At 41.1% G+C, this 72,089-nt stretch overlaps 1 long non-coding RNA gene across 1 annotated transcript; it reads left to right on the top strand.

Annotated features, from left to right (window-relative positions):
• Positions 1 to 33,442: 33,442 nt before the first annotated feature.
• LOC308635117 lies at positions 33,443 to 35,636 on the top strand. Its single transcript, XR_014019142.1, has 3 exons — positions 33,443 to 33,488; positions 35,370 to 35,410; positions 35,529 to 35,636. It is a non-coding gene; the product is annotated as an uncharacterized lncRNA (long non-coding RNA).
• The last annotated feature ends 36,453 nt before the right edge of the window (positions 35,637 to 72,089 follow it).

The following is a 72,089-nucleotide window of genomic DNA, read 5'->3' as shown; positions in this document are numbered from 1 at the left end:
TGTCCATCATCCCAGCAGTGGAACACCTATAAAAACTAGAACATGGTTTGTCATATATAGTTACCTAATGCATCACGGGGTTATGTGACATCTAATATGATCCCAAGAAAATAGCACGACATAAGCATATCCATTTGATTAATATAACAATATCTAAGTTCTAGATTATGATTTCCAACCTATTTTAATGAACCTGTGTCAATTATGGCGAAGTTTGTGCAAAGTAAAAATTAGGGATTTAACGGGTTAAAGGATTAAATGAGAGCCAACACCACTCAGTTTAAGAGCTAGGAGATTCCGGCATAGGAACCTCCACCCTTGTCCTGGCCTCCTCTCCGGCACACCTCCACCAGGACGCTGAACTTCCATCTTGTGCTTTGTTCTCCTCTCCTTTGGTCTGTTTGTGCCACCAAAGCAGAGTACCTGAGACTGGGTAACTGATAAATGACAGAACCTCATTTCTCCCAGCTCTGGAGTGAAGGCCCAAGACCAGGGCAGGCAGATTTGGTGCCTGGGGAGGTCCTGACCGCTGCTTCTGAGCCATGCCTTCAGCACTGACCTCACATGGTGGAAGGCAGGAGGGCAAGAAGCGTGTTGAGTCCATTAATCATGAAATTCCCAAAAGGAAAAATCACATACAGAGCACCGCGAGGCATTCCTACAGAATGTGTGTGAATATCTGTGCTGTGTGTGTGACCATGTCACACATATTAGAGGCTCACACGGAGACAGAGACCACGGAGACACGGGTCTGGTACTGAATCCTGATTCCATTATCAACTGGTGATGTGAAGTTTCTGAGTATGATTTAGTACCTCAAAAGGGCCCTAATGTGGACGCCTGTACTACTGCAGAGCTTCTGAAAGATACGCACAGTTCTTTGCTAATTCTGCTGGCCTCCCCTGATGGGCTACTGCATTTACAGTCGGTGCAGCTTCCTTACGAACTTCACCCGACTCCCTTCTCACACTCAGCCTGACTTGTTTTTGTCATTTTATGCTATAAACCCATAAATAGTTAAATCTTTCTTTGACTTTGAAAAATATGATGAGTCATTTATACAAACATTTATAAGATTGATCGCTGAGGCAGCTCATAAATAATTTCTGGCTCATGCTCCTTTTGTCTCCCCATTACTTATGGACAATTGAAAACATCACAGGCCAATTTGGCACTTATTAAATAACCCAATGCCTCATCATTAACCTTGAGTGAGACCAGCATGACCTTTCCCATGAGAATGTTGGAAATTTCTAGACCCACTGTTCCTAGTTCATCAGCTCATTTAAACGCCTGGGAAATGGCTGTTTGGAGCACCTTATTATTGCATCCTGTTTTGCAATAATTCCAAGAGGACATTGCAGATTTATCTAAGAGGTGACAAATACTATGTAAAAACAGGATATTTTTAAGGATTTTAATATTTTAAAATCTGATGTCAGAGAAAATAGCAATGGAAGGCTATCATTTAAACGTTCTAAAAGTGCACATATTCATAGGACCTCATAATTGCATATTTCAACCAAATTACTATTTTGCTTAGGGCACAAGGACCAGGATGTTCTAGAGAGTGCCAGATCAATCAACCTCAGAATTGTCAACTCAAATCAAAGGGCAGAATCACTATCATTAGTTTTGAAATATGAGAGAATACAGCTTGAGTTTTCAGATTGCAGGTTAAAACTTCAGAGAAAAATCCTCTAATTTGTAAGCTAATGTTGGAAATTAGATTCTAGTTCAGGTTATGAATGTATTTGCACATGAATATGCTGAGTATCTGAGTTATTCTTCCTGGTCTCCCACGGCCAGGTGGAGAGCTTTCCCGTGCATGGTTGCCCTCACACAAGCCAGCCCCACCAGGTACTAGGGATGTTTGGTGCCACGAATAACTAATAGCCAAGACATTGTGGGTAAGAGCAAGCAAGGAACCTTCCGGCATGCACCTGTAAACCAGCCACCAAGGAGGTGGAGGCAAGAGGATGGCAAGTTCAAGGCAACACGGGCCATTTAGCAAGACTGCCTCAAGATAAAACACGGCCTCAGAGGCAGAGTGTGTGCCTAGCGCATGCAAGACCCTTCCCTCTGTGCATTCTGGGAGTCCCTGCCCCTCGTGTCCTCTGAGAATCACAGGAATACTCTCCAGGGAAACCATGAAAGGACCCTTCTCACTGCAGGAAGCACGTGCGCATTGTGAATCTACAATCTGAACCCAACACCTAAGGGAAGAATGGGTTTCTCCACCCTCATGTCCTAGCAGGCCTCGGTGCGCCCTGGGTTTTTGGAGAAAGGCACCGAGTTCTGTATCTGCCTCCCTACTGAATCGACATACTGTGAGCCAAGGCACAGGTTCTTGGTGACTCGTTGGGGAAAGGTCTGGAACAGAGAGGTTTGAAAGAGCTTGCTAGGTAATGCTCCTCAGGGCTGCCCCCATCGCCCTCCTCCCCGCCACCGTGCTGTGCAGGGTCTTCTTGGCGGGAAGCCGGGAGGTCGGGCACAGGCTCCCCTCACACCCATCTCTCTGGCCCCAGGACCTGGCCAGCTTCTTGCGCTGGGCTGCCCAGGTGCACTCTCTGAACAGCCTGTGGTCTCACTTCACCTCCCTTGTGCACTGAGCCCTGGTTTAGAGAATCCAACAGCCAGGCCTCCTCCCCTCCTCTGCTGACAGCAGACACCCTCCCCAGGGGCAGCAGCTGTGCTGAACTCCCATCACAGAGGACAGGCCCCTGTCCATAACTCATCAATTAGACTGTCCCCTTCTCTCAGCACCTCAGCAGTCTCTCTCCGTCTTCCTGTAACAGCTCTCCCCAATGCCACAGCTCTCTGTGTCCATGGGTTCCAGGATTTGGACCCATCAGATTACCCAGGAATGCCCACAGTTGTTTATAAGAAGACAACTGGACCCACGCCCATGTCCTGAGTCGGGATGTCTGGGCAGAGACAAGGGAGCAGCGGCAGGGAACCGGCCCTATGGCCCGGGCACCTCTCTCTTGCCCCACCTCATTCCTGGTGGGCACCCGGGATGCCAGAGCCCATGAGCCTGGCCACACCCCACTCCCCTGGGGCTGTTCTGCACCAAATCCAGCACAGCCCAGAAGCACCCTGCGTCTCCCCCTCACAGTGAAAGTCCCCCTGCTGCCTGCTGTGCCTCTCTGGACTCCCTGAGGGCTCCCACTTTGCATCCCAGAGGCCCTCCTGTATCCCGTGGGCCCCCAGGTTGTGGCTGCTGATCCTCTTCCTGCTCTGTGGGTACCAGTCTTGGTTCCTCGGAGTTCTGCTTCCCTTCCTGGTGACTTGGTTCTCTCTCAGGCTGACAGATACCACGAATGTCCCTCAGTGCTCGGTTTATGCTCAGGAACGAGCCATGAGGAACTTGGTCAAGGGCAGTCTCTGGCCGGGGTCCCCTGCACAGGTACGCTGGTGTCTCCTCGGGGCCTCCGCTGTGGCAACGCTCTCTGCACCTTCCCGCCTCCCCGCTTTCCTGCAGAGGAGCTGTGGTCATCCTTCCCAGGGGTCTGTGCCCACTGCAGGTGTCCTGCCAGCTGGTGGCCAGCACACAGATCTGCAGCCAGCACCTGCTGCCCCACAGGACCCTGCTGCCCTGGTGTGGTGTGGAGACAGCCTGTGAGCACTGAGTTGGGAGAGAGAGGGTCCTTGCCGCCCATCCAGCCATCAGCGGAGGGACCCGGCTCCCACTCTGCTGCCTGGCACGGGGCCATCTGGCCAACTTCTCAGTGCACTGTCAGGGTTTCTCCTATGGCCTTCTCTGGCTGATGATGTTGTTACTATTCTTTATTTTTATTAGTTGACATTGTTTGGTAAAAAATTACTAAGTATATTGTTTAATTATCATGTATTGAAATGACAAAATCACAATAAGAAGTGGAATAAGAAATGGTATGATTTCCAAAGTTTGAACAGCAAGCACACATACCATGCCATCTATTTTTTTTATTATTTTATTGGTTCCTTTTAGTTACACATTAGAGCAGAATCCATTTTGATATAATGTTTATAGCAGCACAATTTACAATAGCCAAGCTACGGAACTGCCCTGGGTGCCCTTCAACAGATGAATGGGTTGAAAGCTGTGGCTGATACACAATGGAGCACCTCATCCACAAGGAGGAGCTGACCACAGGCCCTTTGCTGATGATGGGTGGATCTGGAACCCGTCATGCTGACTGAAACAAGCAATCTTTATCCCCCACTTTCTCTGTTCTTAGATGCTTATTAAAGCAGTGGATTTTTTAAATCAAAGTTTTCTCGTTTTGCTTCGATTCTGTAGTTCTGGGGTCACTGCAGACGGGCCTTGAAGGGGATTCTGGCCCCCGGATGCTCTTTCTCGACTCCCCTGCTCACACACGCTCTCCTTGTGCCACGGACCCACACCATGGAATCCCCAGATCCTGGACGTGGGGATGGCTCCGGGTTCCTCCTTTAGAAGATGTGACATTTTACTTGCCTTGGCCACGTGGACCCTACTCAAGAAGTCTCCAATGCCTTCAGACCCGGTCCCTGTCACTGTGCAGCTTCTTGATTTGGCCCACGTGGTCACGGTAACAGTTCTTGGTTTTTTTCCACCCTTTTTCAGGAGAGCTCCTCCCTGTTCTGTTTTTGAGGTTGTATTTCTGCTGAAATAGGTAAATGGAGTCAAGGAAACCATTGTCTCCCTAGAGGACATAAGGAAGGAAAACTAAAGGACACATCCCCTGTGAGGTGACCCAGGCGGGCCATCTGCTTCCGGGGAGTCTCTGGAACTGAAGACCTGCAGACAGCCCGGCTGCTGGCTGAGCCCAGGGCTCACTTTCCACATGGGCAAATCACACCCTTTGCTCATCAGTCAGAATCCCTGAGCATAGGAAATAGCTTTCTTCTTTTCTTGCCAAATTCCTAAGAATACACAGAGAAATCTCAAGCAATTGCAAAGACTCTTGAGCAAGACAGAAAGGACAAACCATGAGATTTTAAGCTGGTTTGGAAATTCACATTCAGACTGTTGATTGACATCGATGCAAAGAGAAGCAAATTATGTCCTTGTTACGACGCAGCTTATTTTCTGGCTCCTCGTCCAGTGCAAAGGAATTATATTCTGACTTGGCTTTCTTTTGCCTATCAGGAAAATACATAAAAACCCTTATTTAACAATGTTTGGGAACGAAGAGGATTTAGTTCCTTTGAAATTATATAGTTGATTTTTTTAAAATTTATGTATCTTAGTTTGCACATTTTAATAGATTGCTTTCACAGTTCTATTTCATGGGTTTGTTGTTTCATGGTGGAAAAAGATTAGAGCTATCAGCCACTAAGGGAGATGTATCCCTTTTGCACTCTTTGAAGGGAATGGTATAAAGTTAGTATTTCCATTTTGTACTTTTAGAAAAAGTTCTTATTTATCATCTGAGATTGCAGATGCCCGTCAACGGCTCGTGTAATGGGCATCTGGGGAAAGCCACCTGGAGAGTGGCTCAGGGGCATGTAAAGGCGTTCTTTCGACTGATGGACAGGTAACTGCCTCACACCCCCCTCACAACGAGCATATTCTAAAAATTGATGTCTACGTTTTCATTGAAAACATATAAAGACCCGAAGAAACCAAGAACAGCAAGGCAGTGTCCGTAGCAGCAAAGCTTAGCCTTGAATTTCCACCACCAACCCTCTGTCTGGAATGGTCCAGGAGGCCCCTGGACCAGGGCAAGGACAACACCTCAAAAATGGCTTCTTGATTCAGAAGTGACCCTCAGAAGTGGCCCCGGTGTGATGTCCATGTCATCCTGTGGGGAAATAATCATTTTCCATTAAATTTTATCAACAAATAATTTTGTTAGATATTTAAATATGAAAAACTTGAGTCATTTCAAACAATTATGGGTACCAAGCCCCTCTTCCTGCTCCTCTCATGTGAAGAGCAGCAGCGCAGCACTAGGGCTGGGGCTTGGCTAGTCGACATCAGCCTTCCTCGGGGCTGCAAGGTGGCTGTCACAATGGGGACTTCTCTTGTGACAGTCTAAGAGAGTCCTCCAGCACCGGCAGTGTCACCCAGACCTGAGGAGCTTCACACTGTGGCTCCACCATCCCAGGTCCCACAGGTCCCAGGTCGCACCAAGCACCAGCTGAAAGGCGAGTGACTCACCCAAGGTGGAAATTCAACCAAGAGATTTTACTGGGGGCTGCCAGAAGGAGAAGGAAAGGAGAGCAGCGAGCAGCAGCCTGAGCCTGCAGGCTTCAGCTCAAGAAGGGGTGCTTAGGTGGTGGCGGCTGCTGACCGGCAGGGTGACTCAGGAATGGGCAAGCAGACACTGTGTTGGGGGGGGGACTTTTGACTTTGGCTCCCTTCAGAGCAGAGGGGGAGGGGTAAGGGATTATGTGAAACTTAACTTCAGCAGGGAGAACCCGAGGGGGAAATAAACCAGAGGCAAGGTCTCCCCACACCCAACAGCAGCCCTGCCATGATCTGTGGCTCTCGATGACAAGTAGCCAGGCTGAGCCTGAACCAAGGGAGTGGGAATGTGGGGAGTGTCGGGATCTCTGCCAACAGGAGAGCAAGTGCAGTGACTCTCCACCCCTCAGCCCTCTCTGGGGACAGGCAGGGAGGAAAAAAATTTAAAAAGAAAGAAAGAAAACATTCAGAAATATTTAAATATAAACTGAATCCTCTTGAAAGCCATTGCTACAGTTTCATTAGTAAACAGTACCTCTTTCACAAAGCTATTATTATTATCATTATTATTATGTTGCTTTGCTGGGGACGAAACCCAGGGCCTCTCCATGTGAGGCAAGGCTCCACTGCTAAGCTGCACCCCAAGTCCTATGAAAAGTGACTGTTAATAAAAGACCTATTAAAATATATCATTCATGTCTATGTTTTTCCAAACAGTAGTTCAGAACTAATAGTCTGAGAAACAGCTCAAACATTTTCTCCTGTAATCACTTAGTCAGCACTCTTTACACTCCACTGGACCTTCCCAGAGAGGGTCACTGCACCTCCCCATGGTACAGCCGCACACCAGCCACCCTGACCACTGCCCAAGGTAAAGCCCCTCCCCTGCCCGCCGTCCTCATCTGTGTACGTTCAGTATCGTGAAAAGTCACTGCTGCTTCTGTGGCTGCTGTCAATGCAGGTGGTTCACCAACAGGCTTATTTCTAAATGAACTTTGCTTCTTCTGAATGTCCCTGTTTCCATCTGGGGTCATTTTCCTTGTGTCAAAGAACAACTTTTAATATCTTTTGATAGTCCCTTACCAAAGGTCTGTAGATGAATTGGTTTTTCTTCTTCTTTTTTTTTTTCATTTTTCTTTAAAGGTTCTTTGCTTTGCCTTATTTATACGGTTTTTCTGGGCATGGGAGATTACATGGGCGAGTGTTTCCTTAGGAAGAGGTTGTTCCATGTGTTCTTGCTTCAACAGCTGCTGCTTTGAAAGTCGGCTGTCAGCACAAGCACTGCAGCTGCTGCTTGGCCACTTTTAAGTATTGTGCCTCCCCTCCAGTGGCACTGAGGTCTCTTCCCTGACTGTGGGACAGCATGTGGTGGTGATGTGCTTATGTGCAATGCCTCTCTGCTTGCTGGACGTGAGGTTGCAGACTTCCTGCATTACAGAGCTTCAGAATTTGGTAAATTGTCTTCAGCAAAAAATTAAATCCCATTCCCTTGTTATTCTGGTGTCTTCAACTTTACGATTTTTTTCCTACTTCTTAATAGGTCTCAGCAGGAGTGTTGGTCTGCATGAACTACTTCATGGAAAAGAGAAGTGCAGTTCTTAACCATCTAATCTTATTAACCAAATATTTTTTAAAGATTTTATTATATCTTTGCTTTCAAATTACAAAAGACAATCTTTTACTATTTTATATCCTTATTTCTGCACCTGACAGAAGACAAATTCATAATGATCAGAAAAATCACGAAGATAAATGACACCATTTGAAATACTTGAGTACATTGGCAAAATTCCCTTACTTTGAACATTTTTCCTTTTTGCCAAAGAGAACGTAAATTACACCTTTAAATAGGAGTTTCTTTTCACACCGTCATTCTTGAAAAGATGTGAATGACAAGTTCTTGATCTAAAATATCAAAGACACGATTATCCCTGGATTTTCAATAGGATAAATAGCACATTTTATAAATTTGCTTATCTCCAAAAAATCCATATAATAAACGGTTGTTAAAAATGCGAAACTAACCAAACACAGCCCATGACAATATCATTTTAGCTTAACCTCTGGTGAGTGAGCTGTGCAGACACCCACAGGAACATCACCAAAATACTGTTTTCAAGCAACTGTCAACAGTTTTGCCTCATGTATAGAGCTCTTTGCCAGCTTGGAAATTCTGGTTCTTCTTATAAGTTTCCAGAGTGATATCAAGTATTTCGGATAAGATATTCTGGTGAATATGGTTGACATTGTTGACAAATCAGAGAAGATAATTTCAATATTTCACAATCATGTTTTATTTTTACATGGACAATATTTGGCCCACCCAATTCAGGATTAGGTACTATAAATCTCTTGAATAATAAATAGAGTCAATCCATGAAGTCCTACTGAAAGGAAATGCAAATAAAATCAGGAATATGCATAAGCTAGATTCATGTATCTATCTATCTATCTATCTATCTATCTATCTATCTATCTATGCTATTTGTTTCTTGTTGAGCTCCTGGGGACTTTCCTGGTGGAGGGATTGACTTGCACCTTATCTGAGCCCTGGAAGCCATGCAGGTTGGTAAAGAAGATCTGGGCTATTCCTGAGTTCCTGCAGGGGATCTCCTGGTGGCAGGATAGATCCAGGGCTATCCTGTGCAATGGGCTCCCATGCATGTCAGCAAGTCAGATCTTGGAGGAGCAAGAGCTCCAGCGGGGTTCTGCAGGTGGTGGGATAACCCTGGGCCTATCCTGAACTCTTGCTCCTGCACAGGTCGTTGAGGAGGACCTGGGCTGTGTATGAGCTCCAGAACATGTCTTCCTGTTGGCAGAGGCGATCCTGGGTGGATGCTAAGCTCCAGCCAGTGTATCCTGTTGGCGGGATGAACTTGGGCCTAACCTGTGCTGAGGCTCCCTTGCAAATCTGCATGGTCAATCTGGGCAGAGACTGAGCTCCTGCTGGGGTCTGCAGGTAGCGTGAAAGACCAGGGCTTACCCTGTGCTCCTGATCTGGGCCCCAGCAGGTGTCTGTCTGTGGCCAGAGGAGATCCTGGGCCATGCCTGAGATCTGGAGAGAGTTCCAGTGGGTGAAGGCATTCCTGAGCTCCAGCATGGTTGGCTGGTGGGTGCAGGTTGTCCAGACCAAACCTGAGCTCTGGTGGAGGTCTCACAGAGTTTTTATGGACCCGGGCTACCCTATCCCCTGGCTCTTGGGCATGTTGGCAATGTAGATCTAGGCAGAACCATAGATCCAGCAGGGGTTAGTTGGTGGAGGAATGGACCCTGTGTTACCCTGGCCACCATCTCCTGTGCAGGATGGCAAGGCGGACCTGTGTGAGACCTATGGCTACAAATTTCCTGGAAAAAAAAAACAGGAGAAAAGAAACCTTCATTGTCCAGTCATTCTCATTAGTCTTGATTTCTTTCTTTTCTTCCTTCCTTCCTTCCTTCCTTCCTTCCATCTTTTCTCTCTTTCTGTTTCTTTCTCTCTCTCTCTTTCTTTCTATCTTTCTTGATACAACATCTATAGCACAGACAACAAAAGCAAGAATAGATAATGGACAACATCTGCCCATACTACAGAAGGGGACAAAAACCAGCGCAGGAGACAACCTGTAGATGTGAGAAAACACTTGAATCTGAATTTCCAAAATATATAAGAATGTCCTAGAGTTTAATGGGAAAAATGTTACCAATCCAGTGAAACTATGGCCCAAGAGCTGAGAGAGACATCTCTGGAAGGAGGGCTGTCTGTTTATGATTGTAAGCCACCCCCAGGAAAGGCATGGGTGTGAGCAATGCAATGGTGCCTAATGACTTTCCCCAGGGACCTGAGGTCTGATCCCTAGCCAATGGGGACCTTGATTACAATGATCAATTTCATGGTAAAATTTAAAAATTTGCCACAACAACTATACATAGGTTATTTGAGTTGGAATTCTTGGGTTAAAGGAAAGTGTGCACTTCAAATTTTGGTATATATTTTAAACTTCTCTGCAGAAGGGTTATGACAATTTTTCATTGCAATTATCAGAGCATGACAATTCCATTTTCCAACACTGTCAACATTAGTTTTTCTCATTCTCTTTGTTCTTTTTATGTGATATGCACACACACAAATGTACTTTATATATTCTTTGGATTACCATATTGACATGAAATGCCATCTCAAGTGTATGGTATGTGATATTTTATAAACAGCCTACATTTGTCTTTTCCCATTTTTATTAAGGTGTTTGTTTCTTTTTCTTGAATTTTACGAGCTCCATATATGATTAACCTCTAGTGAGCTGTTCGGAAACCCAAAGGAACATCATCAAAATACTGTTTTCTACCAACTGGGAACAATTTTGCCTCATGTAGAGAGCCCATTGCCAGCTTGGGAATTCTGGTTCTATTTCCAAATTTCAGATGTGAAATCAAATTTTTCAGATGGAGTATTCTGGTGAATATGATTGATATTGGTGAAAGTCAGGGAAGAAATCTTCAATATTTTACAATCATGTTTAATTTTTACACGGATAACATTTAGGTCACCCAAATCAGGCTTAGGTAATATAAGTAAGTCTCTTGCAATGAAGAATAGAGTCAATCCATGAAGTCCTACTGAAAGTAAATGTGAATGAAATCAAGAATATGAATGAGCTAGTTTTCTTTCTTTTTCCTTCCTTCCTTTATTTATTTATTGTTTTGGCTATTTATTTATTCATCAGCTCCTGGGGGGTTTCCCCTGGTGGGATTGATCCATACCTAATTAGGGTTCTGGCAGCCATGCAGATCCATGAGGAGGATCTGGCCTTACCTGAGCTCCCCTGGGAGTCTGCTGATTGGTGCATATAGTCCTGGGCCCTGCCTGAGTTCTGGAAGTGTCTGCCAGTGGACTGAGATATCCTGGGATGAGCCTCAAATCTGGTGAGGGTCTTCTGGACTCAGGCCTACCCTAGGTAAGGACACCCATGCGGTTGCAATAGGCTGATCTGGACAGAGCCTGAGCTCCAGAAGAGGTCATCCAGTGGCGGGATGTTCCTAGGCTTACCCTGAGCATGAGCTCAGGAGAGTTTGGCCAGGCAGATCAGATCTAGGCATAAGCTCCTGCAGTGGTTGGCTGGTGGGGGAATGGACCTGTGGCCATTCTGTGCCCAGGATTCCACTGCAGGTCGTTCTCACAGATCTGGGGTGATCCTGAGCTCCCAAAGATGCCTGGCAATGAGTGGAGGAAGTCCCGGGCTGAGCCTAAGAACCACGGATGTCAGGTGGTAGCAGGTAGAACCAGGGCTTTCCCTGGGGCCTGGCTCCTGGGCAGAGCTTGAGGTCCAGGTGAGGTGTGCAGGTGGTGGGATGGAACCAGTCCTACACTTGCCAAGGTTCCCGTGCAGGTCAGTGAGGCAATCCTGAGCCAAGCCTAAGCTCCACCTGCTATCTAGCAGTGGAGAAATGATCTCAGTCCTACTACTGGACTCCCACAGGTGTACTAGGATAATCTGGGCTGAGCCCAAGCTCCAACAGTAGTCAGCAAGTGAGCAGAGGCAGTTCTGGCCCAGGCCTGAGTCTGGTGTGCATCTGACCATAGATAGAGGTGGTATTGGGCTGAGTCTAAGCTCCAGCGGGGATCAGACACTGGTAGGATGGCACTATGTCTATCCATGTGTGGGCTCCCAAGTAGGTGGACTAGGCTGATCGGAGAAGAACCAGAGTCCAGAAAGTGTCTGCCTTTGGGGTGAGGCTGTAGAGCTTGTGGCCTGAGCTCTACCAGGGGCCTACTTGTGGCAGTTGATCCCAGGCCTACCTTGGACCAGGCTCCCACACCTGTCAGCACTGGTGATCTGGGTGGGGTTGAACTTGGGTGACTGATTGTCAGTGGGTAGAGTCATTCATGAGCAGAGCCTGAGCTTTGGTGCCAGTCTCATGATGACTGGATCGACTTGGACTACCCTGGGCTCTGGCTTTGTCTCCTGCCAGGACACTGAGTTGGATCTGGTTAGAGCTGGAGCTCTGGTGGGATTCTGCAGGTGGCGGGATGAAACTGGGCCTCCCCTTACACAGGATCCTGCGCAGGTCAGCAAGGCCAATCTTGGCCATGTTTGAGCTCTGCCTGTGGGCAGAGACGGTCCTGTGTCTGGCCTTAGGGCTGCTTGGGGCCTGCTTGTGGCAGTTGGTCCAAGGCCTAGCTTGGGGCAGGCTTGCTTGCCTGTCAGTGGGAGATCTGGACTGGGGCTGAACTTTGGTGACTGACTGACAGTGGACAGTCATTTCTGGGAGGAGCCTGAGCTCAGGTACCAGTCTGAAGGTGACTTGATGGACTTGGGCTACCCTAGGCTCTGCCTCTGTCTCCTACCATGTTGTCGAGTTGGATCTGGGCAGAGCTGGAGCTCTGGTGGGGGTCTGCAGCTGTCAGGATGGAGCTCAGCCTCCCCTTGCCTGGGCTCTTGTGCAGGTCAGCAAGGAAAATATGGGCCATTTATGAGCAGCAGGGGACTGCATGAGGGTGGTGATGGTCCTGGGCCAAGCCTGAGCTCCAGCAGGGCTCAGACAGTAGAGGAATGGAACATTCCTAACCTTTCCCTGGCTCTGCTGCAGATGCTTCAGCTAGACCTGGGCTGGGAATGAGCTCTGGAGAGTGTCTTGCCTGTGGGTAGAGTCGGTCCTGGGCCATGCCTGAGCAGAGGTGGAGGTCTGGTGGTGGCCATATGTTCCCAGTGTTACCCTGTGCCAGGGCTCCTGTGCACATCTGCAAGGGTTAACTGGTTGGATGCTGAGATACAGCAGGGTGTCAGCTGTTGGCAGGAGGGAACAGGATCTACCCTGTCGGGACTTCTCAGTGGATCAGCAAGGTGGATTGGGGCACAGATGAGCTCTGGCAGAGGTGGGCCTTTGGGCAGAGTCTTGTTTCTGGCCTGAGCTCTGCTCAGAGCCTGCTTGTGGCAGTTGGGTCCAGGCCTACCTTGGGCCAGGTTCCTGCACCTGTCAGCAAGGCTGATCTGGGTGGCTGCCAAAATGACTTTTGGTAGGGTATGCCTTTGGGCAGAAACTGCTAGTCTCATGGTTACTGGATTGCCTTGGGCTACCCTGGGCTAGGACTTCATCTCCTGCCATATCAAGGAGTTGGATCTGGGTAGAGCTGGAGGTCTGATGGGGTTTTGCATGTGGCGAGATGACATTGGGCCTATCTTTGCCTCTTCCTTCAAGCAGGTCAGCGGGGCCAATCTTGGCCGAATTTGATCTCCACTTGTTGATCAGAGGTGGTCCCGTGTCTGGCCTGAGCTCTTCTTGGGGCCTGCTTATTTCAGCTGGTACCAGGTCTACCTTGGACTAGGCTCCCGTGCCTGTCAGTGAGGCTGATCTTGGTTGGGGCTGAAGTTCTGCAGCTGTCTGTCAGTGGGCAGAGTCGGTCCTGGGCAGAGCCTGAATTCCAATGCAAGCCTCTTGATGACTGGAAGGACAGGGCAACCCTGGACTCTGGTTTTGTCCTGCCAGGTCTTTGAGTTGGATCTGGGCAGAGCTGGAGCTCTGGTGGGGTTCTGCAGGTGGCGGGTTGCAACAGGGCCTCCCCTTGCCTGGGCTCCTGTGCAGGGTAGTGAGGCTGATCTGGGACTTGTATATGCTCTGGCAGGGTTCTGCCTGTGGCAAAGTCAGTCCTGTGCCGAGCCTGAGCTCTGGTGGTGGTGTGGCATTGGACATATGCTCCCAGGGCTACCCTCTTCCCGGGCTCCTGTGCCCATCTACAAGGCTAATCTGGTGGGTGCCTGAGATACAGCAGGGGTCTGCTGGTGGTGGGATGGACCAGGGCCTATTCTGGGCTTCAGCTACCACTCAGGTCGTCAAGGCTGAAATGGGCCAGGACAGGCCACCAGCGAGTGTTTGTTGGTGGGCAGTCTGTCCTGGTCCAAACCTGAGCTCTGGAGGTAGCTGCTGGAGGGTGGAGGCAGTCCTGAGCAGAACCTGAACTTTGGTGCCAGTCTCAAGATGAGTTGATGGTCTAGGGCTACCCTGGGCCCCGTCTCCTGCACAGGTCCTCACGGTGACTCTGGACTGGATCTGAGCTCCTGCAGTGGTCTGCTGGTGGGCAGAGGCAGTCATGGCCCGAGGCTCAGCTCTGGGGAGGGTCAGCCAGTGTTGGGATGGACCTGGACCTACCCTTTCCTGGGCTCCATGCAGGTTTGTGAGGCTGATCTGGGCAGAGCCTGAGTTCCAACAGGTGTCTGCCAGTGTGGGGACGTGGTCCTGGGCCAGACTTGAGCTCGGTGCAGGTCTCCCAGTTGAGGGATGGACACTGGCCTACCCTGTGTCTGGCCTCCTGCCCAGGTCAGCGGGGGCAGATCTGGACTGTACATGAGCTCTGGTTGGTGTCTGCAGGTGAGTAGAAGCATTCTGGGCTGGGCCTGAGCATCCCACTGCAGCTCCAGTGCATCTGGGAAGGGCCTGAGCTCCGGTGGGTATCTCTGGACCTTTATTTTATTCATTTGTTCATCAAAGGTACTGAGAGTCAAACCCAGTGCCTCACACGTGGGAGACAAAGGTTCTATCACTGAGTCACAACCTCAGCCCTATTTGCTTCTTGTTGACCTTTAATCATACCATCTTTTTGTTCTATATCATTTTTTCATGCATGAATTTGAATTTTAATAGATAGCTATTATTTGATATCACCAGCAATGCTTCCCAAGCTGGCCCCAAATCAGACCTTGATCCTCAGCAGGATTACATCCCACACATCCACGTCGCCTCTGGCATAGGTGTGAAAGAGAGATAACTAAGACATGGCCCATGACTCTCAAGTTTTGGGAAAAATTGCTTTGAAGAGGTAAAGGGTAAGGCGACACTTGACAGAGATCTGCAGAATTCAGAGCAGGTATGTTTTTGAATAAGATTTATGTATTGATAGTTTGTTTATTTCCTTTTTGCTGACGTTGATTTATCTGTAATTTGTTTTTCATTTTTCTTTTTGGAACAGGGATCAAACCCATGGCTTTGGGAATGAGAGGCAAGCACTTTGCGGCTTTGCCATTGATCGCTTCCCAGGCCATTCATTCATTGTCAGCGTGGGAATTTGGGGCTGATTCTATGAATGAATCTACTATGAATATTAAAAAGAGACTGACCAATGGCATTAGTATGTGTTCAACCCAATTAGCATAAGTTTGGACCAATAGCATTGGTACTTTTTTCAAGTCCTAATTAGCATAAGTTTGGACCAATAGCATTGGACCAAGTGCTATATAAACCCCTTGGAGGCTGTTCTGCGGAAGAGAAGCTGCAGAGGCCATCCAGATTGCGGTCGTCGAGTTTCGCCGGAGTTTCGCCGGAGCTTCGCCGGAGTTTCGCCGGAGCTTCGCCGGAGTTTCGCCGGGAGCTTCGCCGGGAGTTTCGCCGGGAGTTCCACAGGAGCTTCGCCCGGAGCTTCGCCCGGAGCTCCGCCGGGAGTTCCGCCGGGAGTTCCACGGGAGCTTCGCCGGGAGTTTCGCCGGGAGTTCCACGGGAGCTTCGCCGGGAGCTTCGCCGGGAGTTTCGCCGGGAGCTTCGCGGGAGCTTCGCGGGAGCTTCGGCGGGAGTTCCACCGGAGCTTCACCCAGAGCTTCGCCCGGAGCTTCGCTTCGCCCGGAGCTTCGCCCGGAGCTTCGCCTCGCCCGGAGCTTCGCTTTGCCCGGAGCTTCCCCCGGAGCTTCGCTTCGCCGCTCCGGAGCTTCGCTTCGCCGCTCCGGAGCTTCGCTTCGCCGCTCCGGAGCTTCGCTTCGCCGCTCCGGAGCTTCGCTTCGCCGCTCCGGAGCTTCGCTTCGCCGCTCCGGAGCTTCGCTTCGCCGCTCCGGAGCTTCGCTTCGCCGCTCCGGAGCTTCGCTTCGCCGCTCCGGAGCTTCGCTTCGCCGCTCCGGAGCTTCGCTTCGCCGCTCCGGAGCTTCGCTTCGCCGCTCCGGAGCTTCGCTTCGCCGCTCCGGAGCTTCGCTTCGCCGCTCCGGAGCTTCGCTTCGCCGCTCCGGAGCTTCGCTTCGCCGGGAGTTCCGCCGGGAGTTCCAGCCTGCTTTGTTTTCCGGAGATGGTTCCTCGACTTCGTAGAGACTGCCGAAAGAAGAAGAAATGGTTGAGGATCTGCTGGGGTCTGCTGCAGCCCTGGATGGAATGGCCCGCCATGAAGAGCTAGGACTCCTCTCTGCTGCAGAGGCCTCCCTGCCCCTCGCGGGCAGCCCCCTACCGGCCAGCAGAAGCCATGGAGTTTCATCCTTGAACTCAGCTTTCAAAGGTATTGTTATATTTTAGATAATTAGTCTAAATATTGAAATTTGTTAATTTTAATTTCTAATAGTGAAAATTATGAGATTTATAAAGAATAGAAAATTATTTCCCACAGTTCTGGAGGTAAGAAGCCAGGAAAAGTGTGTCCCAATAGTTGTGTCGTCATTTGGCAGAAAAGTGGGAGAGACTATACCCACTCTTAAAAGCCCTTTTTCTTTCCATTCATTTGATGTTTATTTGAGTGTTACTAAAATGTTTAAAGGAACCGAGGAAATGTTTCATTTTATTAATTTTCACTTATTGGTTGTTTTAGTTATAAAATCCGTTTTTAAATTTTTTTAAAGTTGTTAATGGACTGTTTATTTATATGCGGTACTGAGAATTAAACCCAGTTCTTCAACATACTAGGCAAGTGCTCTACCACTGAGCCACAACCCTGGCCCATAAAACTCATTTTGATATAGTCCATATTTGTATAATTGTACTTTATCTTTTTAGAGTTGCATTCTTAGGAATGTACATGGCGGTGGGATTCACTGTGTTGTTTCCATGTATATAAATGGTAAAGCTGTGTCAGAGTCTTTCCACTGTCTTTCCTTTGCTTATGACCTTTCCTTTCCCGCCATTCCCCATCGTCTAATCTACTGTACTTCTGTTCCTATCACCCCTCCTGTTATGAGATAGCTTCCACATATCAGAGAAAACCTTTGTCCTTTGTTTTTTGTAAACTGCTTTAGCTTCATTAGCATGATTGTCTCCAGGTGAATCCATTTATGGGCAGATACTATAGTCATATATTTTTCTGCAAATTGGTATGTTTTCTTTAATCAACTTTTAAAAAAAGTTGTTCTAATTCTACATGACAATGGAATGCACTTTGACATATTATATGTAAATATAGTATGATTTCTCATGTTTCTGGTTGTGCGGGATATAGCATCATACTAGTCATGTATTTGTATATGTACTTTGGATGATAATGTCTGATTCATTCTACTATCCATTCTACCCAAAATACTCCTTCCCCTCTCTTCACTCCTCTATGCAATCTAAAGCAACTGTATACTTTCCTACTCCCCCACCTTCTCATACTCTGATTAGCATAAGCATATCAGGGAAAACTTTCAACCTTTTGTTTTTTGGGATGGGCTTATCATTTAGCATGATAAGCTCCATCCATTTACCAGCAAATGTCAAAATTCCATTCTTTAAGACTGGGTTGTATTCCATCATATATATATATATGTGTGTGTGTGTAAAATTGTTTTTTTTTTGTGTGTTTGTGTGTGTGTGTGTATATATGTAATATACACACACACACGTATATCTATACTCATACACACCACATTTTCTTTATTCATTTATCTGTTGAAAGGCACCTAGGTTAGTTCCATAGTTTAGCTGTTATGAGTTGAGCTGCTGTAAACATAAGGTGGCTGTGTCATTGTAATATGTTGATTCTAAGTCGTTTGTGTATAAAATGAGGAAAACGATAGCTGTGTCAGATATTGGTTCCATTCCACGTTTTCTGAGGAACCTCCATAGTGCTTTCCATAATAGTTGCACCAATTTGCAGTCTCAGAAGCAATGTGTGCATGCACCTTTTCCCCACATTCTCGCCAACATTTATTGTTATTTGATGATTGCATTCTGGATAATCATGTTTGTGACTGGGGTGAGATGAAATCTTTGAGTAGTTTTGATTTGCTTTCCTCTAACGGCTAAACGTTGAACATTTTTTTCATGTATTTGTTGCTTCTTCTGTGAAGTGTCTGTTCAGGTCCTTAGCCCATTTATTGATTTGGTTATTTTTTTTTTTTTTTTTTTTTTTTGGTGTTAAGTGCTTTGAGTTCTGCATATATCCTAGGGATTAGTGCTCTGAGGTGCATGTGGGAAAGATTTTCTCCCATTCTGTAGGCTCTCTTTTCACATTATTGATTGTTTCCTTTGCTGAGAATATGCTTTTTAGTTTGAATCTATCCTGTTTATTAATTCTTGAATTTACTTCTTGGATTGTAGGAGTCTCCTTAAGGAAGTTAGGTCTTAGGCTGTCATAGTCAAGATGTGGGCCTACTTTTTCTTCTGTTAGGCACAGGTTGTCTTCTGTTCTACTGCCTAAGTTTTGATCCATTTTCAATTGAGTTTTGTGAAGAGTGAGAGAGAGGGCTTTACTTTATTTTTGTTTTATGTGGCTTTGCAATTTTCCCTGCACCACTTGTTGAATAGACTTTTTAAATTTAGTGTATGTTTTTGGTGCCTTTGTCTAGTATGATATAATGGTATTTTGTGAGTTTGTCTCTGTGTCTTCTATTCTGTACCGTTCATTGGTCTCTGTTGTTTTGGTGCCAATGCAATGCTGTTTTTGTTACCGTGGCTCTGTAGTACAGTTTAAGCTATACTATTATGATGTGTCTTACTTCACTCTTCTTGCTTAGTATTGCTTTGTCTATTCTGCATCTCTTATTTTTCCACATGAATTTCATGGTTGCTTTTTCTAATTCTGTGAAGAATTGTCTTTGGGATTTTGGAATTGAATTAAAATTTATGATCAAGCACAAATTAGTTAAAACTGTGAAAAAGAATCCCAGCTCACCATGGACATGACAGCTGTATGGTCACTGGTATCTGTTGAGCCAGCTACTATCTCCTGCACACTGGGTGGTGGATAAGCTGAGGTTACTTGTTGCATTTCGGTGTTAATGGTGTCTTAGAGTTGAGTCTACTCTGCATGTTGGTGCTGAGGTCTAGATTCAGGCACACTTTTGCCACCACACAACCTGGGATACTTTTCTGGGTTTTTTAAACTTAATTGTGTCTGAAAATTTCTTTGGGTCCTTTAACCATTTTGCTTGTTAATTTTTTTCCTTCCACTCATTCATTTAACACAAATTCACTGGGAACATAGCATATTTTATCACTCAGCTCAGGGGTCTCACATTCCTAGGAGGGAGGCAGACCACAGAAGGACACACTAGGTTCTTTGCAAGGCCCTTTGGTGGTGAGAGCATGTTGGGATACCATGTTTATCAAAGCCATGGTCCAAGAGGGGAATTGATCTTTCAGGAGAAAAACACAAAATGTGGCTGGCAGCAAAAAGAAATTGAGGTACTGAATCCAGGTAAACTGCACACGTGGATTGAAAGCTTGGCCAGCAGACAGGATCAGAGCTGTGTGCTGTCTGACCACAGGATTGAGGGCCACACGGAGGAGGGCCAGGCCTTGTGACCACTAGGCTGAGGGCCTGGCTGGAAGCTGCCTGGCTGGAGGCTGCCCGGCTCACTCTCTACTCTCCTGCAGTGGCAGGGCCTCCCTTTCCCAGTGGTGATCCTCAGGTGGACTCCACAGGTGAAGAGGGCAGTAGTCAGAGGCAGAGCCACTGTATTCTGCAGCTCCACCATTAGGGGATGGGCTCTGTAGAAGTAGGAAGGTTTTTTGAAGAGAAGGATTAACCTGAGCCTGTAAGCTTAGGAAAGTTTCGGGTGCTGTCAGTCTCCCTGACTGTGGTCAAGCCAATAATGATAGAAACCTGTTGTAGAGTGTCCACTGGCCTCCTTCATCTGGTAGTAAACAGCATCCTTTTGGAAAAGAGGACACAGCTGAAAGGGAATGCTGCCTGTTCTGGTATACATGAGGTTGTCGGAGGGCTGGGGCCAACATAGCTCCCTTATTCTTGCTGTCGCCTGGAGGATCCAGAGGGGAGTTTCACTTTAAGAAATGGAAACCTTTTTTTTCTTTAATTGATTTTATTTTTTTAAATACGTGATGGCAGAATGCATTATAATTCATATTACACATAGCACAATTCTTCATATCTTTTTATGTAGAGTATGTTCACGCCATTTCATGTCTTTTATAAATGTACTTTCTTCATTAAAAATCTTATTACACATATATACCTCAGTTTTTCATAACTCTGGTTGTATATAAAGTAGTTTGACACCCGATTCGTGTCTTCATACTTGTGCTTTGGATAATCATGTCCATCACATTCCACCATTCTTGCTAATTCCCTGCCTCCTCCCTTTTACTCCAAACCTTCTTCCCTATATAGAATTTATCTATTTTTCCCATGCTCCTCCTCCTCCCTATCCCAGCCAGTATGAGTCAGCCTCCTTATATCAGAGAAAACATTCGGCATTTGTTTTTTGGGGGGATTGGCTAACTTCACTTAGCATTATCTTCTCTAATGCTATCCATTTACCTGCAAATGCCATGATTTTTCTCTGAGTAAAATTCATTTTTGTATGTATGCCACAATTTTTTATCCATTCATCTCCTGAAGGGCATCTAGGTTGGCTCCACAGTTTAGCTATTGTGAATTGTACTAGTATCAACATTAATGTCACTGTGTCCCTAGAGTATGCTGTTTTTAAGTCCTTTGGGTGTAGTACGAGGAGAGGGATAGCTGGGTCAAATGGTGGTTCTATTCCCAGATTTCCAAGGAATCTCCATACTGCTTTCCATATTGGCTGCACCAATTTGCAGTCCCACCAGCAAGTATGTGTGTGCCTTTCCCCCACATTCTCGCCAACACTTTTTGTTGTTTGTCTTCATAATAGCTGCCATTGTGACTAGAGTGAGATGATATTTAGAGTAGTTTTGGTTTGCATTTCTCTGATTGCTAGAGATGACGAGCATGTTTTCATATATTTGTTGATTGATTATATATCCTCTTCTGAAAAGTGTCTGTTCAGGTCCTTGGCCCAATTGTTGATTGGGTTATTTGTTTTTTTGTGCTTAGCTTTTTGATTTATTTGTATGCCCTAGATATTTGTGCTCTATCTGATGTGTGAGGGGTAAAAATTTTCTCCCAGGATGTAGGCTCTCTGTTTACCTCTCAGATCGTTTCTTTTGATGAGAAGAAACTTTTTAGTTTGATTCCACCCTATTTATTGATTCTTGATTTAATTCTTGTGTTATAGAAGTCTTATCAAGGAAGTTGGGGCCCAATCCCATATGATGAAGATTAGGGCCTAGTTTTTCTTCTATTAGATGCAGAGTCTTTGATCTAACTCTTAGGTCTTTGATCCATTAAGAGACCCAGAATAGCTAAAGGAATAGTTAGTAAGAAGAGCGAAGCAAGTGGCATCGCTATACCAGACCTAAACTATACTATAGAGAAATAGTAACAAAAACAGGACAGTATTTGCACCACAAGAGACTTGTAGACCAATGGTACAGACCAGAGGACACAGAGATTAATCAAAAAAATTATATCTTATATTAGACAAAGATCCAAAAACATAGACTGGAGATAGGATAGCATCTTCAGCAAATGGTTCTGGGAAAACTGGAAATCCATATGTAACAAAATAAAATTATACCCCTATCTCTCACAAGAAATGGAAATCTTCAGAAATCTGCAGGGAGGAACACGGGCACGCAAGAGACTCTACAGAGCAGAGGCCACTGATAAAGACAGGAAGTGGAATACTTCTTGAAGCTGCAGGAAGTGACATGAACAGGAGTGTCTTCCTGCAGCTATGTGTGCCAAGATGTGAAAGAGCCATTCCCTCCAGGTCACCTTCATTCCTGGGAAGTGGGAAGATGTATGCCCAGAGAGGTGTGCAGGCTGGAGTTGGGATGCGGAAGCACAGAGAGGAAGTGTCTGAAAATCAGTGCAGACAGTGCGTCGTCGGGAGCTAAAAACCCAATTGGACCTGTGACAACTCAGGCGTGAGACTTCAGTGGTAATAACGGAGGCATCTACTTTATAATAAATTCTTCTTGAAAATTGGTTTTTAAATGACATTTTGACAAATTCTTTCTCTTTTATCCAGGAAGACAAAAAAGAAAGTCATGTGCTCATTATGCCTGGAGCTGGGCAATAACAACATATAAGGCAGAGGATCCAGCCCCATGAAAGATCTCTATCTGTAGGGAAAACAGGCCATGCACAGGCACAGGCCTGCTGCAAGGAGGCACTGTGGGGGCTGGGCTATAAGAGCAAAGAGGAGGGCGTGCATGACTGCTTCAGTCTCTAGAAAGTTGATAGTTGTGTTAGTCCACTTTCATTCACTGTAACAAATATGTGAGCTAATCAGCTTATGAAGAGAAAGGGTTTCTTTGGGCCCACAGTTCTAGAGATGCAGTCCAAAATGGTTTGGTGCTGTGGCTTTGGGCCTGTGGTGGGGTGGCCCATCATGGTGGAAGGGTGTGTCAGAGCAGAACTACTCCTGTCATCAGCCAGGAAGTCAAAGGGGAGGAGGGAAGAGCTAGGGTCCCACACTCCTCCTCAAGGACACACCTCAGGGGCCTCAGGACCTACCACTAGGCCCACCTCTCAAAGGTTCCTCTTCATCCCAATTACACCACCCTGTGGACAAAGCCTCAGTAAATGGGCTTTGGAAGATCTGTCAATACCCAAACTATAGCAAGGAAAGACGCTTAAAGGATCCATGAAATGGACAAGCATGGCTGTTCCTCACTCCCATCCCAGTTACGAATCCAGTGAGACTGTGGTCTCTCCACCCATGGATTCGAGCTGGCACTGTAGCCACCTGTGGTTCATGGCTATCTGTTCTGCACAGTATAGAGAAACTGGAGGAATTTGCTCGAGGCCTGAAAGTGAGGTAGATGATCCATCCAGTCTATTATGAGGGCTCAGTCACATGCACCCAGTCCAACTTCAGAGGGAGCTGTACCAGGAAGAGATGGCAGGACTTGAAAGCACCCAGCCAGCTGTCCACCTTGATCCTGTCCAGCATCCCTCAATATCTATCTATCTATCCACTCACCCATCTCCACATGTACACACTCCCAGACATGCACATGACTTCAAAGAGAATAGTACACCTACAGCATATTTTATAATTATACCTACAAATATTATACTAGTGTCTTGTCCATTATATAACAAAGTTTCTGTTTGCCAATTGGATGGTGAATGAGATCATTTTCTGTTGAACTTGGTTTTGGTGAAGACTCAGTTTCTGTTACAAGTGAATATTCCTGGAACAGTGTAAAAGCATGAAGGTGTTCAGTACTTACGTTGATGAGTACATCTTTAGATTTATGGGTGGTTGATACGCAGATCACATCAGAATTGATTTGGTTGTTTTGGAAAAGTTAAACAGCTTGTGGGGGGGCAGTGTTGCTTTAGAGTTCTATCAAGTGAGCGTAGGTTTAACACATGTACATCTTCATTTGAAGCAAGAATTATATTTGGAGCATGTGCCTTTAGTAATTTATTTTGCTTGGTCTTTATAGTGTGTTTGATGATGTACTCCCCAATTCATGTTCACCTTGAACTTTAGAATGTGAGTTTCATGGTCTTTGCAGATGTAGTTTATTTAGGATTATTAAGGGTGTACCCAAATTCAAAGATTAGTAACCTTCTAAATAAATAAGAGGACACAGAGAGACAGAGAAGAAGACCAGGTCAAGACAGAGGAGGCCCTGGGTTTAACAGCACCAGCTGAGGACAACTAGCCAAAGAAGAGACCAGGAGAGATGAAGATTCCACCTATGATCATAGTCTCTAAGGATCAGAAGGTTGGCAGCCACCAGGCATCCATGTGAGAATAACCGGGAGAGATAGAACCATGTGGTAGCCAGTCTTTCCCAGGAGAAAAAAAAAATTATCTGTCTTTTTTGATCTATTGCTAATTTAAAAAATAATTTTATGCTATACATGAAATTATACAGCCACATAACAGAATAGATGAAAAATGAAGGGGAAGAGAAAGCCCCTATTGTCCCACATCCTAACACATGGTGTAGTTCCTCCTCCTTCCAGACATTCTTCTCATCTCTAAGTTCTGCATGGTGCTTGCCATTTCCCCCTTTTCTCTTCACTTGATTTGTTTGAATATTCTAATTTGTTGAGGTGCAGAGGAGGGTGTATCTAATATCAAGGGGAATGGAACCTGCCCACCTGCCACAGGCTTGCTTGCCCACATTGGTCTCACACTGCACCAGAAACTTAGCCACATTTGTTGATAGGATTTCTGGTAATTGCTTCCATGACTCTAAATGACATGTTCATGACAATTTATTTTTTAATTGTTTTTTATTAGTTCAAGACAATGCAATGATCTTAACATATCACACATTTGATTCAAATGGGGTATGAATTCTCATTTTTCCGCATGTACAGATTCCAGGATCACATTGGTTATACAGCCACATATATACATATAGCAATACTAGTGCCTGTTGTATTCTGCTGCCCTCCCTATCCCCCGACAATTTATTTTTATTATGAATTATTTAAAAAACAGAAGTATGGTATAACAACCACCCAGCTGCACAGAATGCCAAAATTCTGTACCTGGATTTAGTTTTAAAGAAAAAAGTTTGCAGAATCCATGTGAGCCCTGCCCTCTACTCACAGACCTCGACCCCAGTGACCTTACTGTGTTCATCTTTCCCACGAACACTCCTGTTTCAGCTGCTTCCAGTCCTGCAGAATCCCTTCACATTCTTAAAGATTATAAGGACCCACAAACTATTTCCTGTGAGTGGATAATAACTATCAATATTTGCAGTGAAACAAAGATGGGAAATTTTAGAAATATTTATTAATTTGTTTTAAGTTATTTTAAACTCATTGCACATTAGAATAGATATTTTATGAAAAATCGATGTATTTTCCAGAGTAAATGAAGAAGGATGAAGTGTTTCTTTTTTTTTAGTTTTTTTTTAATGTCTGGCTTTCTGCAAGACAGCTGGCCTCATAGGTCAGCAATGATACCCAAGTGCTGTGACATTCAGCTCCATGGCATTTGGAAAACAGTCCCACACTCATAGTAGAAGGAGAGTGGAAGAAAGATGCCTTAGTCTCATGATGTTTTCATCATTTTTGTCTTTAGAGTAAAATTCCTGTATCATAATGCCTGACTGGAACCAACCCTTGTCCCAGAGCTATGGAATGGCTGCCCACAGGGCCTGGAGTTTGGGTGGGAAGCTGCAGCCAGATGGAGCCCATCACATTGGCGTGGGCCTGAGACACCAAGACCAGGGTGGATGCTGACTGCACACAGCACTGCCTCCAGAACTCCAGCCTCTACAATCCCAAGACCTCTACTTCCTGCTGGCCAATCAATAGTGAGAAAATACCACTGGGGTGAAGTAGAATGGAAATTCAGGCTTCAGTGTGGTGACAATCACGTTAGTACTTTTCCAAACTCTGATTATCATGAGTCTGAACCAATATCATTGACCCAAGTGCTAGATAATCCCCTAGACTAGCTCACTTGGACTGAAAACCTGCTGTTGGATTCCTTCTTGCCATTGCAAGAGTTCTGTTTCTATTTTTCATACTTAAATGAATTCTACTGCTTTCACACATATCTTCTGGGACATTCTTTGGATTTGTGTGAGAACAACCTGGAAATAAGTTGGTAGTGAATTGCTAGAGTCTGTTGCAATACTGGAGACCCTCCCCAGGCAGGGAGCTCTAGCACAAAACTGAAACACACTGCTCAGTGGCAGTGGAGAACATGGCCTGGCCTGTTCTGACCCTCAGAGCTGACAAGGGCAGGCATCCCCTGCTGTGATTCACAGTAAACACTGAAATAGGCTTTCTTGGCTAAAGAGGCCTGCAGTGTACACAGACTCATCCCACCAACAGAAGTGGTAGATTTTCATCTCAAACTGATCTTATGACTGTGCTAGAAAGGAGGCCATGTCCCCCTGTGATGCAAATGCAGTGACTGCAGTCCTCTTCTGGAGGTGATTCTGAATTCCAGCTTGATTCCTCCCAACACAGCCTTCCCAGAGCAAGATGCTTTTCTATATGATAAATTCATTCCTGTAGATCAATAGACTTCAGCATAATAAAATACAGTGAAATAACAATAAAATGATGAAGTAAATGACTACACATGCTCTCCATAAATTGCAGTTACACCACCAGGTTGGTTTTTCAGGTGATGTTCAGCTTACTGGCACTAGGCACTATTCTGCTCTGATTTGGGTATCAGTGGGGGAGGATCTGGGGCTTTACAAAGTGTTTTCTGTAGTAATCCCAAGGGGCTGGAGCTACCATGGTCATTTTTGCAAGGGTTTTAAGTACCCAGTGTGGAAAAGTCAACACAGCAAAAGCTAGCAGAGATCTTTAGGTCCCTGCATTCTGGTGCAGGGCTCCCTCTAGAAACTTGTCTTAAATCTCAACACCACATGCAGATAAGGTAGCCACTCATTAGAGTTGTTGTCTGTACCCAAGCAACAATGATAGAAGTAACACAGCTAGAGTTTAAGAAGCTCAGTTCACCAGTTCTGCTGGTGAGCAGTCTGTGAAGATGCAGATCACTGCAGCCAAGCTGGCTCATTTGAAGTGTTAGCAGCTAATCAAAGAGGGGATGCCTAGGAAACCACAGTTTTGAGGTGAAACTTAATTTACTTCTGTTGCTGCCAGGTGGGGTCTGCACAAGCTGCAAGCATCTGAACTCAGGAAGTACTTACAGCTCCTAATGGCAGGCCCTGACCACCAGTGTTGCAGTATAACCCAGCAGCTCACCTTCCATTTTTATTTCGTTTATTATGAATTCAAAGAATGAAATTCTCAAACCAGGATGAGTGAGTGTAATAGTAGAATTCATTGAGTTACAGGAACACAACTCATGCCACACAAGAGAGGAATAGACAGCCGGGTTTCTCTGCCGAGTGTGCTAGTTTAGGGATTTATAGAGACCTTGGTTCACTGCTATTGGTCCAAACTTATGCTAACTAGGGCTTGGAAAATCAATTATGAAATTGGTTAGTCCTGAATTTCATCCACATTTAGCTTTACTTTGCTCCCTGCTTTGGGAAGCAGAAGACTGAAGTCATTGATTGCACATGCTCAGTGGGTATCTGAAGCCATGGCACTGCTATAGAGTGTGCTTCTGTGGTAGGTGTGCCACTATGCATAATCCAGGCTTCAGCAGAGTGACAGAACAGCTTGCCCTGATCTACCTCAGCACTGGCCTGCCCTGCCTCAGGACATCCTTGGCTACATAGCGGTCTCCTCAGGGCCACAGGCCACATGAGCTCTATATCTGCATCTTGACAAGAACCAGTAGGATGGCTGATTTGGCTCAGCAGCCAGGAATCCACATCATCTACAAGTGTCAGCTTTGAAGGTTGCAACCAGGAAAGTCTGAATCTTCTCAACTACCATTAAGTGGCATATCATAGCTCTCAGTGTTATAGCTCTGAACGTCTGCTATGCTTTCCAGTGCTGCAATAAGGTCTAGAAGTTTACCTCTAATGTCTTTCCATGTTTGCCTCACACATCCAAAGAATTAAATTAATGAGATAAGGAAGGCAAGAGTAAATGGAATAGAATTTAATTGGAGTGAAAATAAAAGCAGAACTCCTATAGCGACAAAAACAGACCCAATATCAGGTTATCATCTAAGTGTGCTAGGCGAGGGGTTTATATAGCACGTGAGTCAACGCTGTTGGTTCAAACTTATGCTAATCAGGGTTTGGAAAAGTACTGATGCTATTGTAACAATGCTTGAGCCTCAATCTCCATTCATGTTCACTCCACTCCCATTTTCTCACTTTTGTCAAGCAGGAGGTTGAAGTCCTGGGATCATGGAGCCTGGAGGTTCTGGCTGCAGTGCTGTGTAGAGCAGGTATCCACACTGGGCCCAGCAGGGCTGCCTCAGCTCAGTGGATCTATGTTCCCTAGTTTGCCTTGGTGCTGGCTCTGCCCACCTCAGGCCCATTGCAGCATGGTGGACTCCGGGTGGCAGCTCATGCTCACTGCCCATGCTGCAGCCCTGGGGGCAGCTACTCTGCAGATCTAGGATAAGGATTGACTTTAACAGTGGCTCTCTCCTGAGAGGCAGGACAGGGAGAAGGTTGGATGGGAGCAGGAGCAAAGCACTGTGAAAACACAGAAGTCCCAGCAGGCTGCTTCCCCATGAGGGTTCACAAAGGCCCTCAGTGTCCTTGGGTCCTCAGAATGGGCCTGAAGCCTCTAAGGTGTCACACTTGGCTCCCCCTGGCACTCAAACAACCTTGCCTCTACCAGAAATTGATGTCTGTGGTCTTCCACAGCTGGAACTTTCCTGGTCCCTGACAGGACCATGCTATTTGTTGATAAGCCTCAGACAGCCAGGTGGGGCCATGTATGGCTACCGTGTTCTGTGCTGTTGCAGGAAGGCTTCCTTCTCCCTGCAGCTGACCTTGGTCACACAGGGCTCAAGGTAGCTCTACCTTGGGCTCTTTACTCCACTGCCTCCCACAGACATTGGCCCCAGTGGCCAAGGCAAAATGAGGAGCCAGAGCAGAGTCTGTGTAGCACATTACCTTGCAGGACTCAAGCCAACTCCTTTGTCCTGCCAACATTGACCTTACCTGCTTGGAACTGTGCGTGAAGGTCAGCTTCCTCTTGTATGGAATGAATCCTGCTGTGCCTCCAGAAGGCTCTTCATCATGGGGGCCTCTGGAGGGCCCACCTGCACCTGCCACCCAGGCAGCTACCCATTACCCTGCCAACAGGAAAGCACAGCACACCAGGGACCCTACAAGGCCTTTGTTTTCCAGTGGCCTTTGACTGTGCACTGAGGAGAGTATCCAGGTGTATGCCCACTATGCAGGCCAGATTATAAAAAGTCCAGTCTTATTTCTTGTTTTAGGGTCTCGTTGGCTGGTTCTTGAACATTCAGTATGAGGCCAAACCCATGTGGTCTGGACTCATTTTAGTCCTCTCTGCCATGGACAAATATAACAGAATGTTGGGTGTGTCCACAATTTTTTTTTAAATTAATTTTTAGATAGTTTCCATGTGTGTTTTTATACCTTGCCTACAACGTGTAATGATCCTAGAACCTGAGGAACCATCCATATAATTGTTGTGAAGATCTTCATTTGTTAGCACCTTTTTCCATTATTTATATATAAAGAAAGTGTCTATTTTCTGCATTTTTCTCAGAATGTCATAGCTGACATCTTTCTCATGTTACTCCTTGACAAGTCAGTCTATCTTGTTAATTTCATAGCTAATAATAACCATTAATGCTCCTCTTCACTGTCTGGATTTGCATGGTTCCTATTGGAGATGATTGGAGCTAGAAGGACCTGATGCTTCCCACTCCACTTCCCACTTGATATCTGAGGAAATAGGTTCAGAGTGGCTACCTGTCTTCAGGTGACTTCTAGAGAGTGTCTCTTGCTGAACACACAGGGCATGGATTGGACACCAGCAGCATCCTTTCAAAGGTGTAGACACTCCCTTTCCTGTGTGTGAAGGGACCAGAGAGCAGGCACAGAAGGCTCCAGGCACCTGGATAACCACTCTTCATTAATGTATCAGCAGCAGGCAAGCCTCTGCCAGGTGCTGGCACTTGAGGAATACTTCCTGAGGAGCTGTCAGCCAGGCACAATGTGCCTGGGACTCTGGAGAACAGAACAGTCAAAAGTCTCCAGCACACAGTGCACATGGATCTTAGAATGTTTCCAGAAGGCATGTTCCCTTCATGGATCCAGGAAGGTCATGGCCCCTTCTTCTCACCCTGCTATGTCCTCCACAGCTGGTCTGGAACCTGTAAGGATTATAGAATCCAAGGAACTGTCTTCAGACTGCCAAATTCACATGGTTTCCATCTTTGCCATTCTGCCTTCCTCAAGTGGGACCTTCATGGGACAGATGGAAATGTCCAGTTTAACAGACTCTTCTTGTTAGAGTCACAATATATAACATGTTTAGTGATATTTGTAACATTCCTGGTTACACAGTTTTGTGAGAGTGCAGAGTTTCATTGAGTAGGTGAGACCTTGAGAGGGGAAAAGAAGATGCTTTAAAACATAAACATCTGCAACAGTTCCTCCCACCTCTGTACCTCCTCACTGGCATGTAATTAATGGCTTTGGACCACATCCAGAATCATTGGCTATGGTCTAATTTATGGGAATTGAAAGACTCTATCTCCAATCAACAAAATTACATTATATTCCACAGGGCAGTCTTTATGGCCCACACAGAAAAGGGAATCCGAGCCTGGTGAGAGCACCGCTACTTGACGTGTGCATGGAGTTTCTTACTACAGTAGGTCTGAGTGGAAGAAGCTGTCCTTGGAGTCAGGTTCAGGCCTGTGGGGGCTGATGCTGACTCAGCCACAGGGGACATATGACAGCCTGAAGCTCTCACTACCCCAGGATGTCTAGACTACCAAGGCAGTCTTAATGGTGACTATTTATTTTGTACTTTCTCCTGTCTTATCAAACTATCTGTGTTGTGAGTTTGCATTTCTTTATCTCTTAAGGTCACACTTAATAATAAGGAACTTGCTGTGGCCATTATGCTTCCTGTGTTTTTGATTCTTTCTTTTTCTCTTTTTCACATCCAGAGTGACAATGCCTATATCAGTCATAGAGGGACTTAAATCATCAACAAGTATTTTCTGAACATCCACCAGACACTGATGGACATATGCGGTAACAAATGAAGTCCTTGCTCTCATTTCTGGGGGGAGAGGCCTAAGCAAGCATGCAGGTAACAGGGTAGTGTCTTCTGCATTGCTTAGTACTGTGAAGCCAGGTTAAATGTGTCTTAGTCTATTTTGTGCTGCTGTAACACATATAAACAGATTGAATAATTTATAATGAAAATAAATTTAGTTGGCTCACAGTTTGGGGCTGGGAAGGCCAAGGCTAAGGGAGAGAAAGAAGGGTGGAGCCTGCACAGACCAGTCAGCTCTTAAGGATTTCTCCTCCTAGAACTGTTGCCCAGCATGAGGTTTCCAGCACATGAACTTGGAAGGACATAGTCAGACCTAGGAAGGGGTCAGAGAGGGCATTGAGAGAGGAACTCAACACTTTCTAGGGATCCCTGATATGATGATAGATGGTAACTGCAGAAACCTGAAGAAAGGTGTAGGACTGTGGGTCCTGCGGATTCAGTGCTGAAGGCAGGGAGTCTGTGGAGCACAATGCAAGAGACAGGCATCCTGGGGGACACAGTGCTGGTGGCAGAGTGTTCTGTGGGACACAGTTGTAAAGGCAGGGGTTCTGGGGGTCACAGGGCTAATCAAGGGACCCTGGGACCCTGTGCAGCCCCTGAGTGAGGTTGGCCGTGAAGTACTAGAGGAGCAAGGGGAGCCAGGGTGAGAGGCAGATGAGTCAGAGACAGTCCAGTATGAGTATGAGGCAGAGAGGGCCAGATAATGCTGTGCTCTAGAGGTCTTGTGAGGACTGTGACGTGGTGGGGAGACAGTTCCTGGGAGGCTCTAACTAGAGAGTGACATAACAGGTTTTAAAGGAATCACTTTGTTAAATGGAGCAGATGGTGGGAGGACCAGAGTGGGTGCTGGGGCAGCTGGGGCCTTTGCAGCAGTCCTGAGAGAGGCACTGTGGTGGTGGCAGCAGAGGCAGAGTGATTGCAGTGACAGCGGTCTCTGGTGTGCCTTGGCCTTTCCCACCATGGGGCATTCTTTCCCTTTACAACGGAGTGTCAAGGCACAGTGTCCCTTACCTGACTATGGGATCATGAGGAGCCTTTGGAGGACCAGGCTAGGTTCCAGGGTGGCCAGCATGTAATTGGAGGGTGGAACTTTGAGCTCACCCCTGGATCTCCAGGAAGAGAGGGAGCCAGGGATTGATATTCACTTCTCTCAGTGAGTCCCCATCCACACCACACAATGGAACCTTCAGTTTACCCTAAAAGCTACAGTTCTGAGAGCCTCCAGAGTGGTAGACACAAGGGGCTGTAGGGCACCAAGGAGAACAGTGATGCCCCACCTCCATTAGTCCTGTTTTTATTATGTCATATCAGGGGAGACTATTCAAGGAGTGGAACTTGGGAGTTGCCATGTAACCCAACAAGTCTCCTCTAAGTATACACTCTGGAGAACTAAAGCCACACAATGAGATAATAATGTGTGTGTGAAGTCTATAGCTACATTACCAAACCTTGGCTTTGAGACAAAACCAAGCTCACTACGGTTGCTGGCAGGTGGAGCCAAGACATGCAGCAGCAGACCCCAGCAGCTCACCAACACTTTTTTTCTATTTGGGCTTATTATCTTGTGCATTTGATGAATGGAATCCACAAACCAGGATGAATCAATGTAACCATAGCATTTATTGAAGAACAGAAACCAAACACTTGTCATAAAACAGAAGATGCTGGTGACAGAAACAGCAGATTTGACCTGTCAGGGAAGGATGTTTCAGGTTGTATATAGCTCTTGGGTTACTGTTATTGGTCCAAACTTACGCTAATGAGAGCTTGGAAAGGCAATAATGCTATTGGTCAGCTCTGGAGTCCTGAGTTCCATTCAGATCTGCCAACTTCCATTTCCTCAGGGCAGGTCATAAGGGGAAGGTTTAGGTGCTGGAATGGGAATGCAGCACTGCAGGAAGCGGGCTGCTGGATCTAGTTCATAATAAGCACTCCATGAATGCTCGCCCTCATAATTAATTACAGCAAAATAAAACAAAAGTAGGTTTCTCAGGTTCTTGAGAATGCAGATGGGTGATAAGCATAAAGAACCGCAGTTATTAGCGAAGGTAATTTTGTAAGTTAGCCATTGTGATTTTGTTAAGTTAGCGATCCAGGACTTCAGATGGGAGGAGAGACTGTAATTGGAAATTAATATCCAAATGTTTGGGTACAGAGAACTGTGAGGCAGCAATACAGTTTCAAAAGAAAATACCATTTGGCATTTAAACCTATTTGAATTCATTATTATCTAAAAGTGCCATCTGTGGATTCACAAAGAGATTTCAATAAATGCATGTTGAATGAATGAAAACTCAGAACAACAGAATGTGTATATGTCATGGAACATAAAAAAGAGATGGAATCCAACCTAAGAAGTGAATTGCTTATTGCTTACAGAGAGTTCACAATTAACTTTGAAAAATTTATCTCGGTTGCAGGTAGCCTCTATCTATAAAGACCCAAGTATTGGAAATTTAATTAATATTGTTATTGTGAACTTAGTTGTGATTCATAATGAACAGGTAATCACGTTTTTTTTCTTCTTTCTTCTATCTGTATCCGAAATGGCATCTCTGATTGGTATTGCTAGCAGAGACCAACCGTAATTCTTCTCTGTATTTAGGAAGGACCTTCCATATCTTTTAATGCCCAGACAACATTAAAAATTTTTTGCCAGTGGCAACATTCCAAGAACTATCCAGGTGGAATCCAGCATGATACAGCTGTGCTCGTAACCAGGTATGTGGATTTTTGATTCCTCCAATCTCTCTGTTCAGGTCAGGCTGATGGGATGGGGTCATCTAGAGCAATCTTTGTAGGACGTTTCTCAACTTAGATGCTATTGATGTTTTGGACCAGATAATCCCTTATGGGGTGCCCTGAATACTGCAGAACATTTACTAGCACTTCTGCCCTTGGCTCACTACATATCAGTGGCACTTTGTCTTCTCAATGGTGACAGTGCCTCTAATCACTGTCCAGCATCCTCCTGGGGAGGAGGGAGGAAGTGAAGAATTACCCCTCCTTGAGAACGACTCCTGTGGACGTGCCAGCTAAGAGTCAATTTGTTAGGCAGCTCTGAAAGTCAATGCCCTTATATACAGGGGACAGCTGCTGTTCAGATGAAGCAGGTTGTGGTGACTCGGATCAGAGTTCCGTGATTTTGTAAGAAGCTAGAAATATAGATTGGGGGAGGTTCATGGGGGATTGAACCCAGGGGCACTTAAGCACTGAGCCACATCCCCAGCCCTTTTTAAAAATATATATATTTTATTTGCATACAGGGTCTTGCTAAGTTGCTTAGGGCCTCACTAAGTTGCTAAGGCTGGCTTTGACCTTGCGATCCTCCTTCCTCAGCCTCCTAAACTGCTGAGATTATAGGCATACACCACCATATCCAGTGAAATATGGGTTTTTAAAAAAATGTGAAATCCCCCCAAATTTTAGTGTATTATAGTTATGCATAATAGTGGGGTTCAACAGCCATAAATGCATATAACATAATTTTCTCTATTTCAGTTCCCAGCCCTTCCCCTTTCATTTCCCTTCTCGATTCCCTGGGATCCCCTTCCTCTGCTCTATCAGTCTTCCTTCTATTTATTTTTTAATAGATGCATTATATTTACATGGTAGCACTTGTCTCAAAAGTGTTGTCTCAAAAGAGCAGGGTGCAGTGGCTCACGCCTGTAATCCCAGTGGCTCAGGAGGCTGAGGCAGCAGGATCACAAGTTCAAAGCCAGCCTCAGCAACTTAGAGAGGCCCTGAGCAACACAGTCTCAAAATAAAATATTATAAAGGACTAGGCATATAGCTCAGTGGTAAAGTGCCCCTAGGTTTAATCCCCAGGACCAAAAAATAAATAAAAGTGTTTAAGACATTGCACAGGGTAACAGAGAGTTGCTGGCCTAAACATACCTCCCATCCATTGTGGGGGTACACTGGATTTTTCAAAAATTTTTTATTTATTTAAATTTTGCACAGTGCTGGTGATTGAACCAGGGCTTTTTTTTTTTTTTTTTTTTTTTTTTTGCTGGTGGAGGGGCGGGGGTGCTCCTTTAAGTGAAAAGCATTTAGCACTTTTTTAGGAATGTTTACAAATTATATGTAAAATTACAATCACTCGCGGGTGTGGTGGTGCAGGCCTATAATCCCAGCACCTCGGGAGGCTGAGGCAAGAGAATCCCAAGTTCAAAACCAGCATCAGCAACTTATCGAGGCCCTAAGCAACTCAGTGAGACCCTGTCTCCAAATAAAATACAAAATAGGGCTGGGGATGGGGCTCAGTGGTTAAGAGCCCCTGAGACCTCCTTGGTACCAAAACATTTTTTTCCAAGTTACAATCACTTATGTTGGGTATTGGGGAAGTCCTGGTTAGAGAGGCAGCAGGAGCAATCTTCTTAATGGAGCTGTTAATCCTGAATCAGTGCCTCGCAAAATGTTTGCATTGTAAAACTTGGGTCTTATTAGCTTGTTTTTGGGGAGCGAACCTCCCCCCAGCCCCCACACTTACCCCCCACTGTAGCGTGTGGTACTGTGAATGCCTAGAACCCTCTGAAGTATTTTCTTGTGTTGACCTTTGCTCTTTGGTGTCATCAAGGCCTAAGTCTGCTTTGCTTTCAGACAGGACATCTGCAGAGCTCATGACAAATGTGACACCTTAGGTGAGTCCTCCATTCATATCCTCTGTGGCTAAAACAGTTTGCTACACGTTTCTGTTCTAAGTCACAATTGCTCTTTAAAGTAAGTCCTTGTTGGTATTTTCTTTCCCCTTTCTAATAGGTCTTGCTGAACTGGGAACCATCTGTGATCCCTACAGAAGCTGCTCTATCAGTGAAGATAGTGGACTGAGTACAGCGTTCACCATAGCCCATGAGCTGGGCCACGTGTAAGTGTCACTTCAATAATGTCATTTAATTCGGAGGAGTCACCTACAACTTGCATTCCTTGGATTCTGTGAGCTTTTGCTTGATGTTAGGGTATGTGAGTCACTTTCCATGTCACAGTAGAGTTTCAAGGTTGAAGAACTTTGAACCCAGTTGGGAGAAGTGACCTTGACTTCCAAAGTTAAAGAAACATGGTGCACCGCACCCTCTTCAGCCAGAGCTTGTGTTTTAGTCAGCTTTTTACTGCTGCGACTAAAAGACCTGACAGAACAACAGTGGGGAGGGAGTAGTTTATTTGGGGGCTTAGGGTTTCAGAGGTCTCAGTCCAGAGATAGCAGCCTCCATTCCTCTGGGCTCCAGGTGAGGCTGAACATCATGGAGGAAGAGTGTGGTGGAGGGAAGCAGCTCACATGGTGATCATCAATGTGAATTGACTAGAAATTGGTCTGATTTTCAATCTGCATTTTTTTCTTTCTATAATAATCAAATCACTTACCCTCTATATTTGGAAAATAATTTTCTCAATCGATGCCATTAGTAGAACATCCCCACATGTCTATTTGTGTGTCAGACGCTGACTTTAGAGCTAACGTACAATCAGCAAGCTTTTTGTGCAGATGTTTTCTGGATTCACCTGTGGGAAGTGCACTCACACAGATCAAGATGCCCACAAGCACACACAGGTATCTCCAAGCCACTTCAGAAGCAGTGGGTGTATCTCCAAATGAAGACCTTTCAATCGTATTTTAAGAACACGCTCCTCATCCTGAAAGGGAGAGCTCCAGATGACCACTAACTGAGAACATAAAGAGCCAGCTTTCTAGGTAGCTGCTGTGACAGTCCCCAGCATCTTCTCTGCCCTGAAGGCTCCTAAGGCACCTCCATGAACCTCAAGGACTCCTTGAGAAATTCCAATTTCAGTCCCCCTCCCCTTGGTCCCCTTTGACCTTTATCAAGTCATTAGACCTTTCTGTGGTCCAGTTCCTCATCAGCAAAATGTGGGTAATAGCCCAGTCATCCCTGTGTGTCTGTGGGGGCTGATTCCAGGACTCCCGTGGATAGGGAAATGTGCAGATTTGCAAGTCTCCTAGCTTGCCAGCCTTGGGTCCTGGGTCCACTTGGAGCTTCAGATCCTTTCTGGTGGTTGCTCAGCCGGGCTGCTGTGGTTTGTGCCGTGAATGTCTGGACCAGTGATATCATCTAGGGGTGACTGGATAGAAATGAGGAGAATGGTGCTCCTGTGGGTTGCCCCCTTCTGTCCCTTTGGGGCTGTGTGTGTGTGTTGCTGGGAGACCCTTCAGAGGTTGCAGAGTAAGTTGCAAAAAGTACAGTGATTACATGGAAATAATTTAAAAATTTGAGTCACTCTACCTTAATAATACCCATTTATATGTTACCCATGATGACACGAATTAAGAGTCATTGACTCTGAGGCAGGAGGATCACGAGTTCAAAGCCAGCCTCAGCAACTTAGTGAGGCCCTGAACAACTCAGTGAGAACTTGTCTCTAAATAAAATACAAAATAGGGCTGGGGATGTGGCTCAGTGGTTGAGTGCCCCTGGGTTCAATCCCTGGTACCAAAAAAAAAAAAAAGAGTCATTGAAGTGTTAAACAAAAGAAAGGTAAGCATATTTTAGTATCTCCATTTAGTGAAATATTACATAGCAGATGAAAATGATCTACACAAGACACATGTTCCTGCTCATGTAATTTAAGTTAAAGAAAAGGATGAATAATTACATAGAGTGTGTCTTCAAGTCTCAAAGAGGAGAAAAAGTGACAGGGAATGGGTGGAGAGCTCGAGGGACTTTTTTTCCCCTATTTTTCAGAGTATATATTTAGTTCTTTCTTAATTTTTCTACCATAAGCCTGATTGATTTTGGTTTATTTTAATAATTAGGAAAAATATAAATTAGAGAAATCTTTTTTTTTAAAAAAGTATGCATTGAAATAGCTAAAATCTTTCTTTTAAATTTTTTTTATTTTCTAGTTGTAGTTGTCAATACCTTTATTTATTTATTTATTTATTTATTTAATGTGTTGCTGAGGATTGAACCCAGGGCCTTGTACTCGCTAGGTGAGCGCTGTACTGTACCGCTGAGACACAACCCCAGCCCTGCTAAAATAAATCTTTAAAACATAGTATTCAAAGGAAGAACAACGTTCCAGAATGTATCAAAATCAGTTTGCATGAAGCTTAAATGCTGTGTAACTGCTAGATTTTTATGCTGTTGTGTAAAAACTTTGGGACCAATGAAGTCATCATCAATCAGAGTGGGTCACCTCTGCAGAGAGGGAACAAGGAAGAGACCCAGGATGGGTACCAAAGGTTTTAGCTTACTTGTGAACTCTTCTTTCCTTAACAGGGCAGTGGGTACATTGGTATCCATTATGTTATTTTTTTTTCTTTTGCTCATTTTTATTTGTTCTTTCTTGAAAAACGTGATAGTAGAGTAAATCTTGACATATCATACATACATGGAGTATAGCTTATTCTAATTAGGATCCCATTCTTGTGGTTGTCCCTGGTTGTGTGCTCATATATGAACACAGGAAAGTTCTGTCCCATTCACTCCACTGTCTTTCCCATTCCCATCCCCCTCCCTGCCCTTCATTCCCCTTTGTCTAACCCAGTGAATTTCTATTCTCCCTCCCTCCCTTATCTCTGCATATCAGAGAGAACATTTTATCTTTGTTTTTTTGTGACTGGCTTATTTCACTTAGTATGATAGTCTCCAGTTCCATCCATTTACCAGCAAATGCCACAATTTCATTCTTCTTTAAGTTTGAATAATATTCCATTATGTGTTTATACCACATTTTCTTTATTCATTCATTTGTTGAAGGACACCTTGGTTGCTTCCGTAGTCTAGCTATTGTGAATTGAGCTGCTATAAACATAGATGTGGCTGCGTCACTGTAGTATGCTGAAAAGTCCTTTGGGTATATGCTGAGGAGTGGGATAGCTGGGTCAAAGGTGGTTTCATTCCTAGTTTTCTAAGGAATCTCCACACTGCTTTCCAGAGTGATTGCACCAATTTGCAGTCCCATCAGCAATGGATGAATGAATCTTTTCTCTACATCCTCGCCGACATTTTTTGTTGCTTTATTCTTGACGATTGCCATTCTGACTGGAGGGAGATGGAATCTCTGTGTAGTTTTGATTTGCATTTCTCTAATTTCTAGAGATGTTGAGCATTTTTTGGTATCTTTTTGACCATTCATATTTCTTCTTCTGTGAAGTGTTTTAATGTTACTTTCTAATACTTTGTGTAGGTCTGAAATATTGTACACTATCTAATACCTTCTATCCTCTAACAACCCCTAAAAGCCTTAGAAATGATTCATAATATGATCATGATAATACATGGCCCTAGTAGAAGCGCACACACACACACACACAGAGACATACACACACACATGCATGCATGCACTTTGAGTCAGGCCAAACTGAAACACAAATCATATCTGATCACTCCCTAACTCAAAAACCAAACTCACATCACACAATTCCCACATGCTCCTTTGTCTCTCTGAACCTCAGTCTCTTCATCTGTGTATCTCAAATGCATGGTGGGTCCCCTTTTATGCTACAGTCTATCCTCCCAGGCAGACAGGGCTGCTCAGGGCTGCTTGTTGTCACCCTGGGACTATTTCATCATTTAATGAAGAAAAAAAAAATGCCTTTCCAAGTTCCCCTATACACGTGGCAAAGCATTCATTGAAAGATTCTGTCTTAATTCCACTGTCTCTTCATTCAACTGAATCGAGCAGGTGCAGTGTAGACGGCTCTGGTGCAATAACATGGATGGAGCTCACAAAGGCTGCCGGACTCAGCACACGCCCTGGGCTGACGGGACCGAGTGTGACCCTGGAAAGGCAAGTACCCCCCATTGCCTCCCCCCACCCTGGGGCTGCAGAGAAAGGTTCGGGGAGCTTTTGAAAATGTGAGACTCACATGAAGGCATGATCATGACACCAGAGATCATTATTGCCTGCATGTAGGGACAGTCTCGCAATTGAACACTTCCCTTGTTTTAGCCATTCTGAAATCCTAATGCAGTGTGCAGGAGTGTTTTTTGGGTTGTTTGCTTTCTGTTTTGAGAGCGGCACTGCAAACTTGATGGAGCATCTCAGAATCAGGAGGTGCAGAGAATGGATTCTGTCCTCTCCTGTGACACCAGGCTCTTGCCAGCCTCTGCTGTTCCCTTTAAGGAGAGATGATGTCACTTGGTACATATCCAAGTCCAGATTCTCATGAGCTACTTGTCATGGTTCCCAGTGATTTTGTTAATAACTAAACGAAATCCACTCCTTGTGTGGCCCGGGGACAGCTGTGTCCCACGCACCTAGGGGTATGATTAACTTACCCTCCTGTCCTCGAAAAATCAGAGTCATGAGTTAGTGATATCATCATCCCTCCCCCCAAAAATTTGGTGGCACAAAGTTTGAAAGATAAATCCTGATTCTTTTTTTTTTCTTTTTATTTTGTAATTCTGTAAGGATGAATGCATTTAGCATTTACAGTGATCTAGTCGCTGGATTCTATTTCCAAGATTTGTTGTCTTTATATGTATGTAGTTCTTCTACCTGTTAGCTGTTTTACTCACTTTAATACATTTGTTCTCATCTTCTTTCCTTTTACTTTGTAGAATTATTAGGACCCAGAATGCCCCCTTCAAAGGGATCTTAATTGATGGCAGGGTTTTACTCCCACTTCCCCATTTTTTTTTGTACCAGGGATTAAACCCAGGGGCACTTAACCACTGAGCCCTATCCCCAGCCCTATTTTGTACTTTATTTAGAGACAAGGTCTCACTGAGTGGCTTAGGGCCTCGCTAAGTTGCGGAGGCTGGCTTTGAATTTGCGATCCTCCTGCCTCAGCCTCCTGAGCCACCAGGATGACAGGTGTGCATCACCGTATCAGCACAATAGGTCCATTTTAATCATATTCTAGAAGAGTGGCCAAGTCTAACAGCTTTTACTGAAGGTGTAGGGATGTACAGGTACTCTTAAGATCATGCATTTTGCAAATGCTGGAGAAGGTACCCAGGCTGCATAGGAGTGCTTTGTGATTTTTCTTGTTTGGTGTTGATTTCACAGAATTGGCAGTGTGGGCCTCTGGTCTGCATGCCAGCATTCCGACTCCCATTGCCACTGGGTTAATTTTTTTTCTTTCTGTTCTCTCTGTCCTGCTCCCTCTGTAGTAATCCATCTTGAGCTGCTGACACAGTGTTATTTTGATGAATGACTCACTAATGTCTATTTATTTGCTGTGCTCTCTTGTTAAGTCCATTAACATTTCACTTTAACCCTGTTTTTTGAGTCCAGATAATCCTTGAATTGAAGTTGGCCTCCACATCTACCTTCCAACCTCCTAGATAGATGCATGGATATAAAATATCAGGTAAATAGTTTGGGAAACTTTTAAGAAAGGCTGACTTTTGTTGGCTCTAGTTCCACCAGCCACTTAAAGCTTTGTTATGATGTAATGGCAATTCCCATATGGAAATTATGATTTGTCGGATTTGCCTGGTAAAGAGTTTTTTTGTTTGTTTGTTTTATACTGGGGATTGAACCCAGGGGCACTCAACCACTGAGCCTCATCCCCAGCCCTTTTTATATTTTATTTAGACACAGGGTCTCACTGAGTTGCTTAGGGCCTCGGTGAGTTGCTGAGGCTGGCTTTGAACTCGTGATCCTCCTGCCTCAGCCTCCTGAGCTGCTGGGATTACAGGCCTGCTCCACTGTGATTGCCACTGTGCCCAGCCAGTTTTTGTTTTGTTTTGTTTTGTTTTTAAACATATTTCCAAAACATCCCCAGCTTGTATCATCCTATTTCTCTGAGTTTCTTTCTCTGTTTTGGATTCCCGGTAGCAAGATGGGAAGGCTGAATTTCACCTTGATTTTGTGTTAGTTAAGAATTTTGTTCAGGTTCAATCCAATTATTGTGTTTTAAGCAAATTGCCTCTTTATATGATACAAAAACTAGACAAGTTATGGAGCTATTATGTGGCTCATGCCTGTAATCCCAGCAGCTCGGGAGGCTGAGGCAGGAGGATTGTGAGTTCAAAGCCAGCCTCAGCAACTCTGCGAGACTCTATTTCTAAATAAAATATAAAAAGGGTTAGGGATATAGCTCAGTGGTTAAGTGCCCCTGGGTTCAATCCCCAGTACCACCCTGCCAAAAAAAAAAAAAAGAGAGAGAGAAAGAGAGAAGAGAGAAGAGAAAAAGATATGAAAGTGTTAGGGACTGGGGTTGTAGCTCAGTGGTAGAACACTTAGCATGTGTGAGGCCCTGGGTTTGATCCTCGTACCACATAAAAATAAATAAAATAAAGGTACTGTGTCCATCTACAACTAAGGGGAAAAAAAGAAATGGAGGTCATGCTAGTCCCTTATCTGAAGGGCTGGAGGTCTGAAGGGGCCCAGATTCCAGAGTTTTCTTGGACTGTGGGATATTCACATGCACGTAGTGAGCACCTTGGTGACGGGACCCAGGTCCTGTGCACCTTGGACACACAGATTGAGGACAGTCATCCACAATATTTCTGGTCTCCCTTGGTTCTGATCAGCACCCATCATGTCAAGTCCAGTGGGGAACGGTGACCGTGGCCTCGTGTCCGCCCTTAACAAGTCTGGGATTCGGGGCCTTCTGGGTTTTGCATTTTGGAACTGAGATAGTCAGCTTGCTCAGAGCAGTGCCTGGCCCTGGTCAGTGTGGATGCCCGCCGGCACCCCAATCCTACCTAAGCTGCACCCTGTGCCCAGCTGTTCCCAAGGCCTCCTGTCATCAGACCCAGGACAGCCTGGGCAGAGGGGCTCCCTTTCCAGCTGTGAACACGGACTCCCACCCTGCCCTGGGCCACAGAGCCAGTTTCCAGGAGCCACTGCTACAGCCAGGCCTGCTGACCTGTTGACCTTTGGCCCCAGGCTGCTTGGTCCTGGGTGTGGCCACGTGTGGCTACCATGCACTTGAAATGCCAGTCTGGTCTGGGGTGCACTGACGAGTGAAATACAGCCAGGTTGTGGGCCCTAGAGGGCAAGAGAAAGCTTCCTGCAGTGGCCGCCTCTCATTCTGTCATCAGACCCAGGACATGTGTGAGGCCCTAGGTTCCCTGATACTTTGCAAGTGTTTGAGATATTGGGTGGTAGTGAGTGTATATCAACATTATGTATTATTTATATAGTGATAGACATAATATGTTGATATATGGTATATATGTGATGGTATATTGTATGTGATTATTATAGCATCAATAATTATTAATATATATGTTATTATGATGTTATGTGTTGCATATAGTATATGCATGTATACATATACATATACACACATATACATATATGACATATCTTATATATCACATATAGTATATGTGTATGCACATAAGTATACATATAATATTTATGTATATCATTCATAATATTTGTAATATATGTGTTTATTATTTATAATTGTAATATATGTGTGAATATACATATATCACATGCATATTACATCTATATATTCATATATTACATGTATATTATGTGTATAAAATACATATGTGTGTATAACATGTATATACATGGAATATATGCATGTATATGTAATATATATTTATAATCTTATACATATTAGGTATGTGTATGATTATGCATATATGTGCATATATAATCATACATATGTGTGTATGTGTGTATAATTATACACACATATATCATACACATATAATATATAAACATATTAGCAATACAAAAAATATATGTCTGTACATTCATATATAACATTTCAAACATGTGCTATATATAATGTCTTTCCTAGGCACACATACCTATGATAATGTCTGATTTCTAGATTTGGCATGGTAAGGGATTAACAGCAATAGTTGACAATGAAATAGAAAAATCAAAGTAATTTTTATACTGACTGCATGTAGAATTAATAATGTTTTTAGATATATTGGGTTAAATGCCATTAGGATTTATTTCGATTTTTGTTTCCAAAATGCTTTAGTGTGCTTCTAGACTTCTCCATCCTCTCTTGGGCTTGGTTAGCTCCTCCTGGGTGGGGGCCCAGCCTGGCACCTCTGCCTCCGCCCTCCAGAGGCAGCTCTGTCCCCCTGAGACCCGTCACACAGCCACAGGCCGCTCCACTCCAGAGATCTGAGAGAGCGGCGGGGTGTCACCCTCCTGCAGCCACTGCCTTTGTCCACTGCTCTGTGACCTCGGCTTTGTGTCAAGGCTTGCCAGCCCCACAATGGCAGAGGGTCCATGTGGGCCACTCCCTGTCCTGCTGAGGAGTTTAACTTAATTCTATTTTTGTAATATCTTTATTTATTTTTTGTTTATTTTTCTGTGGTGCTGAGGACGGAACCCAGGGCCTCACGTGTGTGAGGCAAGCGTCCTGCTGCTGAGCCCCAGCCCAGCCCCTATTTTATTTTTTATGATTCTTTTAAAATCATGGCCTCCCTCCTGCTTTCCAGGCTGCAGAAGCTGAAGCCTTAGTACAAGCAGCAACAACAACAAAGGAATCAACTTTAGGGGACCCTGTGAGGGCCCTTTGTTACTTCCTGATCCTAAGTATTTTCTTGAAGTGAGTTTATAGAAATCATGTAACTACTTTTTCCCCTCCCTCTTCCCTGGTGAATTAAAATTGGGTTTTCAAATCCAAGAGGAGCTGGACAGGGTCTCACTGAATTGCTTAGAGCCTCAATAAGATTTGGGAGGCTGAGGCAGGAGGATCGTGAGTTTAAAGCCAGCCTCAATAACTTAGTGAGGCCCTGAGCAACTCAGGGAGACCCTGTCTCCAAATAAAATAGAAAATAGGGCTGGGGATGGTGCTCAGTAGTTAAGCGCCCCTGGGTTCAATCCCTGGTACAAAAAATAAAGATAAGAAAAGCAGGAAAGCATTGCTATTTTACCGGAGGCCTTGTGAATGGAGGTCCATATGCAAATCTCACTTTGTCCTGTCCTGCCTACCACCACCCTGCCAATGTCCACTCCGTTTTTTTCCAAGCTGGAGACTTGAGCAGTCTGAAGCTGGCCACTGGAGTCGCCCTGCCAGCCTGCAGCCCCTCACTCAACTGGCTTTTTTTTCCCCACAAGCAAGCTATACCTGAAGACCCAGCCTAATATTAAGATCCTTACAGGGCTAAATCCGCACAGTGCTCACTCTCCCTATAGATGGCACATGCGCAGCATTTCATAAACTATGGTAAAGAATAAAGAGATAAGAGAGGAAGGATGGCATGGTTAAGAGGACAGGGTCCTGAAGTGACTCCCAGCACCAGCCCTCCCTCACTGTCGCCCTTATTAAATACAGCACTGCAAGTATGGATTTTGTGTTCCCAAAGAAATAGAGGTCCCTGCGACTGACAGATCCTGGGGAAGTTGGAGTCACTTTGGAACCTGCTCAAGAACATGCGGAGGGGGGATCAAAACAGCCATCCGAGAGTGCAACCGACCAGAGTAAGTTCTAGAATTATCGTTGCCTGCCAGGGGTGGGGGGTGGGGGGTGGGGGCAGGGGGCAGGGGGCAGGGTTGGGGAGCTTCCTGGGGGAATACTGTAGCAGGAGGCTGACAGGAACATGGTCCAAGATAGTCAGCAGGTAACTCCAGGCACCTCTCGATCTCCTTATTTAGCCCCCCAGGTCCTTCAGTGTTAGGTTGGTCTCCCAAGCAGTTGGGAGGTCTGCTTGGATTGGTGGGTCTGCTTCCCGGTTTTGGCAGTCAGATGGGTCTCAGTGCCACCTGAAGCGTGGGCCAGCTTGCTCATGGAGGGCACACTTACTTGCACAAGGAACTTTTAAAAACATACACAAGGCGTATTCATCCAGAGTTCAGTTAAATAACACTGAGATGCCACAAAGGCTCCCAGGATCCTTTATGGCTGTGATCAGCAGACCCCAGATATCCTGGAGCCACAGGTCAGGGAATAATAATAATTATAATTATAATTATAATTATTATTATTATTTGATACCCAGGGGTGCTTAACCACTGAGCCACGTCCCCAGCCCTTTTTATATTTTATTTATAGAGACAGGGTCACAATAAATAAGTTGCTATAAATAAGTTATTTAGAGCCTCACTAAGTTGCTGAGGCTGGCTTTGAATTTGCAATCATTCTGCTTCAGCCTCCCAAGCTGCTGGGATTACAGGCAGGCTCCACTGCAGGGAATTACCTTTTGAATCAGTCTAAATTTATAGGCGAGACTCCTGGGGTTCCCATTCCATAGCCTGACTGTGTCCAGGTGGGGAGTTGGCCTACCTCTCAGTTCTCAAGATGTGACCCTGCAGCCTCTGCCAGCCTAGCCTCGCTAGCACTTATATGTTCCAGTAAGGCCATGGATCTTGCGTTTTTTTCCCAGCATTTACTATGTGTTTGTCAGGGGTGTAGACAGTAAAGCATATCTTTACGGTAAAGCACAACATTTGATTCTGCATGAATATGCCAGAAATAATGGTTTACATGTCACTTCTTGGACTTGTCATTGTCCAAGGAGTCTTCACAGTGTAGGGGTAGCTTTAGATGTATAAATCAACGACTTTGATTGATTGATTGATCAATTGATCAATGGATTGATTGATTCAAAGTCTCCCTCTGTTGCCCAGTCTGGTCCCCAGCTCCAGGGCTCAAGGGATCCTCCTGCCTCAGCCTTCTGTGTAGCTGGGACTGAAGGCATACACCACTGCACCCAGCCCATCTGCTTTGGGATCATGTAAAACAAGTCTGCCTTGAAGTACTCATTTATTTTTTTAACACTTTTGATTAGCGATAGCAAACTCAGTTGCGAAAAGAAGTAAAAAAGAATGAAGGGCTAGCAGACTATAAAACTTTATCCTATCTGGGCATCGTGGTGCACACCTGTCATCCCAGCAGCTCTGGAGGCTAAGGCAGGAGGATCACAAGTTCAAAGCCAGCCTCAGCAACTTAGTGAGGCCCTAAGCAACTCAGCAAAACCCTGTCTCAAAATAGAATATATAAAGGACTGGGGATGTGGTTCGATGGTTGAGTGCCCCTGGGTTCCATCCCCAGTACAAAAAAAAATGTTTATTTTAGAGTAAAAGTGGTACAATTGCGCTGGGTGCTGCTCATATCTAATGTTGACAGTGTGTTTTTTGTATAAGAAAAATCTGCATTTTATTTACAAAAATAACAGAGCTATAAACCACTGGTTTATAAGCAATGGTCTAAGTAAATGTTCTATGGTACAAATTATAAATAATGATAAGTTTATTTTTGCTCACAGTATAGTATAAATATCTTGTCTGTTTAATATTAGTCTTGGGCTGGTGATAGAGCTCAGTTGGTAGAGCGCTTGCCTCTCATGCACAAGGCCCAGGGTTCAATCCCCAGCACCACACACACACACACACACACACACACACACACACACAATGGTCTCCAAGGAAGAAAAAAGCCCAAAGACTGGTTCATAAAACTAACATTGTAGCTATAGGTAAAAATGAATAAACCTTAGATTTTCTACATAGCATATCCTTTGCATTTTTATAGTTGGAGATATAGTGTTCATATTCAGAAAAATTCAAGCACAAAAAGTGAAAGTTTTTGACACCATTTTTCTTATCCCCTTAAGAAATTTCTGCTGAAAAATAATGTTTTTCTTTTTTTTATATATATGCCAAAAAAATAATTTGATGTGTATCAATTCAGACTTTTCAAACAGATTGCGGATCTTGTGTGTATTATATGAAATCAGTATCCCAGAATTTAAAGCGAGGCGCATGTTACTTTTTAAACCTAACTATATATCCTAGCTGCTTGTATTGTTGAAGTTTAAAATCAAGTCTTTTGATCAACATTTGCTGTTGGGCTCCGGCTGTCACTCAGTGTGTAGAGCACTTGCCTAGCATGTGTGAGGCCCTGGGTTCAATCCTCAGCACCACATAAAAATAAACAAATAAAATAAAGGCATGCTGTCCATCTACAACTACAAAACAAACAATGAACATCAACAAGACCTTTGCTGTTAGCAGCAAATCCAGTGATTATTTTTAACGAATTAAAATTCATCGGGTGCCTACCTTGGAACCAAATTATATACTAAGTGCTGTATTACTATATTTCGAATAGTAGATGCTTTATAAGTGCTTCTTAAACTTTGATTCCAGAATATTCCATTCCAAAAGAAGTGCCCTTTTGGTTTGGTTTTGTGTTGGGATTTTTTTTTTTAAAGTCTTAAAGCCATTCTTGAAGAAATGAGGAAAGTGAAGAGAGATAAATCACTCCCTAATTGGAAAGGGCAGACAAAGAAAATCACCCCAGTGTGAAGCTCTCACCAAAAGGAGTCTGAGCTTCAAAGTGAAACAAAGATCCTCCCATTCAGAAGTTAAGAGCCGATCATTAAAGACCTCAATTAGAGGCCTTTGTCCTTGCTGTGTGCTGGGAGAGACTTGGGGGAAAAATATAATCCACCTCCTCCAGGGTCAGTGCCACATCGTGCCATTGAAACTCCTCTGAGTCATTTGCTCTTTAGGGTGCTCCTGTTAATTGAGTAAAGGAGACTGCTTCTGAATACTTGGGCGGGGGGCGTGCATTGGAAAAGTGAAAGGGACACAAAGCAGAGAAAATCCCGTCCCAATCTCAGTGCAAAAGCTTGTTCAGAGAACTTCAGAGCAGAGGGCTCATTTTGTATAAGGTGGAAGTGGTTTCTTCTGGCTCCGGCCCTGCAAGCTAGAAGATGCGTTATCAGGACCCATGGTTTCATGTTTCACAAGGATCTTGAGGGGAACAGTCCCTCCTCACTGGGAATCCTCTTTTTCTCAGTTGGATGAGCCTTTAGAATACATGGTAAGCTCCAATTTTAGGGTCCAATACATGTGTCTCCTAGGGACACTGGATTGTTCTATTTAGCATTTTAACAGTATCAATGCGATTTAAGAATGTATTTAGTTAGTATCTGGAAATTTTATGCCATGTTTTTAGGATTCTCCCCCTGCCCTGAAATCAAAAAAGTCATAGATGATACATACTGCAGGTGTAGCTCAGGAGGCTGAGGCAGGAGGATTGTGAGTTCAAAGCCAGCCTCCACAAAAGCAAGGCCCTAAGAAACTCAGGGAGACCCTGTCTCTAAATAAAATACAAAATAGGGTTGGGAATGGGACTCAGTGGTCGAGTGGCCCTCAGTTCAATCCATGGTACAGCAAAAAGAAAAAAAAAAGATAAGAAAAGTAGCTTTCCCCAAGTTTTGGGTTGAACTGGTATATGTTACTACAGGTGGAGGCCTGACATTTGTCTTAAAATGCTTGCTTGCTTTTTTGTTTGTTTGTCGTTAATGGTATAGGGGATTGAACTTAGGGCTGCTTACCCACTGAGCTATGTCTTCAGCCCTTTTTTTACATTTTAGTTAGAGACAGGGTCTCACTAAATTACTTAAGGCCTTGCTAAGTCACTGAGCCTAGCTTTGAACTTGGGCTCCTCCTGCCTCAGCCTCCCGAGCAGCTGGGATCACAGGTGGGCCACCGTGCCTGACTTTTTAACTCTCCATTTGATCCACCCTGTACATAACAAGATGCCCACATGTCTTGTTTTGTAAGGTTAATCCCACTTTATGTCTGTTCCCCTGGGGAAATTATTAATAGCTCTCATTTTCACTCCTGTGAAAAGTGTCCTGGATTGGACAATTAATTATGCGGGTTTCCTGACCCATAAGAAACATGTGAAAGAGTAAAATCTAAACTGTGCCCACCAGAAAATGTAAAAGTTAGAACATCAAAATAAGACCAAGTGTCAGAGCTAGAAGATGTATCATCAGGCTGCTGGGCCCTTTGGTTGTTACTTTGTGTTCAAAATTTGGCCTTGAGCTTCCTGGTAGCCTAAATAAAACAGGTAATAGAATTGCTCCAGCCTGTCAAAATAGAAAAAAAAAAGTTGTGCCAATTCTCTAGGTAAAGCAAAGAACTCTCCTTTTCCAGTGCTACTATTTTACTTTTAAATTAAGAGACTGATGGAAATAATAATAAACTCAGATATGAGATAAGGGATCATGAACTACATATTTCCTGCTAGATATAGCAACTGCTGATGAAATCTTACTTAAAGGTAGAATACACCTGTGATGATATTTGCAAAAATCCCTTCTTAACTTTGGCCACTCATCATCCCAAACTTCCTCTCTGTTTACAGGTCATGGTTGTGTAATGTGCCAGAGGAAAGATCTAACTTGGCTGTACAAGATAACAATGACTCTAGCAATTTCCTTCAGTCCTTCCCACCTATCTCTGGCATGCAATATCTTTAAAGGACCTTAATAGTTAGAAAATGTGGTGGATATTATTTTTAAAGCTGAATTTTCTATAATTTGGGGGTTTTGTCTACATGGAAACATTACCCTCCTATCCAGTTAAATTATTAAATTATAAATTTATTTTTTCCATGCTGAAAGGTAAGTTCAGCTGGCTGAAGCTTTCGCTAGCACACAGTGCCATGCAAATTCAGCAGAAACCACCTTGTCTAAGAAGAAATGCCATATAGTTCAGAAGGGCATATTTACATTCATTAAAGTCATATGAAGGCTGGGTGTGGTGGTGCAGGCCTGTAATTCCAGTGGCTCGGGAGGCTGAGGGAGGAGGATCACAAGTTCAAAGCTGCCTCAGCAACTTAGCAAGGCTCTAAGCAATTCAGCAAGACCTAATGACCAGGATAAGAGGGAAAGCTTTCTCATACCAAGAAATGAAAAAACTGTCAACTTAAACACGAAAAGGTAACAGAAAGCAACACCAAGATGAAAGATGTACAGAAAATTTCTCTGCTGATGGGGCACCACACAGGCTGTATGTAATGGGGGCAAAAGCAATGGCTAACATATACATATTCAGTGGATTGCCTCTGTTCATGTGTGTTCTCCTTTGCATATTTGGATTTCACTTGCAAAGTATACCTTCACATAGATGCTTTTAGTTCATACTTGGACCACATACAGCTAATTGGGGTCAACTAAGAACTGTCCCTTATTGTGCTATTATAAACTTTTCCACATAGTTCTTTAGAATGTTGTGATAGCAAGTTTAAAAAAAGACTTTTATAAGCAAATATAGTAGTAGTAAATTAGAAAATGACTATTGGAAGCAGATATTATTTCAGTAGCAGAATCATTTTAGGAAATAAATACTTTTATATAATTATATTTTATTAGAAATTGCCATAAGAAATTACTGTTGATATTACTTAAGTCCAAGTATGTAAAAGTTCATGTTGATAACACACTTGTAGCTAAAGGAAATTTGAGAGTTTGTAATCATGATAAGAGTGATTTATTCCAGTGCTCTAAAAAGGAATTTATCCCCGGTATATACTTGATTTGGAACTGTTTGACTCAGTGAAGTTTATTGTTCAAACACATAATGAAAATGTTTCAAAATAAACCTATGATATTATTTAGAGAATTTTTGAGATTTTTTTTAGTTCATTCTCATTTACCTAATGTTTGCTTCAAATAAGAAAACTTACTTTGTAAAGGTCATGGTAAAATATTCTGGAAAAACATCACAGGAATATTTGCATTGTGTAAAAATGGAAAAAAAAGGCCATGAATACATGACAATTGAGGAGAGGAAAAATACAAAAGTATATTCAATTTATATAGAAATTAAGACTCTCATAGGCCCATAAAATTAGTAAAATATAAATCTAGGACACGAACATTATCTGCCAGCTTCCAACTTAGTATCCAATTACAAAAGTGTCGTTCACCATCTGTCGGATCCTTGCATGGGCATTTGTCTCTATGGTGAGTCACTGCTGGGAACTATCAATATCACCATTACTTTCTTTAATGAGGACCCTGTCTATGTGCACCACTCCTGACAGCTTGTGTTCCTGTCATTCATTATTGTCAGGCTACCATAAAATGAATGGAGGCTGAAGCTCATGCAGCTATTTCTATTAGAACATGTTCTAAACTGCTAATTTTTAATCCATAAACATACAAAGAATTGATCCTTTCTCTAGGCTTCCTCTTGTGGGTATTTTGCATAATTCTACTAATATCATTGAAAATTTACCCTTTTTCAAAAATCGCTAACCTACATTATATTTATGCTACCTGTAGGATGGTTATACATAAAATGATTGAGAAAGGATTCATCGTGAGTGTTGTTCAAACGAAGTTGATGGCTCTTCATGTCTAGTGTCTTCTTTCCGGCCATAGATAAAAATGTGAAACTTCGGTAATTCAGTACTGTGTGTCAAAGGCCTTTGTGAGTATAATTATGTCTTAGTCACCTTAATATCATTATAACCAAAATAACTGACAAACTATCTGAACAGAACAACTTAGAAGAGGAAAAGTTATTTTGACTTAGTTTCAGAGGTTTTGTCCATGATCGGCTAAGTCCACTTCACTGGGCCCAAAGTAAGGCAGAACATCATGGCAGAAGGGGATGTTGGAAAAGCACTGCTCAACTCATGGTTGCCAGGAAGCAAAAAGAAAGGGGAAGGGGCCACCTGGCAGATGAACCTTTCCAGGGCATGCCCCACCAGCCTATAGTTACCACCTAATTGGTTCATTCAAACTAGGTTATACTAATTAGATTATAACTCTCACATTTCTATCATTTCATCTCCCAACATTCCTGCATTGACACAGGAACTGTTGGGGGATACCTCGTATTTAAACCATAACAGAACATTTCAAGTGAACTTTCTAAAGAGAACTCCAAAAGGGATAGCAAACTACATATGCACTTAAAAAGTGTGCTACATCCGTCTATTTATCTATCATCTATCTAATCTATTTGCCTATCTTACGTACAGAAAAAAAATGAATGTGACATGAGGGGAAAAGAGATGTATGTGTCTCTATCAGATTTGTTGCTTCAGCACATTTTATTTTATACAAAAGCAGAGAATACATTTAAACACTTTCATCTGTGTTAAAAATGGGAGTGGTATATTCCAGAATCTGTTCTGTGTTGGAGAAAAAGTAGATTTTACATATAGCAACACTCAAAGTTCTCACTTCAATTCTATACTTTTCCTTTGTTTGCTTTATCAGGCTTTTCAATTTTAGCAATATCTATCATGTTATTTTCTCGGACTAGCAAGTCTAGAACTATAATCGGCATGTTGCCTCATTGTCTTGCTGTGCAGGCCCGGGGGAAAAAAATGAAGGAAGGAAAAGAGGAAAGTGGAGTTCAAATGAGGGGACTCTAGGATGTAAATTGTATAATTTATTCATTGCGTGAACTAGTAAAATATTCAGTCTTCAATTCTGCCATCGAATGATAATAGAAAATATTTTCCTCCTTTCTAGAATTATCAAAAAGGGCACATTATCTAATACCATAGTGAGTTACAGGAGCATGTATTATCAGTAAGAATACTTTAAATGCAAACTGGATTCTTTCACTTAGTCTTAAGAAGCTCTCCAGTGAGCAACTGTGTAAACTCTTTAATAGGAGAACTAACAGTGTGACCCTGAGAAACATAAAATGTAGTTGGGGAGACAAGTGAATAAATATAAAGAGAAAAACATGCTATCGATACAGAAATAAGCACACTAATTCTGCTTGAAAGAACTGTCAAGCACTTCTTGGAAGTTACTAATTTTGTTAGGTAACTTAGTGCATAAAAAGCTTGGCTAGCTAGAAAAAATTATTTATTAGAGTGCTTTTTGTTTAAACTGAATAATAAATTTCTACATTGTAGCTGTTGCTGAAGTATTCTTGAGATGTAATTTTTATGTTAATTAGACACAGGTTTCTAATAATTAAAAAATAAGTGTATTTGTAAAATTAGGAAATAATTATATTATTTTAATATTTCTTTATATTAAATATTTATTGTCTATGAATTAGTTTTGGATTAATATTAAGTAAGTATTAAATATTTAAAAATATCAAGTTTCAAGAAAAATTCAGTTGAAAGGCTTCATCAATTTTAGGATACCCAAAATTAATTAATGCTATTGGGCTTTGATTATAAATAATAAAGATGAATCATCACTGTAAACTGACTTAAAAAGAGAGAAAAATATCTTCTTAAAGAGGGTATAATAACAACATATCATCTAAATCACTCTGCTGTATATGTATTCTTTGTTTATATTAGTATACCTTGTTTGGAAAGCAGAATACTTTGAGTATATATACAAAAGCAAATAAACCTTAGGAAGACTCTTTTGTAAAGAGCCAGTAGTTGAACTTATAAAACTATCAATTAGTAGCTTCAAATTGGGAAGATAAATCTATCAAAGAATAAAAGATAACAATTTTGTGAGAAAATGTCTAAAGGAAAATTCTGACTAACATGAAACTTTTCGATTTATACAAAAAAATAAAATAAAATACAGTAACTAAAATGTATCATAAAAGTGCTAAGTGCTAAGATACACATTACTTACTAGGTTTTAATTCATGTAGAATTCTTAGATGTTAGGTAATTCTAGGATAGGATTAGCTGATTTCAGCTTGATTTCCCCTGCCCTATTTCATATTTTATTAAGAGACAGAGTCTCAAAGAGTTGTTTAGTGCCTCACTTTTTCTGAGGCTGGCTTTGAACTTCTGATCCTCCTGTCTCAGCCTCCCAAGCTGCTGTACCCAGCTTAAATTCAGATATCTTAAAATCACTCCTGTAATTTATCAAATGTAAGAATAATTTTTTTTAAGAAATTACTATAACCTGATATTATGTGAATTTATTTTTGAAATGAGAGAATAACTTTCAAAATATGAAAAAAAAATACTGGCCAGAGTTTAGGGATGATTGAAAAAAATTATCTCATGGATAAAAGAAAGCTGCAAAATTATATCTGGAAGTTGCTATTATAGAAAATTATACATTAGTAAAAGTGTAATAATTTTGTAAATAACTAGGATAGCCACATATTTATAACTAGAAACTTCTAAATTATAAACGGGCTTTAGGAACATAGAAATGCATAACTTTGTATAACATATTATTATCTATTTAATTTAGATAAAATTAAACTTTACCAAGACATGAAGTACAACCACTCCATCATTTTCACTCACAACTAGGAATGAAATACCAAATAATGTGTATGTGTTTGAAAGTAAGGAAGAAGTTGCTACTCCCTTCTTGTTGATCTTCTTCATTGAGAAACACACACAAACTGTATTGTAAGCAAACAATAATTATGTATTGCTTATTTTATGTATTAAATGAGTTTAACCTTTATGTTTTTAAACAGCCTAATTTATTTAATATATGTTAAATATAATACCTAAAAAATGAATATATAGGTCTTTTTGTGTTGTCTGTTGTCTCTGTTGATTCTTTGTCATATAGTGTAGTTTCTAATTCTAATGATCTTTATGTTATGCTGGACACTATGACTCAAAAATTATTTGCAGATACAACTTAACACATAAAATTATGATGCATTCCTCCAGAAATAATTGTTATTTGTTTCTACAAAGTTACTAAAGACACTACTAATATAGGAACTTATACATGAAATTTAAACTTGATATCATAAATTCAGTCCAGAGCGCTCATATTGTGAGGGATTTTTTTACTTATTCATTCTTGTATTGAGGGCTTAGTCCTTAGCTGTCTAAGCTTACTATGGAGAGATTCTCCTGCTAAACTCCTCAGTTCCAAAAGTCCTAGCATAATATCTCAACTTTTTTATCCTCAAGCTATTAATCTACAGGTTTTAATTTTCCATAATATTGAAATGAATTGGGAAAAAAAGTGGTACCTATGCTTGTTCCATGTTCCCTTCACTGTTTACTTTTTGACATTACTTTTTAATATTTTGAAAAGTAGTTTATAAATATTTTTGTTTGTTGGTTTTGTTTTTAGTAAATTTAGTTAGGATAATGATTTGAATTAATTATCATATTTCTGTAAATTGGAAATGTCTGCATATACACATTGATAGATGATTTAAAGGAAGAAAAGATTAAGATTCTGAAATATCTGAAAATGAGGAATGGTATCAGTATTAAAGTAATTACTATTAAAATAAATGAACCGGGGCATTATTGCATGCCTGTAATCCCAGTGACTCAGGAGCCTGAGGCAGGAGGATAAATTCAGGGGCAGTCTCAGAAACTTAATGAAGACCTAAGCAACTTAAGGAGAACCTGTCTCAAAATTAAAAAAATAAATAAATAAGAACTAGGAATGTGACTCATTGGTTTAGCATCCTGGGTTCAATCCCCCAAGAAATTAAAAAAAAACAAGAAAGAAGAGAAAAATGTGTAGAAAGAGGGTGGGAAAGAGAAGGTACACCAGAATGAGAATGATCAAATCATGTTAGATACATGTACAAATAGGGCATAATGATTTCACTATTGTGTATAGTTGTAATGACTAATAAAAATAAATTAATTTTAAAAAGAAAGTAGAGTCTTGATGATAGTTATAAGACAAAGATTCATGTATGCTTTGGATAAATTTTTGGATTTAAATTTTAATAGAAGCTATTGTCTTCTTTTGAAAATACATCTGTTTAATATTCCTATGCATTTACAAGGTAAAGGTGATAATTTGTTTAAATTAATCACATGTCCTAGAAGTGTATTCATAATCATTTCAGAAAATAATTATTTTACTCATATGTTAACACCAGAATCTTTAAAATATATTTTATTTGTTCTAATTAGTTACACATGACAGTGGAATGCATTTTGACACATCATACATAAATGGAGTATAACCTCATTCATCTGGTTATACATGATGTGGAGTTAGATTGGTTATGAAATTATATATTCACATAGGGTAATGATGTCCAGTTCATTCTACTAGAATTCGTACCCCAATGCCCCCTCCCTACATTCATTCCCCTCTGTCTAGTCCAAAATAGCTCTATTTCACTCCCCCTTATTGTGAATTAGCATCTACATATCAGACAGAACATTAGGCCTTTGGTTCTTTGGGATTGGCTTATTTCACTTAGCATAATATTCTCCAGTCCATTTACTGGCAAATTCCATAATTTCATTCATCTTAAAGGCTGAGTAATATTTCATCATATATATAAATATATATCATAGTTTCTTTATTCGTTCATCTAACAACAGAACCTTTTCTTTGTACTATACACAAGTTTAAATTGGGTGAATTTGGGGGCATGGTTTTAAGTCTAAGAACAATGAATACTGCTTTGGCATAGAAATAAAAAAATAGGTTGAGAAAAAGGCATATCTAATTGACTAGTCTTTAAAAAACATCATTTAATCCTTATTTTAGTTTTTGCACATATTTAGAGAGCCCTACAAGCTACTGGCAAAAAGAAACATTATAGAGATTTGAAATAGTATTAGATATATAAATATAAAATATATCTTAAAAAATTCTCCTTTGACAACTCTTACTTTTTGTTGTTATTGTTGTTGTTTCGTTTTTGGTTTTTGGAACCAGGGATTGAACTCAGGGGTGCTCAACCATTCAGCCATATCCACAGCCCTTTTTTATCTTTTTTTTAAAGACAATGTCTTGCTAAGTTGCTTGGGGCCTTGGTAAGTTGCAGAGGATGGCTTTGAACTCCTGAACTTCCTGCCTCAGCCTCCCAAGCTGCTGGGATTACAGGTATGCACCACCATGCCATGCACAACCCTTTTGGTTTTAAAGGTTAATGATGGTAAGATTATTTTTTAAAAATATTTTTTACTTCTGTAAATAGTACAAATAAGGTTCACATGAGGTTCAGCCATGTGTTTTGCTTGAGTTGGTCAATGGTTTACAACCAGATATGATGCAAGTAGAATTTGAAATGTATTTGCATACTGGAAATTGCACCCTTGAGAATTTTCCTTCTCCAGAAACCTGTGTCTGAGAAGATGAGAGCTACATGGAGCACAGATGAGTCTTCAGTCACTCTAGCTTCTTATGCCAGTCCACAATTGGCTCATTCCCAGACTTTTGGATGGCATTTGCCTGACCCTCAGCTAATCCTTGACATATGAGTATGCTATATGCCACTAGGATTTTATCATAGTTTTGAAACATTACTACAGTAATGTTTCAAAAGAGTTGAAACACCCAACTGATATATTATGGCCAAATTCCCACCTATTTCAAGTATTTTCTTTATTCAGTTCTGGCATACTGAAGTAATTTAGTAACATGGGTTCTCTAAATTTACCCAAGGAATACAAATAGGCATGCAAACTTATACAGACACAGAGAAAATAATATGAAACTCAGAAAGATTTATCTTGTTGAAGGGGTAATTTCATTGATTGACTCCTCTGGGTACTGCAAATTATGGTACGTAAGGCTGAAGAAGTAGCTTTTGACAAATGCCTATACAAAGTGATTTTTAATGTGTATATTATAGCTAATATAATTTACATATTTTGATATTAGACAGAAATTTGTTCATACATCAAATTTTACTTACATATATGAGAATCAAGGAACTATCACAATCAAATTTAATAAAACATTGCAATGAACACCTGCAATTTTACTTCCTACATCTGAATCAAGAGTTTGGTCTTCAATATGTGCCATTACCAAGTGTTTTATCAAGGACACACAGACATTTTTCCATGCTACATTGATTTTCAAACACTGATTTTGTTATTATTTATGAAAAGCACATCATGCATTTAGAATCCAACGTTACCCATCAAATGTGATTTGAAACTAGTATGCCTGGAACCACTCCTGAGTATGTCTTTCACTCTTTCATTGTGAGGCTTGGAATTACCCCTTTAGCATCATTCCTTTGGGTAAAATTACTTCCTTACCAAAATTTCTGTTGGAAGAAACATCTTAAGGTAGTCCATGTTTGCATATTAAAGAGCATTGCTTCATCCCCTGGTATGATAATAAAATGATATTCTCCCAAAGTTGCCCACATCTAAATCCATAATCTGTGATTCTATGATGTTACAGGCAAAGGAGGTTAAACAGCTGAAGTCATTAAGGGTTCTAGTCAGCTGGCCTTGAGAGAGAGAGGAGCCTACTTGACCTGTCTAGACCCAATATAAACACAAGGGTTCTTAAATGTGGTAAGGAAGCCAGAAGAGTCTGGTTCAGAGCAGGGCAATGGAAAAGAAGCAGTTATTGATGGCTTTGGGGAGAGGAGAGGGGTCTGAGCCAATGAAAGCTAGGTGGAATCTAGAAGATAGACAAGCCAAGAACACAGATTCTTCCCTACAGTGTCCAGAGAGGAAGACAGCTATACAGACACCTTGATCACAGCCCAGTTAAGAACCATTTTTGTATTCTAACCTTCAGAACTACAAAATAACAAATTTGTATTGTGTCAGATACATAAGGTTGTGGTTATTGTTATAGCAGCAGCAGGAAACTAGTACATCTGCATAGAGCAGATAAAGCCTGGAGGAGACAGTTCAAGCACTATCAGTGGAGCTTTATGGAAAGCTCAATGACATCAGAGAAAACAACAGCAAAATTCTCTGGGCTATACCTGGCCTCAAGGCAATTCTTAGGGTATTTCTTAGGGTAGCTTTAGGTTGCTGTTTTATGTTGTAACTCTTGAAAACTTAGAGGAAAGGACTGTTCTGAAAGGGTAGGAAGTATGACTGGATGAGAAGAAAAGAGAGAAGAATGGAATTACATGGAGTACGCAATACCCAGAGGTAGAACTGAAATATGCGTACACTTATTATACACAGAAGCAGACATGTGCATCCACACCACTGGGACTTTAAATGTCCTGATGATTCAAGCTGCTCTTTAAAATTTGAGCGTCTACAATATGCTTTTAAAATCCAACAAGGACAGTGGAATCTAGAGAGCATATTTATCTAATACCACAAATAGCTGAAATCCAAAATAACTCTGAAAGATAGCCATGATTATGCTTTTCTATCATTTGTTATAAAATTGAGTTCAGAAAATGGAAGGACTTTTCCAAGATTGCAGAATAAGTACTCCATAAAGTGAGGTTTGAAGTTCAGGTTTGGACAAAGCCCTTGCTCATCTCATGGAATCTCATTATTGAAACCTTATATTCCCAAAATGTTGGTAGACAGAAATAGTGGGCCTGGGAATTTGTCTGAGAAATGATGTCTTTATTTTTACTAATACATAATGGAAATTTTATAGTTTCTTTTAATGAATCAAGAAAACAAATTACATTACTGCTATGAATACTTGAAATTTGTCACTAATACAAATTACAGATATTTTTATATTACTTGCACTTATTATCGTTATCTCAAATTGGGCTACTAAATACTAGCATAAAATTATCAGAGACAAGGATCCCTTTTCTTATTCAATTTATTATTAGAGATGTACATACGCTATCATGTCACAGAAGTGTTGAAATTTTATTTTAATAAACATAGCTGCCTTCACAATTTGTATGTTAGTTTGTATGAGAGTGCTCACTCATCTCCACAATGCTGTCAAATGAATCCATAGCAAAATATAACAATATGAGAGCCCTACTCACTGATCTGCCTTTCTAGCATGTTACTTGACTATTACCAAGGTGCTACATTACACTGTATATTTCCTTGCGACTTAGTTCCTTACATTAAAAAGTAAAGGTGTTTCAATTTAAATCATTCTTAAAAGTAGTCTTTGATCTATTTGGACAACGTTTGCTTTGCTTTTGATTGTTCAAGTATGTGATTCATTATTATATACACAAATAAAAAATCAATCAATACATATGCATCTGATGGACTAGATATTAAATAGGACTCCCCAGATTTATTTCTGTGATCTAAATAAATATAATTCATCACTGTCCACTGAGCATTGTAAAAATATGAAAGAAGACACATGGTAATAAATTGTTTCCACATCAGAGATAAAATAAATAACGCAATCCATATGAGATGCCAAGATTATTGATATTTAGAAGATAGACATTTTCTTAAATAACTAATGACATTGTAATCTCCTTTATTTTCTCCAAAATTGGTAAAACGAACAAATAAATTCATTGGTTTTTATATCATTAACTAATCTTATATCAAATTCAGAATGCTAATGGATCTAAGATATATAATCACCAATGAATCTCACTTTGGAGAGAATATTTATTAATTTCATTTATCTGCTTAAAAGTCCATTTACTGGATAACTTCATGCCAAAATGCCCTGCTGGATCTTATAATTCAAGGAGATACTGATTACTCTTCTTCCTCAATACATATGTTAAATAGATTAAGCATCTATATTTCCCTTGGAAAACTGGGATCATTGTGACACTCCTAAGAACTATTATTTAGATTTTTTTCTTTTTCAGTTACTCCTTCTTTCCCAATGTTCACATTTTAAGAAGACTGTGGAGAAAATTAAAGGACTCAATAAATATAGAAAATGATTGAAGAAAAGATGAATAGGAACAAAATTTAAAAATTTTGGAGTTAGTCCATTATAAGAAATGCTGAAAGAAAAATAATTGTTTCCAAATAGGTGAAAAAGTTTTTATTATGAAATCTAATCAGCAGATTTCAATAAAAATATATCTAAAGTGGTTCTGTTTTTATATCAAAATATACAATAAATAGGGGTGATTTACTTCTCATTGCTTTCTCCAAATTTTGTAAACAGAAAGCATAATGTTGATCTTTCAAATTACTGCAAAAAACAAATGAATACAAGGTATTTATGCAGAAGAACGGACTGAAATTTTTGATTTTATCAGGAAGATGAATTTGATTACACCTCAGATCAAGTTGGCATAAGTAATGATAATACTTCCTTTACTCAGTTAACCACAAGGTTCAGAGTGGCCACAAAGTTTCTGAATTCAGTGTGGCCACAAAGTTTCTGAATTCAGTGTGGCCACAAAGTTTCTGAATTCACAGTACAGAGATTTCATCCAGAACCTAGTTTCTTTCCATCTCTCTGTTCTGCTGTGCATAGCTTCTTTGAATATCAGCAGATGGTGGCTCTATTTCCAGGCATCACAGTCCAATGCTTCTTTAACATGCTTCTTTAAAATGCTTCTTTCAACAGCAGAGGAGGAACTATCTCTGTGAGTGTCCTTCAGTTCCAAGAAGGCTTTTGAAAACCAGCAATTATTTTTCACTAGTCAGAGGGCATTGCCTGCCCCTATTTAAGTCAATCTGTAGGAAGGAATTTGCAATTCTTACTATTGAATTTTACTTATTATGATTTGCCTCTCATAAAAGTTGTGCAGTGGAGAATGTTCTCACTGAGATTTTGCTTCTGTATTAGAAAGGAGGAAAATGGAGTTAATGATACTAGAAATGTTCACATTGGCAAAGCAGTTGCTTATGAACAACAATGTGAAAATTAGTAGCTACAAGCCCATACCTTTCTTCCTCCTTACTATAACAACCATCTTCATACATTTATATTGTATTAGGTATTATAAGTAATCTAGAGATGATTTCAAGTATATATGAAGATGTGTAAGTTCAAATACAATATCATTTTATATGAAGAACTTGAGCATCTATGAATTTTGTTATTCACAGCAGCATCTGAAGCAATCCTCCACATAAATTAAAAACTGTCTGTCTATATTTTGTAAAGTTGTTTTGGATTTTAGAAGCAAGAAAAAATAGTGCCAAATAACCTTGCTTCATAGTTTTGCATAATTTGATAAACATTGTATTTTCAAAATTATCATAGAAGTAATTTGATGCCTGGATTGATTTTATCTTCTTCCAAAGACATTTTCCTTTTGATTGTACCAGGAGATTTACAATATGAGCTCTCTAGAATACTCTTCCTCCAGTTTCCATAATTGTGATTACTTATATCTAAAACATTTCCTCTGTGGGCATGTTTCTTGTTTTACTTAATTTCTAGGGTGCAGGTCTGCCTGCTTGTTCTCAGAAGGGTGCAGCCCTCAGACATTTAATGCCTCTGTCTGGCCCATGTAAGTGCCTATGTGTCAGAGACAGCAACAAGTCCAATGTTTTCATACTTCAGATATCTCTTTTTAAAAACATCACATTTATTTTTATTGACAAGTTTTGTAAAAACATATATAAATTAAAAGGCCAATTTTTAGGTTTCATTTAGTTGCTTATGCCATTCATTGTATTAAGTATAACTTTCCCTAATGTCCTAACTTTATACAGAAACACACCTGTGAAAATACATGTTAAATCATTTATATATACATTTCTATGATGCAAATATTTTTAAACACTCAATTGGCACATCAAATATCTAATCTGTCACAGGCAGCATGCTTAAACTGATTAAGACCATTTAAAAGACAAAATTTAGTCTTATCATTCAGGAGTAGGCTGGGTACAGTGATGAAAACCTATAATCTCAGCTACTCAGGAGGCTGAGGCAGGAGGATCACAAGTTTGAGGTCAGTCTTGGCAACTTAGTGACATCCTGTTTCAAAAAAAAAGGGCTGAGGTTGTAATTCAGTGTTGGAGCACCCCTGGTTTCCATCCCCAGTACAGGGTGGAGGGGGACATGATGAATGGGACCAGGAGTGGTCCATATGTTGATCACCTTGAATCTTGACTGGCTAAAATTTAAAACCCAAGAGCTCTGGTTCTACATTATATTTCTTTAATGCTAAAAAATATTACTTTTGAGACATTTGTTGTCAGGGTTATCAAATTTCTTGATTTTGTCTTTAGCTTTTCCTCCCTTATAATTAACCTTTTGTTTTGGTCAGTGAAAAGTTTTCTGAAAAGATTCGATTACGCTAGGCATCAAAGTTACAAACAACAAAAACGATAATGAAAAGAATGCAAATTTGGGCTGGGGATGTGGCTCAAGCTGTAATGCGCTGGCCTGGCATGCGTGGGGCGCTGTGTTTGATCCTCAGTACCACATAAAAATAAAGATGTTGGGCTGGGGATGTGGCTCAAGCGGTAGCGCGCTCGCCTGGCGTGCGTGCGGCCCGGGTTCGATCCTCAGCACCACATACCAACAAAGATGTTGTGTCCGCCGAGAATTAAGAAAAAATAAATAAATATTAAAAATTCTCTCTCTCTCTCTCTGTCCCCCCTCTCACTCTCTCTTTAAAAAAAAATAAAGATGTTGTGTCCACTGTAAACTGAAAATTAATATTAAAAAATTCTCTCTCTCCCTCAAAAAAAAAAAAAGAATTCAAATTAAATCCACAAAGCAATGCTGCTACATATTACCCTGAATTGCTAAAAGATGGATGTGATACAATGGAAACCTACTTAGAGTTCTAGTGGTATAACTATGTTGGTAAACAGCTTGCAGATTTACATTTTCTACATTTGGCAATACTTATACTCTGACTTAGTAAATCCACTCCTAAGTATTAATACTCATACACACACAAGATTAATGACTCTCAAATGTAATGCTGAGCTAAAACCAAGCTATGAAAACTATTCATGTTGTATAACTCCATTCACTTTAATTTTTCAGGACACTTGTTTAAGAAAATATATGTTTGCACTACTATTGTCTTTGACATATCCAATTGAGGGTATATTTCTGTATAGTGTTTTATTAGATGTGTATTTCTATACATTGCACCTATCACAATAAAAAGGAATATGAAAATATTTTGGAAGCCAGCTAAAAAATAAAATTAATGGATTTAAATCAGAATAGAATTTTGGGTTATAATCAGGAACTGTCATTTTTCAATGGAAGCTCGAAGCTCATAAAATCAATGCTCCTTATTATTTTGAAAATTACGTACTTTCTAGTCAGTATCCATTCTTCATCATTGAAGCAATCATAAAAGAAATCTATTCCACATGTGATCTGATGATTCACTCCAGGATTATTTAGATAATTTTGATTGTAACTTTGTATATATTCTAGGAAAAAAAGAAATTTCCTACTTCAACATAATGTTATACCTTATTAGACACTTTCTATTTTCATTTTATTTTGATTCCTCTTTTTTTCCCAGTGATTTCATAGCCAATCACTGGTATTTTTATTTCATTGGTCAGAAGAGGTTCTTTTAGCTATGGCTTGTGGATTTGACACTGTCACTATGCATGTTTTAATAGCTCCTGCCAGTATTTCTTTCTGTTCCTCATCTTGAAAAGTTTTGGCTGCTTAAATAAGTAAGTGCCAACATTGATTTTTATCTGTTATCTTTAAAGGATTTCTTCTTCTCATGTGTCCTTTTTGCTTATAACATTTGTTTATTCCAACTAGAATGAAAGCAACTTTGGTTTACTTGGCATTCAGTTATATTAATGGAAAGTAGAATAATAGTGGAAGAAAAATAGAACCAGTGAACTCAGTAAAGACACAGAATAAGTTGGAATGATGACTGGATGCTACATATGGCCTGCTTAGGAAGTCACTTAAGAGGATAATGATACCTCCTACCATTTGAAGTTTTCTTAAGAGACCCCCATAAATCTCTCACCAAGGGAACCCTAACAGATGCCTAAATCCTGACTATTGAATGCGCTCTGAAAACTTCACCAAGGGCCATTGTGACTAAGATCATTGTGACTAAGGCCATTGTGACTAAGAGACAAGTTTGGGGATTATTGATGACTAGAGTAGAGATGGTATTTGGAGATGACAAAAAGTCTGAGACTACATACTTAGATAGCACTGACTTGACATTTCATGACATTTGATCCCAATTGCGTTAGAATAATAAATAGATCAAAAACTGTGGGAGAATATTACTGATGTGAGTGTATGCTCCTCTCAAATGGTGAATAGGTCTGCTCAAGTTGCCATAGAAGTATACCATATTGAGTAGATAAAATGATGGAAATTTATTTTCTCAGATATGGGGCTGGAAGTCCAAGATCAGGGTAGTGGCAGGTGTGGTTTCTGGTGAAGCCCCCTCGTTGGCAAGTAGATGGCCATCTTTTTGGATTTGTGCTCACAATGCCTTTCCTCTGTGTACACACTTCTGTTCCTATTTGATTAGGAAATTAGCCATAAGACCTCAGTTAACCTTAATTACCCCTCCAATCACCTTATCTCCAAATATAGTCACCTTAGATCAGATCTTCAATGTCTGAATTTTGAGAGACCTGAAATTCAATGAATATATCTAGGAAGAAATGAGAATTATTTTTCCCAGAGATCTGACATGCTTTTGAATGAGGATCAGTATGTTCACCTTTAATAAATACAGTATCTTTATTATAGAGCATTCACATTTTGTGTATGTATGTTTTGAAAATATTTCTCAAGCAGTTACTCCTGCCAATAAAAAAAATCATTTGACAGCAACTGCTTATTAACAGAAGGTTGTCACAGGTTGTCACAAGACTACTCTTCCTCCAAACAGAGCTCAGAGAAAAATTAGATGCAACACGTAAGTATTTCTCTCCAAGACTTGAATGAGAGTTTTATGATGTGGCTCAGCTGCAGTCAATAAGCTGTGGTTCACCACAATATTACTGACTTTCCTTTTGCTTTTATTCTTGGCTTTATAATCTCTGAACATGACAACTATTGATCATATTCTCAGTGCAATCAAACTTGGCATTTTACCAAAGGCCAAGTAGTTTAAAATATACTGTGCTTTAATGTAGAATTTTGAAGCTGATATTAAATAAGAACAAATCAGAACACTGTTGAAGTGCTATAAGGTAGTTTTATGGAAATTATAATTATAAATCTCAAAAGGTTCTTGATAAGTCATGACTGCAAGGAAGGCATGTAAAATAGCATGATGTGGATATGTGAACTGTTATTTTACTTTATGTCTGGTAACCTAACCTTCACTATCAAATATTTCTTTTATTTAATAAATATCGGGTTCTATTATTTGCCAGATACATTGTAGACAGTGGATTTAACAAAAAAGTAAAGGGAACAAGTTCTTTGAATTTATAAAGCTTGCCTTTTGTGTTTTGAATGACTGAAAATACCGACTGGTAACATGAAAATATATATTAAATTCTAGGATCTTTAAAGAATCTGACATAAATGAAATATGGTATGCAAACAGATGAAGAGAAATGACTTAGGCAATAATTTAGGCATTGTATAATCAAGTGCATCTGTGCTAAATATGAATATAATTTTGTTTATCAAAGCCAACATGATATGTATAAATCATAGATACTGTACATAAACAGAAATTGACTGTAGTCTCAGAATTTACAATTGAATGAGCCCACAGTGATAATCTACTTCAACCTTTATGAAGTACAAATTCTTTATCATTCTGTAGAGCAGATCATTCTTGCCTTCTTGAAAATACTTCAACTCATAATTAACCCATACTTTCCTGGGGAAATTATTTAAAATCGTTTTTAAAATATTATCTACACATTTTTAAGATTATAAAGTTAATGCTAAATTTAAGATGGCTTTAAAATTATGAGATAATAAATTTTATGAGGCAAATATTATCTATAGTCTAGAGAAAATTAAGATCCTCTTGTATAGCATTTTGGATTTGATACATATATGTATATGTGTAAATTCAGCTTTAATAAAAACTTAATGATGTTTTTATGCATTGTAAATCCTTTTCTCTTTGCAAAATTAAGAAATTCCTGGCTTATCAAAGATAAAAGTGATAAATATTTGGCATTGTTTATGATTCCATTTTAAAACAAAACACAGGAATCAACCAAGCTCTTTTAAAATGAAAACTTGGTATAATAATGAATATTCATCTGGCCATTTTTCATTCATGCCTTTGCATATTTTGGCTAATATTTTTATTTCGTTAGTTTTTGGAAACAGTTATTGAGATCCTGAATTTGTATTTTATTTCCTTTTTCTTGGGGTTGCTATGATGGCTCCTTTGACTTTAAGGGTCCTCAGAATGAGAGAGAGAGAGAGAGAGAAAGACAGAGAAAGAGAGAGAGAGGGGAGAGAGAGAGAGGAGAGAGAGAGAGAGAGAGAGAGAGAGAGAGAGACCGTAATATTATCAAGGTTTCCCTTGGAAATTTGCTAATTTTAAACCTCTAAATAATATATTAAAGTGTATGTTTTCACACCCTAAATATATATGAAGATTTAAGTATTTTATTTGACATTAGGATAAAATATTTAATTAAAATTTGCAATTTTTTATCAGTAGAAATTCTAATGATTTTTAATATTTTTTCTCTTAGTTAAAATGCCATTCATATGCTACATCCAATATCTTTGTTTTTTATGTGATTAATCTGACTGTCATAGACCACTTTGTTTTCTCTCTGTTTTAATATATGCTAGGGCAAACCTTGCTAGTTTTTCAATATAAGAATTTACATGCTTCTCCTTTAAAACTTACTGTATGAATATTGAAATTATTTTCCAGATTATAATAAATTTATATATGTGAGGACAATCAACATCTGCATAGAATCAAATTTTCTTTATGATAATTTGGTTTGAGTCTTAAATATTTAATCTATCAAAGATGAATTATAGGAGAAATTAGAACAAACTCAACCTGTCATGGTGCATTGGAAAGAAGACAATGATTCGGGGACAGTGGTTTGAAGTGCTAAAGGACTCAACTTTGACCGAAAATCGTAAAAGGATATTAAAGGTGATACATTTAAAGTCATAAAGTTTTCAAGTATATAACAAGGCCCTTTCTTTGTGCTATTTTGTGGGTCTCTTTATGTGTGCACATGCATGCATAACCAAATCAATAGCTAAATCCAAAGCAGTATGGAGATTTCTTGGAAAGCTGGGAATGGAACCACCATTTGACCCAGCTATTCCCCTTTTCGGTCTATTCCCTAAAGACCTAATAAGAGCATCCTACAGGGACACTGCTACATCGATGTTCATAGCAGCACAATTCACAGTAGCAAGACTGTGGAACCAACCTAGATGCCCTTCAATAGATGAATGGATAAAAAAAGTGGCATTTATACACAATGGAGTATTACTCTGCATTAAAAAAAATGACAAAATCATAGTATTTGGAGGGAAATGGATGGCATTAGAGCAGATTATGCTAAGTGAAGCTACCCAATCCCTAAAAAACAAATGCCAAATGTCTGCTTTGATATAAGGGGAGTAACTAAGGACAGAGTAGGGACAAAGAGCATGAGAAGATTAACATTAAACAGGGATGAGAGGTGGGAGGGAAAGGGAGAGAGAAGGGAAATTGTATGGAAATGGAAGGTGACCCTCAGGGTTATACAAAATTACATACAAGAGGAAGTGAGGGGTAAGGGAAGAATAATACAAGTGGAAGAAATGATTTACAGTAGAGGGGGTAGAGAGAGAAGAGGGGAGGGGTTGGTAGGGGAGGGGTGATAGTAGAGGATAGGAAAGGCAGTAGAATACAACAGACACTAGAATGGCAATGTGTAGATCAATGGAAGTGTAAATGATGTGATTCAGCAATCTGTATACGGGGTAAAAATGGGAGTTCATAACCCACTTGAATCAAACTGTGAAATATGATATATCAAGAACTATGTAATGTTTTGAACGACCAACAACAACAAAAAAAAATAATGATAAGTTATTGATTTAAGAGGATGAAAGTTACCTCTGTCATCCAGATTTTTCTTAATATAGATTGAATTCTAGCATTCTATCAAAAAAAGGAAAAAGCAGCTTTATATGTATGAAGACATGAATTGGTGCGAGCATATTTTACATACAAACAGAGATATGAAAAATTGTGTTCTATATGTGTAATAAGAATTGTGATGCATTCTGCTGTCGTGTATTTAAAAAATAAAAGCAATTTTAAAAAAAAGGACTACTCTCCTAATGCCATGGATTCATACAAGCTTAATGACTAAGTTATAACTTCCAAATGTACAGGTAAAACAAAGAATGATGAGTTGAAATTTAAGATAAATGGTATTCTAGCTTTTCCTCTGTAACTCAAAGTTCTCAAATATCTAGAGCCTGCATTTGATGTTGGAAGTAATTGCCTTTAAGCTCAAATAAATTACACCTAAACAAAGTTTATTTATATATTTTAATTTTATTATTATATAATAAAGGAAAGAAAAATGTATATTCTATTTATATATTATATATATATATATATAAATTTCTACATTAATCTACATAAATCTACATAAATTATTAAATTTATAGAGATTATTAAATCATTATAATTCATACATATAATAATAAATTATATTATATTTATAAATCATGTTGTAATTTATATAAATATTATTATATATGAATATAATTTAAATATAAGAAATTATATTATATCTATAAATTATATATAATAAATCTTATATTTACAAATTATATTCATATTATTTAATAATTTATAATTATATTTATTTGTAAGTATTTATGATCATAAATATTTTATTATGTATATAAATGTAATTTATATACATAATAAATTATAGTATATTTATAAAATATTACTATATTTTAATTATATGTATATAGAAATTATTAAATTATTATTAATTATATAAAATAAAGGAAATAAAAAATGGGCAATATCATGAACAGTCACTTTACAGATATCCCAATTGCCATTGAACACTTGAATATGTGTTTAAATTCATTAGTTGGTAGGTAAATGTTTCTTATGGCAAAAAACGAGTATTCTAGATTTTCATAATAGTAGAATATGTTCTCAGACTGAACATTCTAGTTTTCCCAGTACCCTTTGTTAAAATAAAACTTAAAAAAAAAAAAACACATCTCTTTGAAGGCACTGTATTGTCACCAAGAAATAGCAGAAACTGGGAGAGATTCTAGCATCAAACACACTGAATTGAATTTAGTGAGATTTATGGGTGAGTAGCTTTTTGTCTGATGCCACTCTCCAGTGCTTAAAGAAGCAAGAGCCTTCCTGTCCTGTGCTACCAGACAACAGGCAGGGATAGCAAGTGCATTTCAGTATGTCTGCAGAATCTTGTACCATAAGGGGATAATTACACATGCAGAGACTCCAAAGGTAGACATGCATGGCATGGCTAACTGGTCAGCTTCTTAAGAAACCTGTTTGAGCCCACTAAAAACGTGCTAATTTGAAGATAAGCCAAGAAAAATGAAACAGAGTGTCTAAGTGGGGGCACATACTGCCTTCAATTCACAAAGTGTTTACTAATGTATTGAATCTATTTCTTGATACGGGAGGTGGTCCAAGAGATGGTACTTTTGCCTGTACTGCTGGAGAGACCATAATGCACTGAGAATCCTTTCTCAGGAACTCAAGAAACTCCATTTACTGAGCAAAACCTTGAATTTTGTTAGAGTTTAGAAGCTACTCCTCCAGCTGGTGGGGTGTAATAATATCTCATCACAGCCTTCATATGAAGGGTTCCAACTTGCCAGTCAGTAGGTTATTACCCATAAAGTAAAAATGGTGGACATCAGAGCTTAGGTGTATTTTTCCTCTATCCTGACCCATCCAACTTGTGGTAAATCCTGGGTTAGTTTAAATATTTCTTAGGAAAAAATGTAAACATATATTGGAGACTTTGCCTGATGAATGTAAATTAGTCTTGGTTCTTGATTTCCACTGAAATAGAAAATAAGGACTGGGCAATATCTGACAGCATATCAAGTGCCATTTGTTGTGTGTGTGTGTGTGTGTGTGTGTGTGTGTGTGTGTGTGTACGCTGTAATTTCTGGAATCCCTGGGAAAAGAGGAATTTAGCTAGTAGTAATCCTTTGTAAACCTACAACAACTATTGCTATGCTTTAGTTGATGCATAGAGTTAGCACCTTGATACTGTACCTCTTCTTAACCTTGTGACTTTGTTCTTAATGACAGCTGTGATTCTTTTTATCCTCCACATTTTTGCTTGGGCACCTGATAGGGAGTACATGGAAGGATTAAAAAGAATATAACTGTCCCAATAGCTCTTTTTAACATATGAATTTTGCATATCTCTTCTGTCACTATGGGAAGGAAAATTACACACATAGAACAAAACAATAGTGCATTAGGTTGACCCAAAGAACTCCCCCTATAGCATAAGCTCACATTAACTTTCCTTCCTCAGTATGAATCCTGAACAAATCCCAGGAGTTGAAGTCATATTGAGAATTTTCCTCAAGAGACTGGATATAACGATGTCCAAGGGAACCTTGAAAGTTCGTCTCTCCTTTCCCTAAAATTCTGAGCATGTTTAGGTGCCTATGTTTTTCAGTTTCCCTTTGAACAGGAAGTCCTCATCCTAGCCTTAAGGGCCTTTCTTTTTATAGCCTCTTCATTCAATATAGAAATATTAAGAGAATTCAGAGAGCACTGAGGGAGGGCCTCTTTGTTGGCTGTTTAAAGCAGAGTGCCTAATACATAGTAAATACTTTGAAGTGCTTATTTTCTTCTCTTTTGACTAAACACTTAAAGTTCCATAAAATGATATTTACATGTAGAGATTTGTTTTGTTTTTAAATGATAATAAATGCTCTTGAGTTTCAGAGAGATTACTATGAGCTGAGTGGGCTCAAATTTGAAAATTGGTAGAATATGAAAAGAAAAGGTGTTTGGGGAGGTTAGCAGGACAAGGGAAAGGCAAACAGCAAGGCATGGACCTGGAAAAGTTCAGTTCTATCTGAAGATTCATTGCTTCAGTTGAAGCACAGAGTGTGTGAGTAGGGATTATGAAAGGTGAAGCTAGGAAGAGTAGTTTGGGACAGATTGTGGATATCCTTATTCTGCTGGGAAGAGGCTTGGTGCCACAGTCTGGCTGGGCACAAATAACCGAGCCACCACAAAGCC

The sequence above is a fragment of the Spermophilus citellus genome (assembly GCF_964194105.1).
Source record: "Spermophilus citellus genome assembly, chromosome: 16".
NCBI classification, from domain to species: domain Eukaryota; kingdom Metazoa; phylum Chordata; class Mammalia; order Rodentia; family Sciuridae; genus Spermophilus; species Spermophilus citellus.
The sequence above is the reverse complement of the archived record's forward strand: the minus strand, read 5'-3'. Positions and strand labels throughout refer to the sequence as shown.